The 71,751-nt window shown below is 50.1% G+C and overlaps 1 pseudogene; it reads right to left on the bottom strand.

Moving 5' to 3' along the window:
• Positions 1-64,037: 64,037 nt before the first annotated feature.
• Positions 64,038-67,931, bottom strand: LOC106832340 (putative serpin A13; annotated as a pseudogene).
• Positions 67,932-71,751: the final 3,820 nt, after the last annotated feature.

Raw genomic sequence — 71,751 nt, 5'->3', positions numbered from 1 at the left:
GGAGAGAATGAGGACACAAGAGGAGACAAGCGAATGGCTCAAGACCGATGCGTTTAATGGACCAATGGTGACAGTGAGCCATGGAATCAGTGGTGAGATGAACTCCACCAACACTTTTCCCCAAAGTTAAAGAAAATCTATTTTTAAAGAACTGAAAGCCCTCTGCCATTATGCTGGTGGAGAGTGGCCAGATCCCTCAGCCCGCTTGTCGTCGGCAAGCCTGCCTTTCTCCACCCGAGCCGAAGGTCTGATCCTGATTTTGCGTCTTCCTACCTCAGCTCCTTCTGACATCCCCGCTGTCGTGTCGAATTTTCCTGGCCTTGCGTGTCATGTGGAAAATCAACGCCCGTGTCTGCACAGCGCGGGGGGTGTGTTGTCAGGAACAAGCCCAGGAAATTCAGAATGATGTCATGGCCGTGGGCCTTCTGGGTGAAAATGAGAAAACGTCCTCACCTCACATTCCTGCCAACATTTACAGACCGTAAATAGGAGCGTTGGAGGTGAAAAACAGGGAATCCCTAGGTAGCCGCCATGGAAATCTTTGGCCTGGGAGGCATTTGGAAGGATGGAGTGGAACAAAGGACTGTAAGACGGAATTGCATGGACGTGAGATTTTTTATTCCTCTCTCCATCGGGGATCTTTGATCTTGTACGTTGCAGCACAGACGGCTGAGCCTGGAGGCTAGAATGATAACGATAACAATAGCTGCTGCTATGCATTTATTTATTACCCGCTTTGTGTCAAGTCCCAGGATGGGACCGTCACTTAGCTTGTTGCTGATTCTTATGACCCCCCATGTGAGGAAGGAGTTTGGATCCCCATTTGACCTGAGAGATGGAGAAAGCAGATTCCCAACCTCTTTAAAGACCCCTCGACTCTCCCTTCCCTGGGTCGTCTACTCCCTGTGGGGACAGCAATGGCAGGAGGCCTGGCTCGAATCCCCAAAGCAGAATGCTGTGTGCCCGTGGCTAGGCACTCAACCTCTCTAAGCCGCAGATTTGTCACTGATCAAATGGGCATAGGGTGCCTGCCCTGGCCACTTCAGCAGGCTGTTAGGAGGGTCACCTGGGGGCCTGCAAAATGTTCTGTGAAAGGAGGTGCTTACTGTGCACCAGGCACTTTGCAAGAACTCATATAGTTATTGTAACAAATACCATCATTCCAATATGCACAAAATATGCATGTACTAATAGGCACCTTCTATGCAGTATCTAACTATCCCGAGTGTGTGTATGAGCGTGTGTGTGGGTGTGTAAGAGAGCAAGAGGGAGGGCCTGCTGTGAGAGTGTTGGGGGGGAGGGGAGGGGGAGCAGACCTCACGGTGACTGAGAGGTGAAGGAATCGCCCAGGGCTCATAGCCCGTCCGTGACTCTGGTCTGATGCTCTTCCCTCTGTCAGGGCTGCCTTTGTCCTTCCTCTGGTGTCTCCCCGGCAGCTGGGAGCTCGATAGAGCACGGCTTTGGGCCCAGGAGAGACCTGGGTTTGAGTCCTGGCTGTGCTGATGACCAGCTGTGGGACCCTGAGTAAGGCACATAACTGTCAGAGAGGACAGTGACATCCCCCTCCTGGGGCTCAAGTGAGGGCCACGTGGCATCGTGTTTGCAAAGGGCCTGGTGCACAATAAGCACTCAGTGAACACCATCTGCCTCCTTTTGATGTGGAACCTTGTGTACTTTTCCTTCTAGCACAGTCATTTATCGGTCTCTCAGAAAGAGAAACAGAGAGGCAACTGAAAATTAAAACAAAATTTAGCCCTTGTGTTGGTTAATTTTATGTAATTTTAAGTTGACCCTTGTGTCAACCTGTCTGAGTCACAGTACCCGGATATTTGGTCAAACATTATTCTGGATGTGGCTATGAAGGTGTGTGTGTGATTTTTTTGGTTTGTTTTTTGTTTTGGGGTCTTTTTTTGTTTTGCGTGATATTAACATTTAAATCAGTGGACTTTGAGTGAAGCAGATTGCCCTCCATAATATGGATGGGCCTCATCAAATCAGTTGAAGGCCTGAATAGAACAAAGACTGAACTTCCTGGAGCAAGAAGGGATTCCGCCAGCAGAGGGCCTCTGGACTTGAACTGCAACTCTTCACTGAGTCTCCAGCCTGCCAGCCTACCCTGCAGATTTTGTACTCATCAGTCTCCATAATTGCATGAGCCAGTTCCTTAAAATAAGTCTCTCTCTCTCTCCCTCTGTATATGTATATGTATATATGCATGTGTTTGTACATACATATGCACACACACACATCTTGTTGGTTCTGTTTCTCTGGAAAACCTTAACGCACACCCCGAAGTCAAAACTCTGTGTTACCCGACGCCTCTCTCAGAAGCATCAGCCTTGACCCTGACTTGGGAGCAGGTTTGAAGCCAGGTGATGGGCGCAGCATCAGGACCTCTGAGCCGCCTTGCTGAGCAGGGAGCTCTGTTTCATGATAACGAGAAGCTGACACGAGGCAGGGGGCGTCACAGGATTTCCCCAATTTGCCTGAGTAATGAAGTGTGGCCTTGCCTGCATAGCTGACTAGGAACAAAATATGTGTTCCGTGCTCTATCCACCATTTGGAGAAAAAGAGAAAAAACACATTTGGGTTTTTTATGAATGCTCTTGTGAAAGTGTGTGCTGTGTTCCGCGACTTCTCCCCCGCCATAAAACCCTGTTAATTACCAAAAGTTACATTCTTCCCGTGTTGCATTAAAGTTGCTGCGGGAGCTCAGACATTAAGTTTCCAGGCATCTACATTCTGGAGTTTTCCTTTATAACAGGCTTCTCAACCTCGGCACCACGGACATTTGGGGCCGGATCATTCTTTGTTGTTTGGGGTTGTTCTGTGTATTGTGGGATGTTTAGCAGTTTCCCAGGCCTCCCCCCAGGGGCCCACTTACCCATTAGCCACAGTGGACCCAGTGCCTAAGCCTCAGGATACTTTTAGGGGCCTAAGAAAATATTTTAATTGTAAAATCAGAAGAAAAAATAAACATAATAATAGAGAATATATACTAATGACTCCAACCTGGATTATATTCCTCTGTACACCAACTTGGTTTTAAAATATAATTTTTAATTTTCAGCAATTTTAAAATATAATATTTAGTATTTTTTTATGGAGGAAAGGGCTCGTGATCACGAAAGTGTGCAGAGTCCACAAAAGTCTTAATGTATAGCCCATCTGCACCCACTGGATGCCACTGGCAGTCCCCACCCCGACTGTGACAACCCAAAATGTCTCTAGACATTGCTGGGTGTCCGGGTCGGAGGGGAAGGTATGCGAAATGGGCCGGGTTTACACTATACTATGTAAGTACTATATGCTATGAAAGTAATAATTATTCAGTCAACAAGCATTCAGAGGGCACCTCCTGGGTGCTGGGTCTTGCTCCGAGGACTGTAAGAAGAATAGAATTATCAGGTATTCTTCCTGCCCTGGGGTTGCTTCGGGAGTGGGGAAGGAACCAGGTGGGGTCGATGAATGGGCTAGGGAGGGACAGGGCCCCATCAGACCCTCCATCACCCAGGAAGGAGCAGCAACTACCTTATGAGCGGCGTCTCAAAGGGTTCTCAGAAGCGGACACTGAACCGGGTCTTGGAAGCTGAGCAGAAATTTTTCAGGTTGGAATGAGAATGAGGAGGGGGGCCTTGGTCTGTGAACAAGCTGGAGGGGTGAAAGGGCACCCCAGGGTCTGCCTTTGGGGTCACTGCACAGTTTTAAGGGCCGGACATAGGCCCCTTTGTAATAAGTAGAATAGGTGGGCATTTAGTTCCCTGAGATCACGGAAATATTAATTTCTTCTCGAATCCCCTGAAAGATTCATTTCTTCTGTCGACACCAACAATAACATACGACGTGAAATACCAGCGGCTCTGACACCATGTCCAGCCCCATGAAGTCCAATTAGAAAATTAACCTTGATTTCAGATTTATCAGATTCGAGTTTTGACTTTTGTCCAGAGGAGAACAGGGGCATGGTGTTATTACAGGCTTGTATTTCACCTTCTCGAGGAAGGAAAGGAAAGACACACGTCGTTTTGACGGGATCCAGAGCCCGGCTCGGAGAGAGGCGCCCTATTTTATAAGGGAGCTGCTGTCTAGAAACAGTCCCGCCCTGTGGATGCTGTTTAGTTTCTGGGCCCGTCATGCCAGAGATGTGAAATAGAATGCAGCCACTGGGCCCACGCTGGCTTTTCCAAGACTATGGGATCTGCTGGCTGCAAGGGCTAAGTGGTCTTGGCACAATGAGGGCTCTAACTGGCACTCGGGGGCTGGGAGGGACCCATACTTGTGGAACTGTGAAATTAGCCACAGTTTGCACTTGCCTAAGAGGAATGTCCTTCTCGGTGCACACGTAAAGACAGGCCCGGAAACATCTCAGCCTCCCTCTGTGGCTATTAATAACACAGCAGCCCCCTCCCCATGCCCCACACCCCCTCCCTGAGGAGTGCAATGCAGAAGGACAAGGATTTGGGGGGTTGAGTCCCGTCCCTTGTCATCCCCTGATGGGGTGCATGCAGAGAGAGGCGGGGCTGTGCAGGTTTGGATCCCTCTTCTGCCACTCAAGTCTGTGGCCTTAGAACAATTGCTTGACGCTGTAGGATAATGGGGGATCCAAGCGCTGTTGTATGTGCTTTTCGTGTCTTCACCCGTTGCAACCTCCTAGGAGTGGGTGCTGGGCACAGAGTGGGCACTCAGGACACATTAGCTCTTGGAATCATTATTACTTTGAACTGTCATTACCGTGAGCATCAGAGAGAACCTGCATAAGGAGCTGAGCACCCGGGCAGGCGCCCTAGAAGAGCTCATGAAGCAGGAGTTGGTATTAGTATTTATGGAGCTATTGTTAGCTCCTTTATTATGATGGGGATTATGGCTGCAGGCATCTGGACCGGGCAAACGTGGGCAGGGAGAGGCGTCCAGCCTGCGGGGTCCTGTGGGGAAGGAGGGGGCGCCCCGGGGTTCCCATGTGGAGAATGGGGCTCCAGAGTGCATGTGACTTACCCAAGGTCACACAGGGAATTGCGGCAGAGCTAAGAGCAGACTTGGGGCCACCTCCCCCTGTCCCAGGAGGCCTTGCATGTGGAGGAATTTGCCCGGCTTCTCAGCCGCTCTCCCCCCACAACCTCCTCCCACCACGTTCCCCAAAGGAGATTTGGACAGACGCCCTTTGAAGATGCCCTTTGCCTCCCTCCCAGGCTGGGGCTGGTGACTGTCACTCAGGAGGGCCCGGTCCCCATCTTCCCAGGTCCTCCCTCCTGAGCGCACCGACAGCCCCACTCAGCGCCACGCTGCGGCCGCGGAGGGGGCAGAGCCAGCCGCCTCCGGCACCATCTAAAAAAATGAAAATAATTTAATACTTGCAAACGCAGCCCTCATTATCTCTCCGAGCAACAAGATCTGTCTACAAACCTGAGAAGTTCAGATTACCAAGTTTCCAGGCCTTTTTACCAGCCCAATCCAAAAACAATCCTGGTTTTATAACTCAATAAAAAGGACTCAAGAGCTTTCTTGCAAGAGCAGAGCAGGCGGGAGGCAGGCCGAGGGCAGATGGGGGAAGTGATCAGTCTCCTGAATTAGTGAGGGGGTGGGGGGGCAGGGGGGCAATCTTTAGGCCCGAAATCCTTGTTTTGGGAGAAAAACATCCAGGAACGTCTGCTTCCACGTCCTTGATGAGATTTATCCTCACAACAGACCCAAGAATCAGGGCAAATCACCCTCTACTCTATCTGACAAATGGGGAAACTGAGGTAGGGGGCAGGTGCCAGGCAAGGCCACCATACATGGTCATGCAGGTTTCCTGGAAGGGGCGTCTGGTTTTTACTCAGCTCCCCAAACCGCGCTCCCTGTGTGGGGCTGGAGGGGCGCCCTCTGCTAGTTCATACACCGTGCCCCGGGGGTGCCCATGCGGCCTCCCTTCTGGGACGCAAGCTTTCTGCGGGGTTTCCATGGAGTCCTCACGTTTTGGACCGAGGGCAGCCAGAGCATCTTTGGTCTGGTGCTTGGACACTTTTTCCTGGGGTCAGAGGGCCCTGGGTGGGTTGTGAGCGTGGTCGCATCTCTGACTCGAAGGATTTAGCCTCTCTCCAGCCTCAGTTGCTTCAGCGCATGGCGGAAATGAAGCTTTCTCTTGCAAGGTTACGAAGGTTCAAACGAGGTCACGGGGCCAGGCGCTGGCGAAGAGGCCCTCTCCTACACTGTGAGCGGCCGTGGAAATTGGTTCAACCATATCGACTCGGTGATTCGAATCAACAACGCTTCTACCGTTCCACCCAGGAATTCCATGTGGTGAAATTGATCCCGGGGAGTAATTCGAGCAAAATGCAAAGATGTGTGGAAGAGGAGATTCAGAACCACTCTGTATAGGAGTGAAAATGCAAACATCCAGCCCACTGATAGAGGAGGGCAGGTTCAACAGAGAGGGAGCCCCCAGACAAATAAAGCCTCCTGCAACCAATGAAGAGAATCGGGTAGATGTACAATGAGTGACCCGGAGTGAAATCTAAGTTAAAACACACACACACACACACACACTCACGCATACCAGATTATGGAACACTCTGGAAGGTACTATTCAATTTTTGTAAAATCTTTATAACATGAATTGATTTATATATTTTCTTAATATACATAGATAAATCCGGACGTACACACCAACCAAGTTATTCAGCGTTTATCCCTTTGAGATAAGCCTATAGGGAATGTTTGCAATCTACGGAAGCCATTTTATAGTGCTTGATCTTTTCAAAATGTCACCTGCATTAATTGTATAATTAGAACAAAAGGTATTCCAGTTTGCTAAAAGAAAAAAACCGAGAGAGCGTAGAAAAAGCCGAGAACAGCGGCCAAAGGCAACTAGGTGCTCAGTAAACGAGGCTCTGTCCATAGGGCATCTTGACATCACCGGTCCCAAGTAGCAGCTTTGAAATTTATGTGAGTGTTCGTCCTCTACCGAAAGCCCACAGGCCCAGCTGAGCACTGTTTGGCCAAATTAGAATGGAAATATATGGGCAAAGTAAGTCTCATGAAAGAAAAAAAAAAAAGAAAAAACCTGACTATACATGTATATAAAATCCATATTACAACATGCTGGGCTAAAAACCATAAATTGGAAACATGTGAAGTCGCCCTGTGTTGGCCTGTAGATCGTGTTTTTAATACCTTGACTTGAAATTGAGCCATCTTCATAAAGCACCTGAGGATGGGGAGGTGAGCGCCGGCCTTGGGGGGCCGGGCGAGGGCACGGTGCTGCCCGGTGCTCTGGGGCACATTTCTGGCCTCTTCCTTCAACGCAGAGAAGTTAAAAAGGCACTGACTTGGCACCCCCCCTCCCACCTTCCCAATCGCACAAGGCAAATGCCAAACAGATGTCCTCAAAGGGTGGAAAAATGAAATGAAAGGCACATTTAGGATTTATAGAGCTGAAAACCAAAAACCAGTGGAAATTAGGACTCTGATGAGCACAAAGCTTGCCGTTAATGCATAATTTTTTTCACTGTAGCACTTGCAAATTGGCTTCCAGATCCCCAGGCAGTCAGCAGGAAAGAGGAGAGTGATGTGGCCTCAGTTTGATGACGTGATGGGTCTGAGCTGGGTATTCAAAGAGGAGGATTGGCCAGGAACCTACGTGTGCAGCCTTGACTACCCTCCCCTGTACTCTTGATGCCCCACTTTCCAACACTGCCGTCCTTGATCCTCCTACTCTCTAGCATACTTATCCTTGATTTTCCTACTCTCTAGCATACTTATCCTTGATCCTCCTACTCTCTTGTATACCCATCCTCGATCCCCCCACTCTCTAACATTCCCATCCTTTATCCCCCCTTTCTAGCATTCCCATCCTTGATCTCCCCCAGCATACCTATCCTTGATCCCTTCACTCTCTAACATTCCCAACCTTGATCCTTCCACTCTCTAGCATACCTATGCTCAATCCCTTCACTCTCTAACATTCCCATCCTTGATCCCCCCCACTTTCTAGCATTTCCATCCTTGATCCCCCCACAGTGTGCCTATCCTTGATCCCTTCACTCTCTAACATTCCCATCCTTGATCCCCCCACTTTCTAGCATTCCCATCCTTGATCCTCCTACTCTCTAGCATACCTATGCTCAATCTCTTCACTGTCTGAGATTCCCATCTTTGATCCCCCTACTCTCTAGCATTCCCATCTTTGACCATCCTTTCTCTGGACTATCTAACATTCCATCCACATTAGCCCAGCATTTAAGGCCCTGCACAATGGGCCCCTTCTCCCTCCCATCCTGTTCTCCTCTGTGCTGAGTTGCATGCAGGCTCCTATCTGAACCTGTTTTACTTTATAATGTTGTTGCCTATGTTTAAATGCTCTCATAGGCTCTGAAAATCCCTCAACACCTTCAAGACACGGGAGAAAGCTACCTCATCCAGTGGGCTCCCTTCAGCCCGGGAGAGCCCTCTCTACGAAACATCCTGCCCCATATCGCCTTTACTGTTCAGACCTGTCTCGCCAGACCGGGGCCCTAGGAGGCAGGGACTGTAGTCATTCTAACTCTGGCCTGGAAGGTGATATTCAGGAGAAGGATCCCCTACAGGCTTCTCCTTCCCACACAGCACATAGTTTGCACTTATTGAATGAATGAATGAAAAGATAGGGTGTCTCCCAGCTGCCCCTTCCATCCTCCCCATCCCCCAAGAGAACATCAAGGGACCTTTGGGTGGCAGAAATAAAACAATTCCAGGGGAAGCAAACTGCCATTTATCAAGACCTACTGTGTATTGCCCTCCCTCTAGGCACTTAATAGTCATTAATCTCATTTAATTCCATTTCCATTTGACAGATGTTGAAGCAGAGACCTAGAGAAGGGAAGTACTTTGCCCAAGGTCACCTTTTGTCAGGACCCAGGACCCTGGGGGTGGGGACAGAGGTGGGGAGAGATTGAGACCCTGGGCAGAGTGTGTCAGAAGCCAAGGGAAAGGGCAGCCAGCAGGCCAGTGCTCAGCAAAAAGCCCGCCGACCGCGGAAGTCAAGGTCAGCGTTGTCTTCGTGAGCCGATGTCTGCTTACCTGCCAAGACGAGAATTCCAGGGATCCGTGACTTCCCTCATAATAGCCTGACAATAGCCCAGTGATATTTTATCCTCATAAACACCCAAAGAGATAGATATTGTCATTATCCCATTTCAGATGAAAAAACTGAAGCTCAAAGGGGTTATTAGCTTCCCAAATAACTGTAGGTCATTGCGCCAGGATTTCAAGCTGAGGAGTAGGGCTCCCAGGCTGTGTGCTCCCACCTGTCCCTCCTGGCTTTTATTTCCCTCTTCAAGTTTGACGGCCCCAGCTGGGACAGTGTGGAAGCCACAAAGTGGTCTGGCAGGTCACGTGATCCTTGCCTTGGAGTTGGGGTCAGGGTAGATGCAGTTTCAAATCCCCCAGCAGGACCGCTATGCCTTTTAGGGTTCACTCAGTCGGTCCATCTGCAAACGGGCCCCCAGTGTGGGCCAGGCCCTCTGCTTGGCACTGGGGAAATGTCCTGGTCTTGGTACTCATGGCGCATACAGATGATGAACAACTGAACGGATACGAACAAGATCAGTGCAAGGGGCAGTAGGTGCTATGAAGGCACCTCATCCCAAGTAACCCAAGCGATGACTTGGTGACTAGATTGCCACCCTGCATGCCAAGGGTCCCCAGGGTGCCCCTTCCAAAGACCAGGACATGTACTGCATCCAGGACCAAGAGCAGAGCCGAGCTCATCCTGAGCCACCTTTGTGGTCTGTCTCCTGCGAGCTCTCCTGGAGGGGTCGTACCAGGTGGGCTGCATCCCGGAAAACAAGGCACGGCAGGCCCTGCAGGGGAGGGGAGTAATACGGGCATTGACAGCCCAGAGGATGGAGGATGGAAAGAGCTAAAAGGAGCACTGAGCTGAGTCCGAGGTCAACTCAGGGAGCGGCTGCCACCCACAGGGACGGGAGACAAGAGGACTGAGATTGGGGACCTGAGAAACCAGGAATTTGGAGGAGGGGCTTGTGGAGCTGCGGATCAGACCCCTGAGATGGTGCAGGAAATGAGGCTGCGTGACTGAGGAGCTGAGGTGAGGGTGATGTTGATGGAGATCTGATGGGAACGGCGGGCAGCAGGAGGCAGGCTGTGCCTCTCACTTCCTCCCACGTCCAGGCTCCCTCCAGTGTCCCTTTTGGCAGAGCCCATGGGAAGCCAGTTGCCTGAGGGGTATGAGAAATGAGGTTTGATACCCCAGACACCAGCATCCCTGAACATAGTGTGGACGGGTGGATACAAAGCTGAGAGAAAATGAAACTGATGCTGTCACTTCCTAATTGTCTGACTTCTGGAAGTTTCCTTAACATCTCTGAACCTGATCTGTGAAACCGGCTAGTGCTAATCATTGGTTGCCATGGGGATCACCTGAGGGAGGGATGCAAGCTGCCTGGCGCCTATGGGCACACACTGAATGGTAGCTAGTGTTTTTCTGTTTTTGTTTTTTGTTGAGGAAGATTCACCCTGAGCTAACATCCGTGCCAATCTTCGTCTACTTTGTATGTGGGTTGCTGCCACAGCATGACTGATGAGTGGTATAAGTCTGTGCCCAGGATCCAAACCCATGAACCTGGGTTGCCGAAGCAGAGCATGCTGAACCCAATCGCTACACCATGGGGCTGGCTGTGCTAGTGTTCTTTTTAATTTTTATTTATTTATTTTGCTTGAGGAAGATTGTCCCTGAGCTGACCTCTGTGCCCATCTTCCTCTATTTTCTAGGTGGGATGCTGCCACAGCATGGTTTGATGAGCGGTGTGTAGGTCTGTGGCCGGGAACTGAACCTGTGAACACTGGGCTGCCAAAACACAGTGTGCAAACTTAACTACTATGCCATGGGGCTGGCCCTACTAGGGTTCTTTTTTTTATTTTTATTTTTTTATTTATTTGTGTTTTTTTGAGGAAGATTAGCCCTGAGCTACATATGCCACCAATCCTCCTCTTTTTGCTGAGGAAGACTGGCGCTGAGCTAACATCCGTGCCCATCTTCCACTACTTTATATGTGGGACGCCTATTACAGCATGGCTTGCTAAGTGGTGCCATGTCCACACCCGGGATCCGAACCGGCAAACCCTGGGCCACTGAAATGGAACGTGTGCACTTAACCGCTGCACCACCAGGCTGGCCCCCCTACTTTTATTTTTAATTGAAAAGGACTCAAGTACAGTTCCATGCTATAGGATTTTATAGCTGCACAGGCAGTGATGCCCTCCCACCTCCAATTCCACTGCCTGAGCACCTCCCCTACTTTTATTTTTCTCAGTAACACTTATCACCAGCCAAGTGACACTGTAATTTACTTTAAAAAAATCCTCCTTTACTTATTGTCCGTCTGCCCCCACTGGGATGTGAGTTACAGAAGGGCTAGGATTCTCTCCTGCTTTGTTCTCCCGGGATCAAGAACAGGGCCTAATGTCTAGTCGGGCTTCATAGCTACTTGGTTGAATGAATGAAAGAGCAGAACTGCTTAGAATTAATTCCATCTTTCCTTCCTTCTTTCCCTCCTTCCCTTCTTCTCTCTTTCCTAGAATATTGATCGATGGCTACTGTGTTCCAGGGGTCATTTAAAGCACCGGAAATTGTGGGCATTTTCACTTTCAGCTACCAACCATTTCATCACTTGTCAGCCCCTGGGCCTCAGAGACTGCGTCTCATTCTTTCATGGCCGTCAGACCATCTGGGTTCGGGTTCCAGCCCCACCACAAACCGCTGGTGTGCTCTCTGGATAATTTATTCATTCTTTCATTCATCCAGCCAGCCAATATAGAGGAAGGTTTTGTGTCCAGTACTTTTTGCAGGACTGGGACTAAACTGATCTGTTCTCTCATTTACTCTTTAGCCAATTTATTTAGCAACGGCTCTGTAACTTACCATCTCTGAGCCTATGGTTACTCATCCATGAAATGGGAATAATAATAACGGTTGTCAAGGTTGCTGTGAAGACAGCTACTGAGACAAGTGACAGGCACAGCCCTATTGCCAAGAGCGGTGACCATGATGGGCTGTGGGTTTCTGCAGCATGAGGCAGGGTGTAATTAATTAGTCACTTAACAAACCTTGTATCTCACTTACAATATGCTGTACTGTTCTACATGCTTTCCTGATATTAACTCTTTTACCCTCAGAACAGCCCTGGGAAAGAGATGGTCTGCTCTTATGCCCATTTTACAGATGAGGAAGCTGAGGAAAAAGGGGGATATGTAACCTGCCCATGTTTGCACAACCTTGAGGGCAGAGCCAGGATTCCAACCCGGGCCCCTTGACCCCAGAGCTCTGGCGATGCTATGCTATGAGGAGCAGGCGTGACAGGGCCAGCATCTCTGGCAGCAGGAGTTCAGAGTGGGCAGGGAAGGTGGTACACAGTGGCTTGGACCTTTCTCTGTGTCACTGTACATCACTTTATATCAGACTGAAAAATTGTCCATATCAAGGAGTGGAGGGGCTACAGCGGGTGGAGGGGAGACCCGGGCCACCTCTTGCCACCACCTCCACCTGGGTGGAAAAGCGAGTGGAGGGTCTGCAGCGGGGTGGCTGTGGGGGAGCCCAGGCTAGAGGGAAGGCTGGAGGGTGGGAGAGCCCTGTGGAGGGTCCCAGCACCCCACAGTGCAGGGGTCTGTGGACCAGCAGCAGCAGCCTCACCCAGAGCTTGTGAAGGATGCAGAGTCTCGGGCCCCCCAGGCCCGCTGCATTCCACCCCGCCTTTCACAAAGTCTCAGGACACAGGTGCATGCGTCCAGGCTGGGGCAGGGCTGCCCTGGTGTGTGTGTGAGCACCTGGGGAGGGTGGGCTGGGGGTCTAACAGCAAGTCTGGAGAAGAAGGTCTCAGCTGGAGAGCCCTTCCCCGCCCACCTCCTTCAAGGCCCACCCCTCTTTATTTCCTTCTTCTGACTTCTTGAGCCCAGGGGTGCGTGCACACACACACACACACACACACACAAGGTATAAGCCCCCTGAGGGCAGGGAGTTTGCATTCTGTGTTCAGCGTGGACTCCCCAGCTTCCAGCACAGTGTGAAATATGATGGAATCCTCGATTTTAAATAGAAAATGTGTGGGATGTCAGAAATCTCTTCTCTGAGTTTGACATGTCCTGGGCGGGGGCCCTGGTGATCGGCTGGACCCAGGAATTTGGATGTAGGCAGAAGGAAATGGGAGTAAAGCTATCTGCACTGGGGCTGCTCAAGATGGAACCAAAGGGAAAAGTAGAAAATGAAGTGAAGTCCTCGCAGGCTTGGCGGGGTCCAGCGGAGCTCTAGGGAGAAGCGAGAGAAGCCATCACAGCCTGCACTCTGGGTTAGGCCCTGCCACTTCCTTGCTAGGTGATCTTGGCCAACTGACTTAACCTCTTTGAGCCTCAGTTTTAATTATTTTTTTTTGAGGAAGATTAGCCCTGAGCTAACATCTGCTGCCAATCCTCTTTTTGCTGAGGAAGACTGGCCCTGAGCTAACATCCATGCCCATCTTCCTCTACTTTATACGTGGGACGCCTACCACAGCATGACTTGCCAAGCGGTGCCATGTCTGCACCCGGGATCCAAACCAGGGAACCCTGGGCTGCTGAAGCGGAACGTGTGCACTTAATGGCTACACCCCCAGGCCGACCCCTGAGCCTCAGTTTTATAATCGGCAAAATGGGGAGAATAATATCTGTCTCATTCTTATCTATCTCAATACCTTGTGCTCGCCCCTCTCTACACAGAATCTCACCTCCTGGAAAGCAGGGGTTCCACCTGTCTTGTATTTGTCTTTTGTTTCCCTTACCACCCATGTTCAGACTCAGTTTCAGGTAAGGTCTATTGAGATCAGTTCGATTCCACGCATCCGGCCTGCACGGTGGAAAGCCTATAGTAGGGTGGGCCCTGGGGTCATACTAGGAGGACAGAGAAGAGAGGAACCAGATGCTGGTCCCAGGGAGGAGGCAGGCAGGTGAAGGAGACCAGCCTGGGAGGTGGTCATTTCAATACAATAAAAGAGGGAGGCTTCAAGCTCTGCAGCTGCTTTGAAGTCTCAGAGCGAGGTCCAGGAGGACTTCCTGGAGGAGGTGACCCTTACAGGATGAATAGGAGTTGGGCAGTGGAAGAGAGACCAGTGTTGTTGATGACGATTGTTGACAAGAGAGCTAGCTTCTAGGGAATTTACCCTGTGCACCAGGCACCTGTGCTAGATCCTGGATTCTTTTGTCACCTGCACAACAGGACAAGGTAGGCACAAATTTATGCCCATTTATAGATGAGGAAATTGAGGCACAGAGAGGTTAAGTAACTTGCCAGGATCACATAGCTCATTAACCTAACCACAGGTATCATTCATTTTACGCTTTTTACACACCAATTACAAGGTTAACTATTTTCCAACTTTCACATTATTCAATATTTTTCACCAATCTTGGGAGGTACGTACTGTCATTTGGCTCATGTTTGTGATTCTTATTTTACTAATTTGGAAAATGAGACTTGCCCACTGTCACACAGCCAAAGAGCAGGGAAGCCGGGACTGGAGTCCCAGTCCTGTCCTCGGAGCCCTGGTGTGAAGCCCTGCTGTGCTGTGTTGGGACTCCCGGCCCTGTGCGGGGCCCCGCCCTGGAACCTTATCCCTCCAGCCACAAGGCAGGTGGCTGCGCGTTTCAAAACAATCCATGAAGCACCCACTGTGTGCAGAGGCCGAGAGCCCCATCTCTCCCCCGCCTCCTCACTGCACCCCAGCTCTGAGGATTTCCTAGCCTCTCAGTTATGATGGGGGGCCCCTTCTCACACCCTTCCTGCTCTGCCGTTTCTCTCAATTGTCTGTCTATGCCTCCATCTGCGTGCTCCCGAGGAGCGTCCGAGCGTTTCACAAGCCCGATGCTGGACAGACGCTTCTAAACGTCTGCAGAATCGCACCGAGGTGTGGCTGCCGTGATGGAGGGGGAGAGCGCTCAGAGTCCACGGCCTCTGGGGCTTGATTAGCAGAGGCTCGCACTTTGCTGCAGAATGGGCAAATAAAATGTGACTTGGAACCAACACCGGACGAATTTATAAAATGTTGGAACGTTCAGTTGGGAAAAGCTAGCCTTTGGCCAGCCTGGCAGGAACCCAGACAGAGCCCCGGGAAGCTTGGCGACCCCTCGCAGAGTCTGCTGTGAGGGAGTGGAAAGACCTCGAGGATGGAGGTTCCAGTATGGCCCCTAGTGACTCTTTGCTGTGGTCCTTTGGCCAAGTATCCGACCCTTTCTGAGCCTCAGCTTCCTCATCTGTAAAAGGGACAGACATCTCCTACCTCAAAGCATCCTGGGAGGATTAAATGAAATCCTGTACATAAGGCTGTGGCCTGGTCAGCTTTAAAGGTGCTTTTCATTCAGCTTCCTGCCGGCCTGCATCCCACCCACACCCCCACCACTGTCCAGATCCACTCCGTGTTGCTCTGCCGCTGGGAAGGTTGCCCTGTGGACTTCATTTCCCAGGTTCCCTTGCTCTGAGGCTTCAACCAATGGGAGGCCTCAGTAGGAGCACAGGGGCGGGGCAGGGAGAGGCTGGGGTATTTCTTCCCCACCACCTCCTTGCTCAGTGCTGGCGCTCAGGCCGTGTCTGAGTCTCTCTGGAGCTACGGCTCCCACCAGGAAGCCCCTCTACCAGGCTCCAGCTCTCGCTGCGCTCTAATAACAGTTTTCTCAAAGTCCGATTGCAGCCATAAGGGGTGGTGATACGTCCTCTTTTGCTGGTCTGCTGGCTCAATAATGTCAGGTTTTCTTTTCCTTCTAATTCGAACTCTGCCACCAACAGCCCACGGGTGATCTGGGATGAGCCTCTTCTGTTAGTGCCTCCCCTTTCCTTGTGTGTCCACAGAGGGGAGATTGGTCACTCTACCCTCTGCAGGATAAACTCAGTCTCTTCTGTGGGAGGAGGAGTAACTTAGCTAGTGGTGACTTTGGGATGGGGAACCAGGGGGTGCAACCCAGGCCTCCTTTTGGGAGGAAAGAGGCGCGTGGGTGTGTGGTTGAACTGAACTCTGGGAGGGAGGTCTCAGGGATCGGATTTGGCCACAGATCTGAGTCTCGCTCTCCAGCCAGCTGTTCCAATAAAGCTGACATTGCAACCTACGGTCACATGATTCCTGTACCTACTTTCTGCTGCTTCCCAATTCAGGAGGGTGGTAGTTGTTGGCCCCCCAATCCCCAACACCTCTCTGAGACTGGTCTTCTCCTCTACAAATAGCGGTTGTCCTGCATTGCTCATCAAGCTCAGCTGGAAAGTTCTGCAAGTCTGCGAATATTGGAACCCACAGGACTCGGTGCTTGGGGTGTGGGAGGCGGGCAGACTGTCCTGTTTTCCCAACAAATTCTCACAGCTGGTCACCAGATCTGTTTGTCTTGAGATGACTGGGCCCCCACCCCCGAGCTCCTAGCCCAGTGCTCCCTATACAGTAGGTGCTTGATAAATGCGTGCTGAGGAATTGGTCCCTGAGACAGTTCAGGTCCTGCAGAGAGTAGGCGCCAAGACAGTTAGGAGTGCCAGAGGCTTACTTAGGTAACTCCTGGGAGAGAGGAAGCAGGAGACACAAGGAGACCCTGAGCCCACGATGGGCAGCTCACCCAGTCTAGGCCAGCTCCATGGGGAGCTCCAGAACAGAGACTGCACGTAAGGAGTCTTATGCTGGGCACAAGTGGCCAGGCCCTAATATGCCTGTTGGGACTGCCCAGAAATGCCTGGATGGCACCCACCACTGAGGGACGTCAGCAGACTGCTCTCCTTGCAGCCGAAGCCCAAATTCTTTCTTGAAGAGGGATCTGAGTGACACATCCCCATGACAGCCAGTCACTGAGCAATCTGCTTAACGACAGCTGAAGGAGACATGGGGGTCACAGGCCTTTGAGATGACCCTGGTCCACCAGCCATGATCAGCTGACGCCAGGCACCATTCTAGGCTCCAGGAAGACAGCGGTGAACGAGACAAAGTCTTGCCCAGATCTGCTAGGACAGGGGTTGGAAAACCTTAAAGGGCCAGAGAGGAAATATTTCAGGTCTGTCACAAGTACTCAGGTCTGCTGGTGCAGGGCTAAAGCAGCCATGGAGGATATGTAAGTGAATGGGCGGGGCTCTGTTCCAGTGAGACTTTATTTACAAAAACAGGCCGGATTTGGTCCATAGGCTGTAGTTTTCTGACCCCTCATCTGGGACAACATCTGCCTGTTTATGGATGAAAAGACTGAGGCCCAGAGAGGGTAGACCAAGATCACACAGCAGGTCGTGGGTGAGCCAGGGCAAGAAGTTAAGAGACTCGGCTCCCATCCCAGTGCTGTTTCTGACACTTAGATTTCTTTTCAGTGTCTTTCTGGCGACGGGTGAAAGGAGAATGAGGGAGCTGCGTTCAGAAGAGGGGAGAGAGAGCAGGGAGGGAGGGCAGAGTAATGCTCTGTGCCAGGCCCTGCCCACTTGCTGTCTCATGTAATCCTGCCATTGGCCCTGTGGGGTGGGCATCCTTACCCCATTAATGAGGAGGACACTGGCTGGAGAGGGACTCACCCTGACGCTGACTCCCTGGTTGTGGGGCGAGAACACTGGGCCCTCTGACAATCTCCAGGGCTGGGCAGTTCTTCTCTGATGTAGGTCATTCACTGCCACGTGGACAGGCCTCAAATCCTGACCCACTGCTTCGGGCTGTCCCGCCTGAATCAGCCCTCTCAGCTTCATCCTCTGTAAGTGGGATGGAGCAACAGCACCTCTGCACAGGGTGGCGAGGGTTCAATGAGTTAGTATTGTGAAGAGCCCAAGGATGCACAGGAAGCAGTCTGTGCCCGTTTATTAAATACAACAGACGGTGGCCTCCATTGGAGGGGAGAGCAGACCCAGGAGGAAAGTCACCCAGTCTGGGTACCGTACGCATACGGGAAGAAGTCAGCACCGTCACCACACAGCAGAGGGGTCAGAGGTATCAGCAGCGTCCTCCCTGAAAGACAGAGAAGTCAGCAGGCAGGACTTTGCCCCCAGGTCCCCTCCCTGTCCAGCCCCAGAGTCCTGAGACACTGCACACCTGTTGTGATGGCAGATGCGCTGACCAGAGGGGCCGGCATCAGGCTCAGGGCTTCACAGCCTCTGGTCTGGCCACAGCGGGCCATGCAGCCATGGATCAGGCCTTGTGCTCCGCCCGCATCCAGGTCGAGAGCAGTCTGAAGCAAAGCCGTGGGCTGAATGGCCTCACGCACGGGCTGCCGGCAGGAGTCGCGTTCGGCCATGGGCATAGCTGCACAGCTCCTGAGCTAGCATTTCTTGACCAATTTTAAATTAAATTTGAATTAAATGAAACTAAAATTTTAAATCCACAGTGACTAATCATTTTTCTTAACTCGATCCTCTTTTGACTCAAATACTTTTCCTTCGAGAGGAAACTATGTATATAAACTGAAAACCGTACCCCTCTCTATAAACAGAAAGTAATCTTAAAAATAAACAAAATGAAAAGCAAGACATTATTCCAGCTGTATACTTTCGTCTGCCGGAGGATGTGGCCATGAGATATCCTTTCTCCCAGCTGGAAAACAGGGATGACTAGGTGTCAGAGAGGCGTTAAAAACACTGGCACCAAGGCGAGCCTTTCTTCTTGACATAGGCAGCAAGACCGCAAAAGAATTATAAAGGACATGACTTTCCCACTGATGACACGGTTCTTCAAGGAGGTGTCCAGGGCTTCCTCCACCGCTGGCACATCCCTGCCTCTGGGTAGCTCGCTCTGGACAGATGGAGGTCGTTGGGTACCTGGGTCATTTCTTTTACAAAGGGACGAGTTTTACATGAGACCGTGGACCTCATCTGTGACAATGATGGTGGAGTGGTCACAAACATACAGTTGTGGCCCTGGGTAAGTCACTGTCTCTCTGAGCCTCAGTTTTCTTACCTGGACACACCTGAGGTCACTCCGTCTCTGACCCGAGCATTCCAGTGGGGACCTCTCTAGCTTCGCAGCCAGAGCACAGGTTTTGGCACTGAAGAGCTGTGGGTTTGATCCCTGTCCTCTTCCTTATTAGCTGAGTGGCCTTGGTTAAGTTGCTCACTCTCTTCGAGCCTCATTTCTTCAAATGGAGATGCTCGTACGCCCTTCAGAAGACTTGTGTGAGAATGGAATGAGATAAATTATTCTGGCCACTTAGCACACAGCAGACCACTAACACATACGTGTTGTACGAACAAATGTGTGAGCACAAACGCCTGCAGGTGCCCAGCTTCCTGGGCCTCAGCAATCTGTTCGGTGGGTGGTGACCCCATTAGACAGATGATGAAGCTGAGACTAAAGAGATATGGTGATTCCCGACGGTCACGCCAAAGGCAGGAGCCAGAGCCGGACCTCTCCCAGGTCCTTGGCTTCCAGCTTTGTTCCCTGATGCCCACTGCATCCAGTTTTCCAGGTCACTGCCTCTGGGTCTGGTTTTTACGGCTCTGGTTTCGTATTTTCATCTCAGAGACCCTGGGAAAGCCCTGGTCTTTCCTCTGACTTGGGAGCCATAATTACCGTATTAACTGGAGAAGACCTTGGGCTTTTACCAGGGCACGTAAAACGCAGAGGCAGGCCGTGGCGGGGAGGGCCTGGGGAAAGCACAGAACGGCCCTTTCACTCTGAGGCTAAAGGAGCTCTTGGTTCAGGCACCTATGTGGGGATAAACATGGATCCTGAACTTCTGAGGTTAGACCCAGCGCTCGGCAGGGAACTGGGCACTTGGGGAGGCACAAAGAGCCATAAACACACCGCCTGGCTCAGCCCGAAAGGCCAGTCTGGCTCTCCACTACTCGTGCCTTGAGGTCAGAAGTACCTGGGACCCCAGTGGGGTACTTGCCAGCCTCGTGCAGGCAGAGTGCCCGAATGCGCAGTTTATCAAAGGAAACCGTCCAGCTCCCCTAGTTTGTTACCTGAACCTGGATTAACCCTTTGGGAAAGGGCTGAGCACGAGGCAGAAGGAAACTAAAATTTAATGAGCCCCTACTGTGTGCCGGGCACTGTAGATGTGGAATCATGTCTCTTTGTCGTCAGAGCAGCCGGCAAAGCACGGTGCACCCCTTGGCCCAGAGGAGGAAACAGAGGCCCAGGTGGGATAAGTTCCCTCCCCGGATCACAGAGCGAGGAAGTGAGTGGGTCCTGGGCGGTGTCTGGGGAGTCATGTGTATCTTGCCCCTCCCCCCAGGACGGTCCCATTATCCTGGGGAGGTAGATGGAGGAGGAGGGGGGAGGGCAGCACGGGGGGGTGGTTAGGAAACGTGGATTTGGGGACGGCTGTGTGGGTAGCCTAGTTACTCTGTTGACACCTGGCCAGGTGCAAAGGCGAAAGACAGGCATCCCCCCACGCACCCAGTTTTACTGGCTTTGTTGCTGACTATGAAACTAACTCTGTTTGAGCATCTCATTTAACTGCTTAACGGAAATGACTGGAGTCTCTGTAGCGATGGGAAGTGGGAAAAGGAAGAAAGATTATGCTGGAACTTTCATTAGAGGAAGGGCTCTTCACATCCATCATTATCCATTCGTTCATATCTATCTAATCTGCTACCTAGCCAGTCATTTATCTGTCTACTATGCATCATCCTTCCATCCACCATCCATCCAAACACCCACCCAGCCATGCCTTCACCCATCTGTTATCCATCTACCATCTATCCACCTATCTATTCACCCATCCCAAGGAGGCTGGAGTGAGAGCGCTCGCCACTGAATTCTGGAAGTCCTGGGGACCATCCCAGGCTCTGCCACTTAGCTGCTGTGTGATATTGGACAACCAACACAACCCCTCTGAGCCTCTGTTTCTACTCCTGCAAAGCAGAGCTGATAATACCTCCACCACAAGAATGTTGAAGTGGTATTCATGTGACGAGGCTGTACAGTGCTTGTTACATAGTTGGCACTCAGCAAACGTTGGTTTCCACCATGTTTCCCGTCTGTGACGTGTGATTCATTTGTCCTCCCCGCCACCGGCTCCTGCCCGGCATCCTCTGGGCCTCCACGGGGATCTGGCAGAGAACAAGACAGCAGGGCTCTCCCTTCATGGAGTTTGCAGTCTGGTCATTGAACAAAAAGCGCACGACAGAGATTACAGGCATGCCTCTCTTATCCAGCCCGAATGGGTGTTTTGCTTGGTCAGTAATGTGTTGGCTTTTTAAAAAATAGACTTTATTTTTTTAGAACAGTTTTAGGTTCACAGCAAAACTGAACAGAAAGCACAGATAGCTCCCCCATACCCCCTGCCCACCCCCACCTCACGCACAGCCTCCCCTACTATCAGCATCCCTGCAGAGGGGTCCATTTCTGACAATGGATGACCCTACATCGACACATCATCATCACTTATCACCCAAAGTCCAGACTTTACATCAGGGTTCACTCTTTTTTTTTGGGGGGGGGGACGATTAACCCCGAGCTAACAACCATGCCCATCTTCCTCTACTTTATATGTTGGACGCCTACCACAGCATGGCTTGATGAACAGTGCCATGTTCGCACCCAGGATCCGAACCAGCGAACCCTGGGCCGCAGAAGGGGAACATGTGAACCTAACCACTGTGCCCCCGGGCCAGCCCCTGGGGCTCACTCTGGTGTTGTGCATTCTGTGGGTTTGGACAAATGTGTCATGACGGGTATCCACCATTATAGACTCATACAGAGTAGTTTCACTGCCTTAAAATCCTCTGCGCTCCATCTCTTCATCCCTGCCTCCCCTGACCCCTGCTACCACTGATCCTTCTGCCGTCTCCACAGTTCTGCCCTTTCCAGAACGTCACACAGCTGGAATCCTAGTGTGCAGGCTTCTCAGACTGGCTTCTTTCATTGAGTGATATGCATTTAAGGTTCCCCTTGGTCTTTTCACGGCTTGATGGCTCATTTCTTTTCAGGGCTGAATACTATTCCATTGTCTGGATGGACCGCAGCTTACTTACCCATCACCCACAGAAGGACGTCTTGGTTGCTTCCAGGCTTTGGCAATTCTGAATAAAGCCGCATAAACATCTGTGTGCAGGTTTTGTTTGACAGAAGTTTTCAATGTGTGGACTTCTTTCTAAATTAGCTGCCAAACTTTAAAGTTGAGAGGTTTCACATTAGAAACCAATGCTCACACAGGACTTCTAGCCTTTCTTGCAAATCGAGAGGTGCCGTGTGTCACCCCGTGGAGAGTGGGCGTGGGGGCTGAGCGGCCGCTGCCTCCACTGGGGCTGGAGCTCTGGGCGCTGTGGCAGGCCGCCCCTGCCTTCTCTGCTCACTCGCTCATTGTCCGATGTCTCTAAGCATGGGAGCTGGGATCCCTGGGGGACGATGTGTGCCCTCTCTTACTAACGCCTTATTCACTTAAAACTAGACCCTTACATCAAGCTCCCTTAGGGCTGGGCACTGTTCTAAGAGCTGTACAAAATTTAACTCTTTCCCAGTCTTCATGGAAACCCTGTGAGGCCAGTACTGTTATGATCCTTATGTACATGTAAGGAAACTGAGGTACAGAGAGGTTAATTAAGTTGTCCAAGGTCACACAGCCAGAAGTATCAGAGCCCAGGTTGTCTGGCCTTTAAGCACTAAACTATGCATGTTCTAGGGGTGGTGGGGGAGAGACAAAGATGAGAAAGGGTAGATGACACTCAAAGAGAAGCCACGGGGCCGTGGAGCCAGTAATTGGGAGGCCAGAAAGCGCCAGGGAGCTCAGAGGAGAGGGAAACTCCACAGGTCTCCTGGCTCCCCAGAGTGCCTGGCGTGGTGTAGATGAGCAGCCAGTGCTGGTCAGAAGGAGCTTACAAGGACTGAAAAGGCTGGTAAGGTCAGGGAAGGCTTCCTGGAGGCAGCATCCACTGGCTGGGCCTTGAGGGACTGGAAAGGACTTGAAAGTGCTTCATGGCCTGTCTCAATCTCTTAGACTCGACCAAAGGTCGCTTCTTGGACCCTTGGTGGTGTGATCCTGTCCCACAGGCTGAAATACGGGATGTTTGCTCTCTGCACATACACGTCACCAAGAGCAGGCAGATGTTCTGTGGTGAATCTCCAGGCACAGCGAGCTCAGGGGCCCAATCATCCTGTCGCAGACACTGAGGGTGGGTACCTGAGCTGAGCACTGGCTAGTGGGCTGGCCTGGTCCCTGAGCAGACTGCGGCGGCGTCTCGAGGACCAAGAGAGCAGCGGCCGGTGTGAACATCAGGGTAAACCCTCACTGACCACGGCTTGTCTCAGGCGGGGACGCCTGGGCACTGCTCCCTCCGGATGAGAGTGGGCGCTGGAGAGCAGCGAGCCCCATGGAGAGCGGGGCCTCAGCAGGCTACAGAGCCCGGGCCTCCCTCTGTCGAGGGAGAAACTGAGGCCCAGGGAGGGAAGGGAGCCACTGAGGTGCAAATTTAGGATCCAAGGTCCCCAGAAACGTTAACTTCATGCCAAAGGCGTCCATTTCACTGCATCGAGGCCACCATCATGTTATCTCACCGCGTCATCGCACCAAGACAGTTGACACCGAAGCCTGGCTCGTCAAGGAAGCAGGTGTGGCTGCAAAAGAAGTCCGAGAAAGCACTCCGTGACCTGTGAAGGTGTTCTCATGCACACACACACACGCACACACACTCAGGCACACACGCAACCTCCCGTACTCCCGGGTTCCTGCAGCTCCGCGCCCTTCCTCAGCCCACCGCGATCACAGGCCACTTTCTTTCCAGAGGAGGTCCCGCAGGAACGAGGATTTGGGTTGCTGTGATGTCAAAAGAAGCAGAAAGCCCTGGGTTTTAGGTCATTCTCCCTCTTCTCTTCTCCCTTTTTTAAACCAGGCTTTTAAGCGCTGGCCCTCAGCCTGCTGACTGCCTCGCTGCAAAGCTATTTAGAAACTTCCTGTTGCACACGCTAATTAACAGTCTATGAATTTTAACTTCCACCCAGGGCCCGTGTAGCTATAACGTTCCTTCGGCCCAGGCCTGCGTCTGCCATTTGAAGTCCTTGGTGTGTTTTCCTCTTTCCTTGTAACCTGGATGCACAGCCCGGCCCTCCGTGTTCCAGGTGCTGCTGAATCTTAGGCCAAAAGAACCAGGGTTGGATCCTTTATCATGACCCACCTTGCCATTCCTGGCAAGTTCAAGGCAGATGGGCGCTGATTCACCAAACGAGGCTGCATGACGGGAAGAGTCTGCGCTGAGTCCACCCCCTGCCCCCAAGGGGCTCCTAGTCTCAGAGGAGGCGGACTAGTCACTAGTGGCAATTCTGGGGAATATTCATGTGTTTCATCCTCATTACAACCCCATGAGGCCAGGACCCTTCTACAGACAAGAAAACCGAGGTCCAGAGTGGTGGAGTAACTTGCTTAAGGACACACAGCGAGTAACTGGCAGAGCTGGGATTTGAACCCAGGCAGTTCATGTCCTGGCATCATTTTTTTCTATTGAGGTTTGGTCGCATTGATTTGTAGGAGGTCTTTAAATATCAAGGAAAAGGTCTCTTTATCTGTGACATGAGTTGCAAATGTTCTCCCTGTTTGTGGCTTGCCTTTTTATTTTGTTAATTTAATTTTCCCCTTGCAGTTTAAAACATTTATTAATGAGGACTTCACAATCTTTTCCTTTGTGGTGTTGGAGTTTTGTGTCATGCTTAGAGAAAAGACTTCCCCTTCTGGAATTACATAAAAATATACTTTGCTTCTAACATTTTTAGAGTCTGGTGGGTTTTTTTTTTTTTTTGGAATATACATATTTGTTGCATTTGGAATTTCTTCTGATGTAGAGTATGAGGCATGCTTCCACTTTAGTTGACTGTGACGTCTCCTCGATTAGGAGACCCGTGGGAGACTCGCGGCTCCGAGTCTGGGAGTCTCTGTGAACATCTAGCAATTGCTGGTATTGGGGGTTCTAGAAAAATGTAAGGAAGATATTGTGCAAGCTTGAAATCGTAACTTAGAAGAGGCCTGCCCTATTTCTTAGGCCCTTTGCTACTCCAAAGCAACTGAAATTTGAGGGCCCTTGAGCTGGGGGCCTGGGCAGCCTCTCCTGTGAAGCCGCGGCTGGCGCTGGGGATCCAGAGATGAGTCAGTCAGTGCTGCCCTCAAGGACCATGCAGACCCACAGAAAGACAGACAGGCAGACCCAGCGTGGACAGCCATCGAGAGAAGGCCAGCCCAGGGGCCATGTTGGTGGTTGTTGAGCAACTGTGCCAGGATACGTTGAGAATTTTCAGCCATTCAAGATGTGCGCCCTCCACTGTATAGTGGAGAGCGATGTGGGCCGCAGGAGCCCGAGAAAAGCAGGCGTGCAGAGTCCAAATGAGGAGATGGCGAGGGAATTTGGTCCAAACTCCAATGGAGGCATTTCTCCATCTGACTGACGTTTCCACCAGTGCTTCACTGAGAAGGCACTGGACGCAAGAATCAGAATTATGACATATAGGATTTCCACTGTATTTCGTGCACGTGTGTGGACGGCTGCCCTTGCTGACCTCATCCAGAAGCTTCCTTGAGGGGCAGTCACTACGTCTCCTTACACTTTGAACAGCCAGGGTCAGCCTTGCTCGGGAAGCCACAGTGCGGGAGTGTGACACCGGCCTCCTCTGCTCTTAGCTGTGGGGGGCTGGGCACATCCCTCTGCCTCCCCACTCTTTTCTCTCTGAGCGTGGAGAGGACAATATGTACCTTTGCAGAGTGACGGTGGGACCAGAAGTGATGTGTCAAATGCCCGGCAGGGGCCTGGGTGCTTGAGGGTTAACAATAGTGATGTCAACGATGCCGATAATAATAATTCTCCTTGTACAATCAGGGTTCCACACATGCAGGTGTGTGTCAGCCATTGGTTCAGCGTTCCCATATGAGAAGGGAGCTGACACAAGTTGGAGGGATGTACCAAATGGTGGCACTGCCTCCTGAAATGGTGCCTCCTCTGGCAGGCGGAGGCCGGTCCTGCTCTTCCCGCTCTGTCAGCTTCCCTCCTCCGTTTTCCACCATTTAGTCTCTCGACTTCCTGTAGGTGAAGGATGGTTAAAGACGTTTCTGCAGCCCCCAGAGCACGAGATGGGGATGAGGAGACCCCCCCAAGGCGGGAGTTTCAGTCGGCTGGAGGAAAGTGACCTCACATTTGCTGTGTGGCCCCCAGCAGTTTCACCTCTGGGGTCCCCAAGCTGCGGCATGAATGAACTGTGGGACCAGATGGCCTCAGGGTTCCCCTCGAATGGCTGATTTCACAGATGGCTTTGCAGTCACGCCCACGTGCACTTCTGACATCCATGTGGCTTTTGTCTTAAAGCTTTTTTTTAGTGTCTTCTTTCAACCCAAAGCATAAATGTGTCTAGAAGAGCAACTTGAAAAGCTCCTTCTTCTATACTGCAGGAATCTCCAGTTATTCTGGAAAACGTTCCACAGGAGGAGGGGTGCGGCGGGTGCAGATGGAGACCTCGGGGATGTCTGCCTCTCTGGTCCCCCGGGGAGGCAGAAAGATGCAGAGGAGCCTGGGGAAGACCAGAGACCTGTGACGGCTGTGTGGCCTCGGGCTCCCTGGTGGCCTTCTCTGAACTCAGCTGCAAAGGTGAGGGGGTGGGCTCCAGGTCCTGCCTGGCTGGAAAGTTCTACTTCTGTGTCCCGAAAGGATGGGACATCAAGGACTCACCCTTTCTCCTGTGACATTCCATTCTGCTTCCTGGCTGACAAACAGGGCAGGGAAGCTCGGGCAGCTGAAGTAACTTAGGAAACTTTAGGATGCTGAGGCAGGGCGGAGGGTGTCCTTTGAAAAGCTTCTCATCCTCTGCCAGAGCCTCACTCCTCCCCGATCTTTTCCAGAAGCCTTGGTGGAGGCGCTGGCCGGTCCCGCGGCCCCTCCTGTGGCTCCGGCGCGGCCACGGGCGCTGCTCTGGCGCCGCTTAGTGGTGGACGTGGCGGGGCAGCACCCACCCGGGCCCTCTGTTCCTGCCGCTCCGTGTTTGCACGAGCCAGCCAGCCAACGCCTTCCATCGTCCTCTAACGCTTCATTTCTCCAAAGCCGTTTTTTTCTGGGTGGTGGGGTGTTTACATTTTATGCCGTTTTCTTCCTCACATTGAAACTCTATTAAGGGGAAGAGGCCAGGGGTCACAGTTTGAGTTGTGGCTTCGCGGCCACTCTCTCTGAGCCTCGGTTTCTACCTATAAAATAGGAAAATAAAATCAGGATTTGATGTAGCTTTGAAGCACAATGACTTCGGAGGGGCCCTAATGATGAGGGAAATGCTCCTGTTGTAACGTTATGCAAGGATACGGGATATAAAGCCAAGACTTCATCTAATGTTGCGACAGTTATACTAGTTTTCATTTATATCATTTAATACATTTATTTATATAAACTACAATGTAAAATACAATATTTAATATGCAGTGTATAATATAATATTTATTCTTATTAAAATGTAGTAATTGTAGGAAATCCACCAAGGGGCAAGAATGTGCGTGGCAGCCTTTTCATAGCAGCGTCAAGCGGGAACCAGCCTAAATGTCCATCAGCAGAATGGGTCAATCAACAACGTGCATGAGAAAGCACGAACCCGGACGCAGGCAACATCCTGAAGGCCTCGCAGTCTTCATGTTGAGTGAGAGAAGCGAGATACGAGTGATTTCATGAATGTGAAATTCTAAAACCAGCCACACTCATCGATGGTGACAGAAGTTACAACAGCAGCTCTCGGGCCAGGAGTGGGATGGGGACGAGGAGCCTGGGGGGCGCTCCTGTCATGCCGCATAATGACGTCTTGGTCAACGATGGACCCCATGTGCGATGGTGGTCCCCTAAGATGAGTACCATACAGCCTGGGTGTGTAGCGGGCTGTGCCATCCATGGGTGTAAGTGCCCTCCATGGTGTTCGCACAATGACGAAATCGCCTGATGACGCGTTACATTTCTCACAACGCCTCCCGTCGTCAAGCCACGCCTGCCTGGACTCTATATCTTGATGTGGCTGGTGGCTGTGTGCACACAGACACTTAGCAAGCGGTACACTTAAGACTATACACTGTTATGGCCTGAATATGTGTGTCTTCCCAAATCCCTATGTTGAAACCTGATCCCCAAAGTGCTGGTGTTAGGAGGTGGGGCCTCTGGGAGGTGGTCAGGTCAGGAGGGGGGAGCCCCCATGAGTGGCGTTAGTGCCCTTATAAAAAGAGACCCCAGAGGGGTCCCTTGCTCTCTTTCCACCCTGTAAGGACACAGCGAGAAAATGGCCGTGTGCAGCTTGGAAGAGGGTCCTCGGGAGACCCCGGCCAGGTTGGCGCCCTGATGGCGGACTTCCAGCCCCCAGAACCGCGAGAAAGAAAGTTCTGTTGTTTAGGGCCACCCACCTTCAGCTATTCTGCTGCGGCGGCCCGAACGGGCTGAGACGTGCATTTTACACATTTTTTGGATGTGTACTTCAATAAAAAGTTAAAAAGTAGCCAAGGTAGTGGAAAGAAACGGGCCACATGTTAATAAAGGTAGCTGCTTCTGGAGAGTGAGATTATGGGTAATTTTTCCTTCCTTTTATGCACTGCTCTGCTTTACATATTTATAATCAGAAAAATCATCTTTGAAAAGGATTACTTACCTTAGGATACGTGGTGAGGAAGTGCAAATAATATGTGTATCTGTGTCTGTAAAGTGCAAAGCGTTTTGGAAGGTGTTGGATTCGCTGCGTGCTTTGGGAAGATTCTGTGTGTAAGCGTGCATAGAGCGCCTACTGAGTGCTGGTGGGGAGATGGAAACAGAGCCAGCCGCTGGGGTTTCTGGACCTCAGCTTGGGGAGGGGGTGGGGACCCGCCTGTGTGGCTGAGCACCCCCAGGGGCTGGGAGGCAAGTGGGAGCTCGTTCCATCCTCACACAGCCCCAGAAGATGGGTATGGTCATCGTCATTCACAGATGAGGAGACCGAGGCTCAGACAGGGCCCCCTGGCTGTAAGTGGTGAGCCGTGACCAGGCCCGGCTCTGTCTGACTGCAGAGCCAGTGCGCTCAGGTGACCCTCATCCCCAGGGCCCCCAGGGACACCCCCACAGGCTCGCCCTTTTGGCCTGACCGCAGACTGGCTGGGACCAGTGTTAAAGCTGAAGGGGAGGGGAGGGGTGCAATATGGCTTTGGTGGCCCCTCCTCCCTAAAAAATTTAAAATACATTTCACAACGGCATTGATATGAAGAAAACCATAATCCAGACTGAGTGATATTCAGTTCTTTCTTCTGATTTTAAAAGAAATGAAGACGTTTGTGTGGCTCCCTACAAAGTTATGGTGGGCTCAAGGCAGTGGGCCTGTGGTGCCCAGCGGAGGAGTCGGTCCCGCCCACCAGGCACCCTGCTCGGGTTGGCAGAGGCCGTGATGGAGCCCCTTCTGAATGCCAGGCGAGATGCTCACATGTTCTACCAATTCCTCCAGCTGTGTCTCATGCAGCCACGTCCCGCCAGCCTTGTGGCTGAGCAAGCAGGCTCTGAAAAGCAGGGGGACTGCCCAGGGTCACACATCAGGCCCACGTCGGCTAGACCCCAGCCCTGTGCTCTCTCAGCCCGGTCCTGCAGCCTGCAAGGGGCTAGCTGCCTGTGACTTCACGGGGTGGAGGCTCTGTGGGGGCCAGGCTTGGGTGTGAGAAACGGGAGCAAGCACTCCACCCTTGGCACTCCAGGTGCTCAGAGCTGGGCGAGGGACGTGTGGGCTAGAGCAGCCATGGCGGGCTTTCTGGAGGAGGCAGTTCTTGCTGGAAGGGGACATCCGGGGCAGGGGGCAGTGAGAACTGCAATGATGGTGGTCTGGCCCTCCCTGAGCTTCCTGCACCATTCTGGGAATTGGGACCCAAGTCACTGTGGAGAAAGCCTCTTAACTCCGAACTCGTTCCCAAAGCAAGGAGGCTGCCAGGACAGGTAGTGAGGTCCCTGTCGTGGGAACTCCCCAGGGCTCCTGGAGACCAGAGGTTGCCAACCTTGGCTGCACAGTGGAATCACTTGCGAAGGTTTCATAAATCCAGAAGCTCAGGGTCCACCCCAGACCGAGGCAGCAGCCCCAAACCCAGCGGTTTTTAAAGCTATAAAGAGAATTCCTGAATTAGACTAGAGTCTGAGTCTGGGGTTGGGTGAATTAATCGTTTGAGGTGGGTCAGGGCTGGCGTATGTTGGTCATCCACCAGACGCCCAGGGGAGAGTGTTGGCCCCCGTCTGGTCCATTGGCCTCCCTGGGCCGTCCCCTGGGGCCATCCGCCTCCTCCCCAAGCCAGTCCGCGGGTGTGGAGAGTGTCCTCCTTCCCTCGCTGGTCCCCACTCCGCTCGCCCCTGCCTCTGTCTCTGCTTTTCCCCAGCCTCCTTCCCCGCTCCGAGGGCTGCAGGCCTGGCTGTGTGCAACTGGCCGAGCTTTCCTGCTGAGCTTGGACCGCAGCGGCCAAAACAGAGGGAGGGAGGAGAGGTGTCCTCTGGAATTGCGACCGCGTCTGACCGCGAGGCTGCCAGTGCCGGATTCCCTCTTGGGGCTTCTGGCTTGGAGCTCCTTTAGGCTGTGTGTGTGTGCCCGTGTGCACATCTGGGGAGCACTGGTGACACCACGCGTGAGTGCTCACTCATCGTTGGGATGTGCAGCCGTGTGAACGTGTGTGTGTGTCACCGCTGGGTCATCTGGAAGGCAGAATTTTGCACATATATTTCCAAGGCTCCAGCAAAGCAGGGGCCCTGAAATATATGAACAAATGGGTGAATGGATAAACGAACAAATAAATACATGAGTGGAAAATATATGATTTAAAGTTGTAATTCAAAGAATCCGGAAAGAACCTGCTTTATTTTTAGCACACATATATGTCTTCTGACATTTCAAAAAAATTAGCCTTTTTTTAAAAATTCCAGGAGCAGGAAGGCTCCATGATCTTTTCTGTGCGTAGGGCCTCTGAAAGGTCCTGTGTGCTCCTGGCACTTGCAGGTGCTGGTGCCTGGCTGCCGGAGCATGCAATGGAGGCGTGCGGGGCATCGTCACTGGGCTGACTGTGGGCTCCTGTCTGCACAAATCCATGCATGCACGTGCATGGGGAGTGCACTGTGTGTGCACACGTGGGTGCAGGCATGTGTGGGGGCTCGTATGTATTGCTGTGTGTACCTGGACATGCGCAAGGATGCTGATGGTGTTTTTGCGGGTGTGTGGGCTTGTGGGGACATACTTTTCTGCCTACAGAGAAGAAATCTTTGTAATGCAGCCACTGTCTCTGAACTTTGAGTGTAAAAGGCAAGAACTCGGTTACTTAGATGCGAGAAGACATTCTAAAGCTCAGTGTGTGTGCTTCTTAACACCTCACAGCTTAAGCTTGCATGCCTCTTCCTCTGTCTGCAGCCTCATTCATGCACTAGTCCAAACACTGAAAGCAATGAGCACGTGCACGATAGTGATCATGAAGACAACGGTGGTAAGTGGGAGTCAGCCAGCTCATCCTGCCAGAGCCTGGCGTTCTGGATTACTGAGGTTGGGGAGAGACTTCTGATCTGCAGATAAAGGATGAACACAACTGAGAGAGAGGCAAGAGAATTATTCCAGCAGGTAGCATCACATCTGGTAACAAAGGCCTGCAGAAGGGTGAGGGTAGGATAAACAGGGTGGTCCCAGGCGTGCAGAGATGGTGTCTCTTAGCGCCCCCTGCTGATGGGTTCCACCTCCTGCGGGCAGATCAGGGGAAAGGAAGGGGAGAGCATCTGCCTCTGTGACATTCTCCAGAAGGACATGGATGGTTAGATGTGAGCGCCTCAGGGCCATCGCACCCACCTGGCCGAGAAAGGCGTGTGAGCTGCCCAAAGTCACATGGCCAGCGGGCAGTGTGTCCAGAACAGGAGCCCTTCCCCGACCTGGCCGTGCTCAGCCCACGCCCCACACCACTTCTCCCTGCATCCGGGCCCCACCTTGGTCCCCAGAGTGTGGGCAGAAGGCAGGAGCAGGTGTCAACTGTGATTTCAAGGTGTCTGGACACTGGAAGTGTCCACTGTTTGTGTTTAGCCTGCCTCCGGGGGCCTCCATGAAAGCAACCCTTCCTCTATGTCAAGGGTCAGCAAACATTTCCTATGAAGGGTTCGATAGTAACTTTCTTAGGCTGTGTGGGCCAGGTGGACTCTGTTGAATCGCTTACCAGCCACTGTGGTGTGAAAGCAGCCTCAGACGTTCGTCAAAGAACGAGCGTGCTGCGCTCCAGTAAAACTTGATTTACAAAAGCGAGTGCTGGGCTGGACTGGGGCCCTGGGTGGATCTTACTTGCCCACCCTTCCCTAGGTAGCAGACACGGCCCCTTTGCCTGCCCAGCACATCCATTTCCGATTCTTTTGGTAAAGCAAGCCTCCCCTTTGGGACCCACCCTCCCCTCCTCAAATGCATGAAGCACATGCCGCTGACCTTCAGCTGTCCGCTTGGCTCAAGCTGATCAGTATGTTCTGCCTTCCTCTCTTTTCCTCAGATGCGAGTTGGTTCAAGAATGGGCACCTGAGCCAATGAATGCCAGCAAAAGTAGGAGTCTGTTCAAGGCTTGGGGAAGGAGACAATCTTTTTTCTCCTGAGGCTGTGAGGTCTGGAACTGGTGCAGCCATTTTGCTTCTTGAGGGAGAAATCATGGGACTGCCAGTGGGCCACTGTGGAGCCGGAGGTGGAAGGCGGAGAGAAACGATGGAAGACGCCTTCTCCTGGTGATATCATTTGAGCCTCTGGATCGAGCCTCACCTGAAGCTTGAACAATCTGTGGACTTTTCAATTATACAAACCAATAAATTCCCTTTACGAGTTAAGCTGTTTGACCTGAGTTTTCTGTCATTCACGGCCTAACCTTCTAACTGATAGATCATCCTTATGCTCTCTTGGGGCCAGTGCAGGCGAGCCTGCTGTAGGCTGAGGGGCTTCCGTAGGCTCAAGATGCTTTGAAGTTGCCTCCAAGATGCTGGCTGCAACCTCTGAGCCTCTGACACACTTTGCTTTCCAGAGCCACCAGAGCACAAACCCCTCCAGGGCCCCAGGACCCTGAGGCAGGCTCTGGCTTTTGCCTCCAACCAGCACTGAGCCTTGCTGTAATGGTTAGGAAGCCCGGATTCTCCAGCCTGTGAACTCTAAAATGCTCTGCAACGGAAACATCTGGGCCCTCTGCCGGCCCCAGGGTGCACGCCTCTCAGACTGCCATAAGTCACGACAGCACGTCGAGGGTTTTATTGCGGTTATGAATTATGGATATGGCCCGGTCTGTGCACTTTTCGTTATTTTTTTCCTGCTGCAATTAAGCCACAAATCATACTTGAGAAATGAGAGGGTGACCGAATTAGTCAGGATTCGTTCATAATAGGCTGACCCTGGAAAAGTCATCCAGGATGGGGTCAGATGTTTGCCAGATCCCAAGAGAACGGGCTGGGAGACAAATAGTGTCTCTTCGCCCAGGTTTCCAGCTAATGGACTTTGTACATCCCAGAGGCCAGGCTGCCTCGCCACACGTTTAACCCGCTCCGTGCCTTTGCGCAGCCTCAGCCAGAAATGCACGTGGAACGGATGAAGGCAGAGGCTGGTTGGTCCTGCTCCCTTGACTGACAGCTGTCAGAGTGAGGACCAGCTTTCTGATGCCCCAAGCAATTGAGATGAGGGATGGGTAGACCATTCCCAAGTTCGGAGACTCTGGGATAAAAGGGTTTTGACCCTGCTGGAGCGTGTGAGTCTTTACCTTTTCATTTTATTTATTTATTCACTTATTTGAAATTTAATGTACCTATAGAAAAAGTGCCCAGCTTGATGAGTTTTTAGCCTGTGCAACTGGCTCCCAGATCTGTGCAAGAATTTGCTACTATAGCGAGCAGTGGGGCAGGCTTTTGGCCCTTGAGGAGCTCAAGGTCAGCCAAAAAAAGGGTGCATCCATACTCCACCAATATTAACCAAAATGAAGTCTAGGTCCAGCAGTGCAAGCACACTGCCCTTTAGGCAGGACAGGCTGTATCTTCTGCTGCTTGTTGGAACCCACTTCTCCCACCATCTGGGGACACGGCTGAATTTCTGGCCCCGGGCAGCTGGGTGGGTCTGATGACTAGTTCTGGTCAATCAACGTGAGAGGACATAATCCACATCACTTCTAAATGAAAGATTTAACTGCTGGTCAGAGACTCTTCAAAGCTTCTTTCCCTCTATGATGGTGACTGGTGACATCTGATATGGGGGCCATGGAGCAGGGAAACGTGGAGCCAGAACCCTCAGCTGACCTCAGAGGACTTGCCGAAGAGCATGTTTTCTTGAAAAGCCACTGAGGTTTTGGGGTTGGTTGTTAATGCAGCAGAAGCAAGCATATCCCTGCTGATGCAGGCCTAGTTCTGATAACATGGTTGATGATAACTATGACGTTAGCTGCTAACCATGGCTGACAATCAGGAATGAGTGATGTGTGTCATTTAGTGATTGCAGACATCAATAAGATGGTTGGTGGCTAGCGTCTTCATCTTCCAGCCACCCAGCTAAGCCACGGGGACATTGTCCGATGCACCATCTCTGTTTCTCCTCTCCCCATTCCCATGACCAAGCCAGCGATCTATCCCTGAGCTGTTGCTCATATCTGTTTCCTTGTCTTCATCCCCACGCCCACTGCCTGGTTTGAGGCCTGGCCATTGCTAACCTGGATGCTGCAGTGGATGAGGTGGCCTCTCTGCCTCCAACCTTGCCTGGACAGCTGTCCTCAATCCCTTCTCCACACCCCCATCTGCAGTCTTTCCCAAACAGAAATCCGACCATGGCTGCCCCTCTCCCTTCCCGACTTAAAACCCTTCAGTGACTCTCTCTTGTTTACAACAGGGTGTCTCAGGAAAGGTAGGAGATCATTTTGATAACATGTGCTAACTCTAAAGCCAGAGGGTCTGTGTTTGAATCTTTGCTCTGCCACTAGCCACCTGTGTGTCACTGAGCAAGTTACTCAACCTCTCTGTGCCTCGGCTACTTCATTGATAAAAGTGAGGAGGATAGTAATAATAATGGATAATAATGACACCCACCTCACAGGATTGTTGTGAATGCTAAATGCGTCCATGAGCTGCTTAGAACAGTGTGTTCCAGTTACCTACTGATGTAATAATAAGACACCCCGAAACCTAGCAGCTGAAAAGGACAGTTATCGTATTACTATCTCTCACATTTCTGGGGACTGCCTGGGCTCAGCTGGGCGGTTCTCCTTTGGGTCTCTCCTGTGGTTTTGGGGAGATGGTGGCTGGGCTAGAATCATCTCTAGTCATCCTCTCATCTGGCAGGTGATGCTGGCCACCAGCTGGGATCTCAGCCGGGGCTAGGGGCTGTCACACCGCACTGGGCCTGGGCTTTCTTACAGCCTGGGGGCTGGGTCCCCAGACTAAGAAGCCCAGGAGAGCCGGGCGGAAGCCACTTCAGCTTTTATGACGAGCTTTGGAAGTCACATGGCACCATCTGCAGTAGTCAGAGCCCCTTCCGGGTTCAAGGCGAGGGAGGGTAGACTTCACTGGGGGCGGGGGCTGTCAAGGTCACATCACGAGAAGAGTGTGTGAGATGGGGGAGTCTATCGTGGCCATCTTGGGCCACACAACCTGCCACATGGTCCCCAACAAGCAGCAAGTGCTCAATAGCTGTCAGGTGCTACTCTTATTGCTATAGTTTGACGAGTTCAATCTTCATTTGAAAGCTGTGTGTGTGAAAGAGATGGAGGTAGAGCAGCTGGGGGTGGAGGTGGTACGGAAGTCCCTCCAGCAGCCTAACGAAGCCCCCCCAGATGGTAAGGGCTCTGCAGCACCAGATGAAAAGCCATCGGGTTGCCCCAACCAGAATTCTCGGCTGTAAGCAACCCAACCCACTCTAGGTAGTTTAAGGAGAAAAGGGGATTGTAAAAGCACATTGGCAGCTGTCAGGGTCTCTGGGAGAGGCAGGGGTGCAGGCCTGGAGGCTCATGGGTAGGAGCAATGGGCACATTCCTCTCCAGTGGGGGTCCCAGGGGCACCGCCACCGAACAGGCGGGAAGCAGGCACCGGCGATGCTGGACGCTGTGTGTTACCGCACCAGCCGGAGGGAGTCTGCAAGGCGTGTCTACAGCCGTCTCCCATCACACCACGGCCTTCCCAGATGAAGCCTCCCAGGGCTGTGTCTGACTGGTGGATTCAAGGTCACATGGTTGTGCCCCGGCTGCAAGGGAAGCTGGGAAAGAGAGCTGCTGGCTTCTACCTTGGGAAGGCTAGGAGTCCCAAGAGGAACGTTCTTAAATGTGGGAAGAGTGTTCGAAGGTTCTGGGAAGTTAAGGAGCATCACACACGTCCTCCACCTCCACATCCGTCTCTCTCCAGTCCCGTGAAGCTTCTCACAGCTCCACTGCCCCGTTCCCTCTCACGGCGCCTTCTTGTCCCCGTTCCCTGGTGATCGCTGATCCAGCTCCCCTCCACGAAGCTTTTCCCGCTTCCTCCTCCCGCCCCTCCTCTGTTTGTGCCCTGCCGCGCCTGTGCGGCCCTCTGTCCCAGCATCCACAGAAGCCAACTGCTCTTACTTATTTTCATGTCTGTTGTCCCCCTGGCCTGAGTCCTTAGGGCAGTGGCCGTGTCCTTTCCATCTCTGACTCCGACATGGGCAGCAGCCAGCTGGCACGCAGTAGGTGCCCTGTGCACTTGTGTAAAGGGATGGAACGAGGAGCAAAGTCCACAGAGTTTCAGGCCGCCCACCTCAAAGGCACCTGGAAGCCCTTATTGGTCTGAGATCTGAGGCTTCTAGGTCAGCCCGCATTCGCCAGGCTGACGTTCTTCCGCGTCCCCAAAGAAAACAGCTTTCTAGGAGGTCTTTCCACCTAGAATAATACTTGAGGTTGAAACCAAAAGAAAAGAACCCAACAGGACGTGGAGCTGTTTCCTGGCTCGGTAATGGCCTCTCCACGGGGTGGTGACCTGCTTTTCTGGCTAAACACAGTTTCCTACCAAAAAGTCAGGGAGTAGGTGACAGGCTCGGCCTCATCTGGTTTCCTCTTGATTCGTTCTGACCTCTCTACGAGAAAGGCCGTGCTGTTGGCAGGGGCTAGGAGTTAGTCTGGCACCAAATGAGTAATTAAAAGTGAGGCCTTGGATATTTGCGTAAAGAGCTGAGCGTATTTTCCACTAAGCTGTCATGCAGTTTCTCTAATCAACGTTGTCTTCACATTTAATGGCAAATGACAGTGTTTATAGAAAAGAAAGGAGAAAAGGGAGGCATGTGGACCTCTCCCAGCCCACTCGGCCTCCCCTTCATTCCTCTCTGAGTTTCCGCTCCCCCAGCCCTCACTGCCTCATTGGGCCTGGGCAGGCCAGACTTTGGGTCAATGGTGGTAAATGTTTATGGAACGATTCCAGAAGCCACTTAAATCTGTGAGTGGGGGTCAGGGCTAAAGAACAAAGATTGGTCTATAAGGGGCGAAACACGGTGTGTGTGTGTGTGTGTGTGTGTGTGTACACACATAGATATAATTTGTCTTATAATTCCTCAAGCGATCCTTACCTACACGTTCATTTCAAAAAGTAGCCCAAATACAGAGTACCTGGAATGATACAGCGGGGGTTCCCTTCACTCCCCCTGCCCACCCCCCCACCTCTGCACATTCACGCACTTCTTTACACAGATATGTATGCTTGGAGCAGCTAGGAATCCTTAGGATTCTGTCCTAAAGCTTCTGGATTTTTCCTCCCCTTGCCTGTGTGACCCCCCCAGTGATGGTCTGCCTCTTTCTCTAGCCCTGGACGCCATCTTGGGCAAGTCCCATCCCATAGCTTTTCTGGTCACCCATGCGTAATAAAATGTCCTCCATCTACTTCTAGCTGAAAAGCAATTCCTTTGCTTAGTCCAGTGTAATAATGAAAACAAGGACTTCCACCCAAAGGCAAACTTCTCCCTGCACCGCCTGCAGACTCAAGCCGGGAGGCCCAGGGGTGGTGGCGGGCCCTGGTGGCTTTGTCTTCCTTTCCTCCGCCAGCACCTCACGGGGCCTCACCAGGCGCCCCTTTTGCTGCTCCAGAGTGGAGGGAGGGCTGGGGGAGGTGAGGTGTGGAAAGGCTCTGCTTGGCGGGACGGTGGCGGGCTGGGCTCACTGATGTTCGCTGAGCATCCTTCCCGCTAGCTGCCTTCGCTGGATGCTCAGCAGTTCCCCACTGGGAACCTCCAGCGGCACCTTTCGTGCTCTGGATGCATCTCTCACTTTCACCCGCGGCCTCTGGGCTCTGTCAGCCCAGCTGTCCTGTGGCTTCTCCAGGTGCCCTCTGGGCAAAGTCCCTTCCAGGTGGCCCCACGCCCGCGCCCTCAGTGGGTTTCCTCCGTTTATGGGAGAACAGCCTCCCACGCCCTTGCCCTGCCTCAGTGGATGTACTGTCCAGTGCCTCTTCTACCCCCAACACCTCCATCTCTCTCTCCTCTGGGCTGGGAGCTTGGCCTCTTGCCTTCAGGTTTCTCAGGCATGAGGCTGACACCACCAGCTCTGCATTCACCGACACAAGGGACACAGCTCTCCAAGGGACCTTGAGACTTCCTCCCCGGGCTCGAGGGAAGAGCCAAGGATTGCTCCTACACAGGGCGGGGGAACAGCCTAGTGTCCAACAGCTCTCCCCAGGAAATCCTCTCTCTGTCCTTGTCCCTTCAACCCGGATATTGGGTGTTAGGCTGAGAGTTAATGAAACAGGATTTCATCCACCATCTCTCTGAGTCCAACACAGGTAGCCTAGAATCTCACAGTGAAGTGTGGGAGATCTGGCCCCTATTTTAACCTGCTGTGCGTGGAGGTCAGGGGCAACGATGGCTTGTCCTGCTCACCCTCTGGCTATACCACGGCTGTCACCTCCACCCACATTTGTCATCACCAAGCGATCTTATACATCATCTCACTTGACGCTCCCGATCAACCTGTGGGACGTAGGAGAGCAGTTAATTTTGTTTCCATTTGACAGATGAGGATACTGAGGTTCAGAGAGATCAGGGAATTTGCTCAAGACCCTACCACCAGGAAGCACGATGCCTTGACCTCGACTCTGGTCTCCTGACTCCATGTGCTCGTCAGTGAACATTCACTCAGGGCTCGTCAACACCATGCTGTTCCCACTATTTTCCAAGGGTTTCTAGGGGATACAGAGCAGGACTCTCGGCATAGATTATGACTGCTCCCGCCCGGTGCCTGTTCTGAGCTCTGCTAGCTGGTGGCTTCTCTCATTCGCTGCTCCTTCAGGATGACACAAAAATATTAATACATTAACTCACACCAAATTGTGGAGATCTTCATGCATTTGCATTTCAGCAGAGGACTTCAGTGGGACGATGCTTAGCCCCAAGGCACTGTGTGAGGCCCTGAGGAACTGAGATGAACAAGACTCAATCTTTGTCTCTGAAAAGGACACCATGGCTAACCCCTGAACCCCATGAAGCAGGGCACCTGGTCCCTGTTTTATAGATGAGAAGACGGAAGCCCAGGAGGTTAAGGACAGGGTCTTTGTTCTCCATTAAGTGCTGAGGTCCGACAGCAAAGAGGTGGTGGAGGCAGCTCTGTCTGCCTTCCCATCCGGGGTTCACAGCCCAGTGTTGGCTGGAGAGGCGGCTCAGCCCGCGTCAGACTGTCCCCCTACTTTATGGTGTGTCACAATGACATCTTAGCAGAGGAGAGAGACTGGAGACCCACGTGTCATCTTGACTGTGAGGGTCCAGCCTCAGCTGGGGTTGTGAGAAACAGAAGTCTTGAGATTCACCGTTCTCTCCCCTGGCCTCTGTGGGGAGACAAACTGGAAAAGTTGTTCAGTGGGGCTTGGGTCTTGCTCCTTGTGTGACAAAGTGACCACCATCAGAGAGCCAGAGGGCTATTTTACAGCTGTTCCCAGAGCTTTGCGTCTGGCCATAGGACACACATATTCTCCTGTCTCTTCAGGGCTGGATCTAATCAATTGCGTCCTTTTTTTAAAAAAAAAAAAAGTCTTGCATATGGCCCTTCAAACTCAGACTTCCTAAAACTTGAGGATCAGCACGTGGAGGAAACTGACATTTCTGGTGGACTAAGATTTTAGGAAGCAAGTCCTTCCAGCAGTGACGGGCTCTTGGTGTTACAGGGGATCTGGGAAATAATCCTGCCTGGGAGGACATTGCCTCCACAGGCCTTCTGGGGACATCATCTTGCTTCAGTGGGTGCCCCCGAAAGGCCTTAGGCATCCATTTGTCCTTATCAAAATGTGAGTCCCAAAGCTGGAGGTCCCGTGTCCCGTCCGGTCCAGTCCTAGCTCCAGTGCAGAAGCCACCAGTGAAACAGCCAGGCTTCCTCTCTGAGTTCCTCTCCTTGTTTTCCCTCAAGCACGCCCGGCACTCCTGCACAAGAGCCCTTCCCTGGCTTTGCCCTGCCCCACTGGGCTGTCCCCGGTTCTCCACAGCACGCCCCCAGGTCTTGGCTCAAACGTTGCTTTCTCAAGGAGACCTTCTCTGAACACCGCCTTCCACCCCGATATACCCAACCCTCCCTACAGCCCCCGGCTATGATTTCGGCACAGCACCCTTCTCCATCTGACACGCTGTATAGCTCACGGATACACTGTCATTTGTCGCCTGCCTCCCCACAAGAGTGGAAGCACCATCAAGGCAAGATATCTGGCTGTGTGGTCCCTGCGGTATTCCCAGCTCCTGGGAACTTCCTGGTGCACAGTAGGAGTTCAATAGACCTAAGAGGTAAGGAATAGGCCATCCTAAGCCCAGTGGATTTTAAGCTTTCTTGTGTCATCAGCCTCAGTGGCCCTGGAATTCAATCCTCCCACCGGGAGTTTCCCAGCTGACGTCCTGGGCTGATGTTCTCGGTCACGTGTGTGTCCTCCCTGCTCAGGCAGGGTCTTTCTAGACCCAAGGCCATTGCATTGGTGGACTTGGAAAATGTTTTGTGACATATTCCCTTTTGTTTCTTCTTAAGGCTGAATCAGATTTTCAAAAGTTGGTGGTTTAGTTTTTTGTTTTTCTCTCTCTCTTTCTTCCACCTTCCTTTCCTCCTTCCTTCTTTCCTTCCTTTCTTTCTACTTTCTCAGATAGCACAACTACAAGAATATTGACATCTTTTTTCTCCGAAATTACTAACCTTTGCATCGCCAGACCTGACCCCTCCTCTGAGTTCCAGACCATTCTTTCAGACTGCTAACAGAACATCTCCACCCGTATATGCAGACTGCAAAATCGAGGTGGGGACCCCATCATAATCCAGATGAAGGTGTCCCTGAGCTGTCCCCCTCCTCTCCCCACCTCCTGCCTGGAAGTTGCTCCCCGCCCCCGCCCCCCACCCCCGTCACCAGGCTGTAACTCCATAGGACCCCAGGGCTGAGAGTTGGAAAAGCAATGTCTTGTACCGGTTCCCAAGAGAAATCCCAACTGAATTAGAGATCTAAATGTAAAAACAAGGAAAAAATGTAAAAAGTCTGGAAGAAAATATAAATAACTATTTCCCTGCTCTCAGAGTGTGAAGAGCTTTGATATGTATTTATTTCTTAGTTAATATGCAGTAAGCAATCCAACAGGTACCCACACACACCTTGGGGAAACTTCTTATCATCGTCCTCCTCTCCCTCTGCCTCTCTTCCCCAGCCCCTTATCCAGAGGGTCATCGTTTTAACAATTATTGCCAGTTTTTCGGTATCCTTTTAGAGGTATTATATGTATTTAAAAAAATATAGAAGCACATTACACAAGCTGTGCTGCCTTTTACCTTTTTCACGTAGCAATTTATCATTTCTTATCAGAATCTGTAGATCTGTTTCTTTCTTTCTTTCTTTTTTTAATAGCATTTAATGTATTTTAATAGCAAATTTTGAGAAACAGGGCAGAAGACAGACAATGTTAGAAACATGGACTTGCATGCAGGACAACTCAGAAAAGTATAGTGAATGATGGAATCTACCGTATGATAAAAATGCTACAAACGCCATTTAGTAGCCATCAGTAAGCAAATGTACTTGTTTTTTACAAATCCAAGTGTTGGCATTGTCTGGAACATTTTAATAGGTTTATTTACAGTTGTGATAAAGTTGAACTGCTCAAACTTGTTCCCTGGAACATTCTGACTTCATTAATGCTTGACGTCACTGCCTTTATATTGAAAATTCACACGCAAACGAAAATGGAAAACTGCCAGTTCCGGATTTCTGTCCCCTATTTTCCCACTTGCAACCATATACTTAGGTATCTTTTGACCCCATGGAGAAAAAAATCGAAATGTTTAGAACTACCAATAATAGGAAGAAGAGAATTCTTTTTTTTTTTTGAGAACGACATGTTTCCCATCATAGTGAATTCTTAAGCATGACTCCATGAACGTGGCATGTTAGCTGCGTGTCTTTGGCGTAACTGCTAACCCTGTGGAGTGGATAGCACAAGCTTGATGTCTTCAAAAGGCCAACCAGACAGGTTCTGTAGGCAGGAAACCACCTGGTTTGTAAGAGGCATGGAATAGAGAGCTCCTTATTGGCCCCGCTTTCCTTTGCCTGGAGCTCTGAGAGCAGTGCTGGCATTGGAGAGTGATGGCCTGCTTTTTCCTTTTTAACAGCAGGTTAATACTCTACTAAACGTGAAGAAATTCAGACTTTAGTCACTTTCCCACTATTGGCTCTCTTTGTTCAACCTACTATAAAAGTAAGCAGGTTTCCCCATTTCTTTGGGGTCTTCATTCCTTATGAAGGCTCCGGTATCACATAAAAGTCATGTTAAATAAATATGTATGCTTTTCTCCTGTTGCTCTGTCTTATGACAATTTTATTCTCAGGGCTAGCCAAAAAGAACACTGAGAGGGTAAAGAGAAAAACTGGGCTCCTCTACAAGTGGCTGGATCATAAATGTGTCTAATCAGTCTCTGGTGAGCTTGCTTCTGGTCTTATGCTGCTAAAACAATACTGCAATGAATATGCTTGTGTGTGTGTAATAATACTTGTCTTACTGTCTCTTAGAACAAATTCCGACAAGGGAAATGGTCGATGAAAGAGCATTTTAAATTTTGATAAGTGTTGTAAAGTTGCTCCCCACAAGGATTGTGTCAATTTATACACACACCAGAAATTTCTGCAGCTGCCTGTTTTCTCATACCCTGGACCACGTGCTGTGTTGCCTATGTATCTCATCAGATCTTTGTCAACCAGACTGAGGAATGTGGCATCAAGTTGTAGGTTTCACTGACTTCTTTTATTAGGACACTAAATGTCTAAATGCCATCGATTTCCCCTTCTGTGAACTTCCATGTTCTGTTTTGACTTTACTGTTGGGTCTTCCTCTGTTTCTTAATAATTAATTAATAAATAATATTAATTAAACTCAAATTATTTAATTAACTACTGTATTAATAATTTGCAGAAGATTATATATAAATTATATATACTTATAAATTACATAGAAATACTATATATATTTTATATATATATATGGCTTGAAACTCTGTTTTTCCAGTTTGTCACTTGTCTAGTGACTTCATGGTACCTTTGCCATGTTGAGTATTGAAATTTTACATCGTCAAATTGATCATATTTTCTTTCATAGGTTTTGAATTTAGGATCATGCCTAGGAAAACACACATATACTCACACCATAAAGGCAAACAAATTTGTCTCATATTTTCTTTAGCACATTTTTAAAAATTTTTAGTTTTTACATTTAGATTGTTGCTCCATCTGGAATATATTTATATGAAGAATGAGAAAGTGGTCAAAATTAATTTTGTCTGCATAGTTAACCACGTTATCCCAACAATACCGATTGAAGAACTCATTCTTCCCTCCACTTTAAAATCTACATTTATCATAGATTAAATTGAGAAGGATTTTTTAGCCTAAAGACAGTGGAAGAAATTACAGTGCAAAAGATCAACTGATTTGTCTGCCTAGAAATTTAAATTTTCTGTGCATTGCAATGTGCTCTAAATAAAATTAAAAGATTAAAAAAAGATGCAAACTTTTTGCCAAGAAAGGACAAAGGCTGTATATGTAACATATAAAGATGAATATTTTTGCTTTTTCCAAATATATGAATTTTATAATTAAAAAATTACAGATCAGAAAGTATCTTGGGGACACGTATAGATCATGCTTTTGCTGAACTGGTGCTAAAGATGATTTAGGAGGTTAATAGCAATGGGAATTGGGGAGGTGGGGAGGGCCGAGATCGTTGAAGAGCTGCAGAAAAACAGATTATTTCTCCCTTGGATGGATCTGTTATGACGCCAGTTCCACACTGTTTTAATTAACGTAGATTAATCATATGTTTTAATAACTGAAAGCTTAATGACTATATTTTCCCCTTCTTTTAAAAATTCTGTTGGATCTTCTAACTTTTAAAAAGAATAACTTTATAATCACTTCTGTCAAGTTACGAAAAACTTCTGTTGGTTGGACTGTTACTGCGTTAAATCTTTCTTTAATTTGGGTTGAACTGACATCTTTTCCCCATTGTGCCTTCCCACTCAGGAACATGTTCTCTCAATTTTCTGAAGCCTTCTTTTACAACCCTCAGTAAAGTTTTCTATTTTTCTTCATATAGATTCTTCCATTATCTTTTTAGAGTCATTCTTAAAGATTTTATGTTTTTGATTGTTATTATGGAGGGAATCTCTTTTACTCTTCATGCCTTCTTATCTGTTATTGCTGGTATATAAAAAATGCTATTGACTTTGGCATGTTTATCTTGTATACGGCCGTGTTATTGAGCTCTCATTATTTTTTAATAGGTTTTCAGATGATTCTCATGAGTTTTCTTGACATATCAATCTTGTTTAAAAATAACATGATTTCGTGTATTCCTCCAGAAATTATGTGTCTTATTTCTACTTTATACAGAATTGCAGAATTAAGAGAATTCAGGAACAATGTGGACTAATGAAAATATCCCCTGGCATCTTTCCGTTGCCCCAGTTTCTGGCAATATCTGTGTTACTTCACCATGAAATGTGAAATTAAGTTAGATGTTCTACTCTGTCTAATTTTCTAAAATGTTTCAGAAATTTAAATTGGGAATAAATATCAAATTTTATCAACTGCCCTGTGGCATTTGTTAAGATTATTTGTTTTTAAAAATGCATTTTATTAAATTAATAGTTTACCTACAGTTAAACCACTTTGCCTTCCAAGTTTCTCTACTGGGTCCTGGAGAACATTGCTATAAGCTAATTTGATTTTCAGCTGGCTAATTTGTTTTTCCATTCACGTCTTATATGAATGAGATACGTGTCTATGTCTCAAGGTCTGTGTGTGCAGGCCTGGTCCAACATTAGCAAGACCCAGAACAAGACTATAAATAGAGGTCCTGGATCAGAGTGTAATTAGAAGCCCACAAACCATATGCCCAAACATTTAAAAGTTGTAAACCAAACTAACTAACCACTAAATAGTACGTATTCTATCCTACCTTTCCAAGTGTACTGCACAACGACAAAAACAAATAATCTATAAAGCTACGATTTCTTTTATTTATTTATTTATTTTTTAATTGCAGTAACGTTGGATTATAACATTATGATAGCTTTAGGATGTACATCATAATATGTTTCGAATTCTGTGTAGATTACATCATGTTCACCACCCAAAAACTAATTATAGTCCATCCCCTCACATGTGAGCCTAATCACCCCTTTGGCCTCCCCCGACCCCCCTTCCCCCATGATAGCCACCAATCCAATCTCCGTTGCTATGTGTTTGTTTGTCGTCGTTTGATCTTCTACTTATGAGGGAGATCACACAGTATTTGACTTTCTCCCTCTGACTTATTTCACTCAGCATAATACCCTCAAGGTCCATCCATGTTGTCACAAATGGCCGGATCTCATCATTTCTTATGACTGAGTAGTACTCCATTGTGTATAAATACCACATCTTCTTTATCCATTCGTCCCTTGATGGGCACCCAGGTGGCTTCCAAGTCTTGGCTATTGTGTAGAATGCTGCAATGAACACAGGGGTGCATGTATCTTTACGCCTTTGCGTTTTCAAGTTCTTTGGATAAATACCCAGCAGTGGGATAGCTGGATCATATGGTAGATCTATTCTTAATTTTCTGAGGATACTCCATACTGCTTTCCATAGTGGCTGCACCAGTTTGCACTCCCACCAGCAATGAACAAGGGTTCCCTTCTCTCCACACCCTCTCCATCATTTGTAGTTTCCTGTCTTTTTAATTATAGCCATTCTAACCGGAGTGAGGTGATATCTCATTGTAATTTTGACTTGCATTTCCCTGATAGCTAATGATGTTGAACATCTTTTCATGTGCCTGTTGGCCATCCATATATCTTCTTTGGAGAAAACTCTGTTCAGATCTTTTGCCCAGTTTTTAATTGGGTTGTTGGTTTTTTTGTTGTTGAGTTGTACGCATTCTTTGTATATTTCGGATATTAACCCCTTATCCGATATGTGGTTTGCAAACATCTTCTCCTAATTGTTAGGTTGTCTTTTCGTTTTGTTGATGGTTTCCTTTGCTGTGCAGAAGCTTTTTAGTTTGATGTAGTCCCATTTGTTCATTTTTTCTTTTGTTTCCCTTGCCTGGTCAGACACGGTATTTGAAAATATGCTGCTAAGACCGATGTCAAAGAGTGTACTGCCTATGTTTTCTCCTAGAAGTTTCATGGTTCTGGGTCTTACATTCAAGTCTGTAATCCATTTTGAGTTGATTTTTGTGCATGGTGTAAGAGAATGGTCTACTTTCATTCTTTTGCATGTGGCTGTCCAGTTTTCCCAATACCATTTATTGAAGAGACTCTCCTTTCTCCATCGTATGCTCTTGGCTCCCTTGTCGAATATTAGCTGTTCATAAGTGTGTGGGTTTATTTCTGGGCTCTTGATTCTGTTCCTTTGATCTGTGTGTCTGTTTTTGTGCCAGTACCATGCTGCTTTGATTACTATGGCTTTGTAGTATATTTTGAAATCCAGGAGTGTGATACCTCCAGCTTTGATCTTTTTTCTCAGGGATCCTTTGGGTATTCATACGATTTCTATATGACTATAAAATTGGCAAAATATTGAAGCAAAAAATAAATTTAATTATTATAATGCATGTCTGGGGGTTCTGATGATGGGCTGTCAGTGTTTGACTGTGTAATATACAAACCCAAAATTCTTAAATTGCTACATATTTATTTCAAAAAATATTTTTATTTCTTCATTTATTCTTTTTTTTTTTAAAAGATTGGTACTTGAGTTAACAACTGTTGCCAATCTTTTTTTTTTTCTTTTCCCCAAAGCCCCGAAGTACATAGTTGTGTATTTTTAGTTGTGAGTCCTTCCAGTTGTGGCATGTGGGCTGCCACCTCAGCATGGCCTGACGAGTGGTGCCATGTCTGTGCCCAGGATCCGAACTGGCGAAACCCTGGGCAGCTGAAGCAGAGAACACGAAACACTAGGTCACGGGGCCGGCCCTCATTTATTCTTTCATTTCAGCAAAATCACTGATTATTTTGCTAGAATCAAGATTATCACACAACATTTTCTATTGACTGTAATGAGCTAAAGTATTAAAAAATAAAATGTAATTGAATTCAAAGGATACAAAATATGAATATATTTTCATAAAAATATAAAAGACAGAAAATTAAACATTGTTCATGGTTTCTAATTATGATTTTTATTCTAAAATATTTAAAATTATCTTTTATTAGATGCAAATGATAATTAATAAATATAAAATTTAAATCAGAATTACTCAAATAAAACAGAATTTATTTTTAAATTTAGTGAAATCTTACTAAATATTTTAATACATATAAAACCCTTTGCAATTCCAGCATAACCAGCAATGTGAAAAAGTCCATCTCGTGCTTTGTGGGAGTTTTGTCTAGACCTATATTATACAAATTTGGGAGTAATATAAATTATTTAATATTGAAAAATATTCCTCAACTGTCATGAGCTACCTTTTGGGAATGTTGTGCTAATTTGTGAGCTCCTCCAGAAGCACAAATTGTAACCTCAAAACAAGCAGGAAAGAGGACGTTTGTGCTTCTGGAAAATGATTCACCATTAGACAAGCATCTGCTGCGTCCTTACTATCTGGAAGGAAGAGCTGGCAAGTCAGGATATCTGTCTTTCCTCTTCCCCAAGAACGCACGCAAATCCTCCCCACATGCCGAAATGGGGTCTGTCTCCAAAATCAACAGGGACCCAAGCCACGGTCCTCCCCAGCATCTGGACACACTTATCTTTTGTTTTGATGACATGGGCAAGAGATGTGGAGACGTGTTTCCCTTTTCCTGGGGCCTGAATGGTGTTAGTCATGAGAGTGGGTGTTTGGGATTGCACAGAGCCCCCAACCCCGAGAGTCGGAGCTGCCTGCCTGGAGCTCTTTAACATCTTCGTGTGCGTGTGTGCGCGAGCTCGCGTGTGTGTAAGGATATGTGTATATGTGTCTTGATGTCCACAACTTACTTTCGAATGGATTAACAAAAAGCTGTATATATGTGTGAGTATGTGTGTATGCACCTATCTATCTGCCATCTGTCTACCTATCTATCTATCTATCTATCGAGGTAGCAAACGTGGCAAAATGTTAATGACTGGTAAATCTAGGAGAAGAGTATATAGTTCTTAATTGTGTTATTCTTTTAACTTTTCTATGCGTTTGATATTTTTCAAAATAAAATCGAGGCGTATGTCCCTTGGTTCTTCCCTCTTTTATTTGTAGAATACTAGAAACCTCTGATTTGATGTCAACACTCATATGGAAACATCTCCAGAGTGTCTGAGCCGTTCTATCTTGGCGTGTGAGGAAAGAACTAAATCTCCATGTACTAGTTGGCTCTTTAGAGGGCACTGGGGATCCCCAGAATGAGATCCTCTCTGTAAAGTGATTCGGATGCCAGCAGGCCTGGAGGTTTGCCAGGTGAATACTTCGGAGAGGAAAGAGGGAAAGAGAATTGAAGAAAAATGCAAGGGAGTGGTTGCCAAAATTGGATATGGCCTCTCAGCTGGGTGAGGAGGAAAATGGACCCAGGAGAGAGTGTGAAGAAGGGGAAAAGTGGGTAGTCAGTGATGGGATAATTTAGTAGAATGGAGTGGGATGCTTAATTTAATGGAATAGCGTGAGTGTGCTGTAGATACAGCGGGTAGTGGTCAAGGGCGAGATGCTCATGTTTCTGAGAGTATCATGTGAAGCTGGTCAGTTATCAGTCATGACCAAATCTACTGTGCAGCCATGAGAATGGGTGGCCACAGAGGGCAGAGGAAAAGATGGTTGGGAGAGCAGCCATTAAAGATAAGCAGAAGGAGGTAGAGCATGTTGCCTAAACGCAATGGAAACACACTTCTAGCTGCCTGACCTTGGACCCATGACTTCACCTCTCTGAGACTCAGTTTCCTCATCTATAAAACAAAGTTAATAGCCCTCCCACAAAGGGTTGTTGCATGTACAGCACGGAGCACAGGGCAAGCTACGTGACAAATACCCAGTGAATATCAGCTGTTACCGTTGGATGAACCACTTGAAATCACCAATATTCAACCATTTTTGACCTACTAAAATGGCAATTTCACAGCCTTTAGTCTAATATTATAATATGTTATTCTTTTCGGTAAAGGTCATGTATCATATTTCCAATGCAATAGGATTTAACATTTGCAGAGTTGTTTCATAATTTCCTAATCTGAGGGTGGGAAGAACGTTCACTCAGGCCTTGGGGGATAAGCTGCTTGAAAAAAATGCGTGTGCCCCCCTGTAGAGGCCCCTCACCTCTGGCCCAGGGTCTGTATGCCTTGGGCTCAGGAACTGATTTCTGCCAGTGCGTGAACCGGCTTCTCTGTCTGGATGTCGGCCGACCTCAGGGGTGGCCCCCACAGGCCTGGGCCTGGATGATAAGTTCTGCCACGATGGTGGGGAACCAGGACCCAAAGGGCAGGAGGAGGTCTTAGAGTTGGTCACGGGGCCTGGAGCGCAGGGAGGAGCTGAGCCATGGCGGATGCCTTGAGAATGGGGCTATGCAGCTTGTGTTCGCCATTATGGCCTCTTGGGCGGACATTTCTCTGAGGAATTCTGAGTCAGGCTGCTTCCCCATTATGCTAGAGTATGCCATTGATGATCCAATTACCATCAGCACAGGATGTTTTTTCCTTGGCTTTACAACTTTTTATATACTGTTCCACTTCCGGTTGCATTTCTCTGCTTGCTGTATGTCAAGACCCAACAGCAAAGAAGAATTTGAAGCTGAACTTTGCGTCTACACGAAGGCATTGAATCAACATGGAAGTGGTTTTCCATAACTGTGTAGGATAAAAATGTCATGTCATTGGTGTTTGGAATTCATTTGGTGTTTTTACTCTACTTTGGAGGAGGGGAAGGAGATGATAATGAAAAGGTGGGGGTCCTTTCTTGGAAATATATATTTGCCGAGGTAACTATCATGTGTTAGGTCTTGAGGGAGTGGCACAAACACGAGACAATAATAGTAATGATGATAGCTAAATTTTATGGTGCCTCTTACGTGTCAGGCACTGTGTGAAACACTCTGATTATGTGATCTCAGTTGAGGCTCAAAAAAACGCTTTGAGTCACGGCCCAAAAGATGGGAGGAATTTGAGAACATCTAGTCCAAACCAGATATGTGTCAGAGACGCCAACAAACAGGAAAGCTGTCCCAGAGCTTAAAAAGAGGCCAGGAGGAGGAAGCCTGTGTAATCTATTTGTTGAGTGGATGAGTTATAGCAGTCAGCCAGGATTTTAAGGGGCACGCGAGAGGTAGAAGAGCATCCAGTAACATTCTACTTGAAAGGAACTTCAGTATTTGCAAGTGCAGCTGATGAGAGCTTAGTAATCAGGGCTCCCATCAAGATGGCACCCAAGTGCAAAAGGACAGGGATGAGAATGCCAAGCCATACGGAGGAAAATCTGCAGTGCAGAGCCGGGTACATGGGTGAAAGAAAAGGGACACACGTCACCTCTAACACAGACTGTTCTCTTGCCATCCTGGTTAAGGGTTCTCATTGCTTCCTGGATGTTGAGGAGCTAGAAGCACCATGGGAATCCCCCAGATAGTAGCCGTGATGTCTGCATTTGTGCTTAAATTAGCTTAATGCACCTCCAAAACACGGGGTCAATAATTTTCAATGAACTTTTTTTCTTATATCCATAAAATTCCAAGTTACAGAATCTCGCAAAGTGGATTGGATTCCCTTAATGGTTAATTTAGTTGAGATTTTGGTGCTCAGAATGGGCAAGTCAGATGACTCTTCTGCACAATCTTCGTCATCCACTGGTGCCAAAACTTCCAGATATGGGAGTAGGTGGGACCAATCCATATGGGAATAGGGAGTGGAGCTAAGGGACAGTGTCTGGGGGCAATGTTGGACCCATAGCTAAGCACAAGTGTCAAGAGGCACATCAACCCAAAGGATCGAGGCAGAATGGGAAGGCAGGGGCTGAGCAACTGAGCGGCAGCAGAGACCCCAGCTCTGACCAAGTAGGTCCAGCTGGAAGGTAAGACAGCCGGAGAGAGGCCCGTGTGTGGACGTGTAATGTCATGCGAATCAACAGGTTGGGACACCAGAAAAGCAGCACCTCCTGCAAAATATTAACATAATAATAATAAAAATGTAGTTCACCAACTTAGGTGTACACAAAATGATAGATTTCCTTATCTTTAAAAATTAAATCCGTCTGGCTTGGAGTCCCCATCCAGTTGGCTGGAAATTCATTTTCAGTCATTCCCAGGAAATGAGTGTGGATGGGTATCCATCTCCTCTGGCTAGCTGAAGAGGAGGCTTACGTGAGGCTCATTAAATGGTAGACAGTTCTCAGCTCTTCGGTCCTAATGGTGCTTCTGGGATGCTCATCATCAAAATCTTTGTTACCATGGTGATGACTCGCCAGTATCCATTCTGATGGGAATCCGTGGTTGTCGTCTGAGCCTCTTCCAAGGTGTGGTTTTGGAATGTGAGATATTCTCCATAAGTCCGTCAATGAAATGTGGATTCCAATCCACGTCTTCCTGATTATAAAGCTCCATCTCATGCTGACCCTATGCCCAATGTTCTTAGAATATGCAATGTAGGATTAGGGTGGACTTCTGAGCGGGAGGTCTAACTTTGTCCCCCAGCCACTACTGAAAAATCACTGATGTGTCATTATCACTCATCCCGGGTAATCCCAGGTTGGTATTTCTCACGTGAAATTAGTGGTTTAGGTGGATAGAGAATTCTCCATTTGGGCAAAGCCTTTTGTGGTCTTCTCCATTGACAAGGAAGCTGTGAGTACAACTTTCATGGGAGTTTCTGTCTAAGACACGAAGGTAAGAAATGCATTTGACATTCTGGAGCATTTTGATAGCTTTAGTTAGAAAAAAAACCTCTCAACTGAAATGGAATTAGAGTTGACCTTTAAAAAAAATTTTGGTCTTAGCTTTTCTGAAGAAATATCTTCCAATTTTGAAATATATGAAACTCAATGCAGCGGGAAATTATGGTCAATTGCCTTGAACGTTGGTACAAGATTTCAGACGCATCTAGGGTTACATAATTGTTTCCAATACTCGGAGACACATAAACACTTAATTTTGTTGTTTGATGGGTCCTAGTTGTGGTCTTGTGCTGGCGAACTCTAGAAAATGAGTTACACTCAGAGAGCTTTTGGTTCTCTCTCTTATTTAAAGTTGTTTTCTGAATAGGTAACATTTACGTCGTTCAAAATTCAAAATGAATTAAAGGAATACTGTCAAATCTTCCTCCAGACCTCTCTCAGGCACCGAGGTCTCCTTCCCAGAGGCAAACGTGTTTTAAGCAACTTGAACGTCTTTTTTCCCAGAAATATCTTATTCATATACAAATGACGGCATTAAAGTCACACTGTTCTGCACCTTGCTCTTTTCACGTACCTAACAATACATTTTGGTGATCTTTGCACATCAGTTCACAAACAGTCGCAAAGAGTTTACTCATTCTTTTTGTCTGCATCGTGTTCCATCATATGCGTGGACGGTCGTTTGTGTAAACTCTCATTTATGGATGGGTAATCGGGTTGTTTCCATTTTTCTTTCTTTCTTTTTGCAATTTCAAATGATGTTGCAATGAATAACTTTGTTATACATAGCATTTCTCACCTGTGTAGGCATGCCTGTAGGATAATTCCTAGAAATGGAATTCTTTGGTTAAATATATGTATCTGGTATATTATCAGATATCCCTCCACAGAGGCTGTTCCAATTAATATTTGCTCTAAGAATGTATGAGAGTCCCTGTTTCTGACATTTTTATCAATATAGCATCAACTATAAAGAAAAATATTTTATTGAGGTCATGTTGGCTAATAACATTGTGTAAATTTCAGGTGTGCATTATCATATTTCAGTTTCTATATCGACCGCATTGTCTCGTTTTTATCCATCACCATACCTACGCGCCCCTTCATCCATTTCACCCCCCCTCCCCCTTTTCCCCTCTGGTAACTGCCAATATGTTCTCCTTACCCATGTGTTTGTTTATCTTCCACATATGAGTGAAATTGTATGGTTTTTTATCTTTCTCTATCTGATTTATTTCACTTAGTATAATACCCTCAAGGTCTATCCATGTCATCACAAAGGGCACAATTTGGTCTTTTTTATGGCTAAGTAGTATTCCATTGTATCTACACACACACACACACACATCATATCTTCTTTATCCATTCATCCACTGACAGGCACGTGGGTTGCTTCCATGTCTTGGCTATTGTGAATAATACCACCAACTTTTTTTGACCTTTGCCAATCTGACAGATAAAACAGAGCTGCTTTTTTGTAATTTTAACTTGCATTTCTCTTAACCTGAGTGAAGTTGAGTATATTTTTGTAAGTTAATTTTCTTTGTTATGAACAATCAATATTTTTGGTCCATTTTTATATTGAGTCGTTAGTTTTTTTCTCACTGATTCAGTAAGAACTCTTTATATATAAATGAAATTAGTCCTCTTTCCATGACATGAGTTGTATTTCCTCCAGTTTTCCCCTTGGATTTTGAGTCTTCTTATGGCAGTTTTTGTCATACAGCAATTTTTTTATTTGTATGTATGTAAGCTTACTGTTTTTTTTTTTTTTTTTTTTTTTTGCTGAGGAAGACTGGCCCTGAGCTAACATCCATGACCATTTTCCTCTGCTTTATATGTGGGATGCCTGCCACAGCATGGCTTCATGAGTGGTGCCATGTCCACACCTGGGATCTGAACCGGCAAACCCTGGGCTGCCGAAGCGGAACATCTGAACTTAACCACTGCGCCACTGGGCCGGCCCCTAAACTTACCAATCTTTTAAGAAATGGTTTTTGGATTTTATTTCCTAGAAAGGCTGTGGCAGGAGATAGGAAGATAGTGAGTCATGCCCTAGCTGGTAAAGGCTTCCTCTTGGAAGAAACACATTTATGCTCATCTTTCAATGATCAAAGCGAATCGTACGGTCAGAAGGAGAGGAAAACTGGAATATTTGTGAATAGACTCAATGATCCCTACAAGAATTATGGATCAAACTTTTTATTTCCAGATGACAATTTTGTGGTCTCAGTTCTATTTAACGACTAATCCACTTTTTCTCCACCGATTTGGAATACCTTCCTCGTTGTATTCTGAATTACACTTTGTATTTGGGACTTTTGACACATTTCTGTTTTGTTCCAGCGATAAGTCTGTCTGTTCATAAACCATATGGTTTTAATTATATCTTTTATCATAAATAAATTATAATTTTATAATTGGCTGCAAGGTCCTTTTTTTTCCAGAATTTTTCTAACTATTCCTATTTATTTATTTTTTCATATGAATTTTAGAATCACCCTGTTTATTTAAAATATCCTGTTGATGCTTTTATTGAGTTCTTGTTAAATTTATATCTTAACTCGGGAAGAGCTGATATTTTCCTCAGTCTTCCTATCCAAGGGAGCGTGAAGCTTCTTTATGTTTTTCTGCAGGATTTAAAAAATGTTCCTCCGTCTGGAACTTGCACACTTCTCAAGTTTGTTCCTATTTTATCTGTCATCATTATTGCTGTTTTATGAAAAGGAATCCTTCCTCCCACTCTTCCTTCTTTTTCTTCCCTCTTTCTCCTCCTCCTTCTCTTTCTTTCTTTCTCCTTCTTTGTATTTATGGAAGTTATTGATTCCTCCAACCCTTTTTAAAATTATCAAACTGGAGGCGAAGACAGAGTGGGACAGGCAGGACTTAATGTTAACACAGGGTGAGTTCGAGTCGCTCAAAGTCCTTTTCTTTCCCACGTTTAACCTGTGTGGATCATAGGACAATGAACTTGAGCTATGTGGTTGTTATCTCCAAAGTCAGTTTATCTGGAAAATTGGCAAGATGGAGGCAGGTTAACATGAAGGGAAAAAAGCCATTTTACTTGAAAACGCCCAGCTTGAGCCACATTAGACGTTTCCCAGGCAATGAAATGAATGACAACATCTCTGGTCCAGAGACCTAACACAGGGTTTGAAACCTATTAAGGGCTTTATCGGATATTTCTGGAGTAAAGCTGAGTCGAGCCACAGAGTTTTAGAGCCAGAACAGGGGCTTGACATTAGCTGGAGCAGCGGTTCTCCGCTCTGGTCGCACGCGAGAGTCGCTAAGGGAACTTTTGAAACGCAGGAAGCTCTAGGCTCCCTCCAGACCAACGACGTCAGGACCTGCACGATGGGGCCTGCGGGTCAGCACCGTTTAAAAACTGCCCGGGTGGTTTTACTGTGCGGTCAACGTGGAGAATCTCTGCTTTAGGCCAACGCTCTGCTCTTGCTGACCCGATGAGGAGAGAACGGGAAGTGAGAGGAGGCGAGGAGTCCGTGGCCGAGCTGAGACTAGACGAGGTCCCCAGGGTACCCAGCCCAGGTGACAGCAGCGACACTCCCTGAGCTGCCCTACCCATGTGGTCTTAGGTGCTTCAGGGTAGCAACTCATTTTACGCTGTCAACAACCCCAGGCATGAGGTACTGTTTGAAAGCCATTTACAAGGCGGGGTGGGAAACCAGTTCTGCAACTTGCCCCAGGTTGCACAGCTGAATTCAAGAGAGAACCCTGGACCGCCCAGGCAGGTCTCTTATCCACGCAGGCCCCGAGGCCTTGGGATATTGCCAGCCACTTCCCCCTCCCTGGGGAAATAATAAGTCAGTCGTATAATGTGGTCATTAAGAATTGTTTGCATTTTAAATATTTTCAGCAGTGCAACCTCTCTTTCAGTTGAAATCTTTCGTCAAGAACACGGGACTGAACTGCCCCACTTGGAGGAGGTTGGGGACACCGAGTGCCACCTGCTGGCTCCCTCTGCCCCCCATCCCCCTGTGGGCCTCCCCTTGGAGAGGTGTTGTTTGAAAAGCGCAGGGGTGGGTGCTCCTGGGATCCTCTCCTGCTGTGACATTAGACGATGAAGACTGAAAGAGGGAAAGAACGAGAGGACTTTGTTTTCCGTTGCTAACGCTTGCCGATGAATCAGTCCATTCACCCATCCCCGGACCTCTTGGCTATTGTGAATTGTGCTCCAAATATCTCTTCGAGATCTTGATTTCAATTCTTTTGTATAAATACCCAGAAGTGGGATTTCTGGATTGTATGGTAATTCCATTTTCGATTCTTTGAGGAACCTCCATAATGTTTTCCACAGCAGCTGTACCATTTTCCATTCCCGCCAACAGTGAACAAGGGTTCTGATTTCTCCACATCTTGGCCAACACTTATCTTTTGTTTTTTTTTGATAACAGCCATCCTAACAGGTGTGAGGCGATACCTCATTGCGCTTTTGATTTTCATTTCCCTGATGATTAGGGACATTAAGCATCTTCTCATTTCCTGTTGGCCATTTACATGCCTTCTTTGGAGAAATGTCGATTCAAGTCCTTTGTCCATTTCTTAATACAGCTATTGGTTTTTTGCTATCAAGTTGTAGGAGTTCCGTATATATTTGGGATATTAACCCCTATCAGAAATATGGTTTGCAAATATTTTCTCCCATTCCGTAGGTCACCTTTTCACTGTGTCCATGCAATAGAATATTACTCGACCTTAACAAAGGAGGAAATCCTGCAACATGCAACAACATGGATGAAGCTGGGGGACATTATGCTAAGTGAAATAAGCCAGCCACAGAAAGATAAATATCGTGTAATTCAACTTCTATGAGGTTCCTAAAATAGCCAAACTCACAGAAGCAGAAAGTAGAATGGTGGTTGCCAGGGGCTGGGGGCGGGGGAAATGGGGAATTCAATGGATATTAAGTTCTAGTTACACAAGACGCAGAAGTTCGAGAGATCTGCATAAAACGCAGGGCCTGTAGTTAACAATGCCGTATTGTACGCTTACGATTTTGTTGAGGGTAGATCTCATGTTAAATGCTCTTACTGTAGTAAAAGAAAGAGAAGAATTCAGCTGGATCTTCTCACTTCACACTGCATTTCCTCTAGGCCAGCAACGAGCTTTTTGTGTTTTAATTCTGCCAACCCCAGATCCAGCAGACGGAGCCCCCTGCTTAGGGAGGGCCTGGTTTTCTGGGCCACACCTTCAGGGCTCTCAGGTTACCTGCCGGCCTCTCGTAATGAGCAGATGGGCATCTGGGGTATGTACGTGGACCAACCATCTTGGACCACTTTTCTCTGCCACCCCTCCCCCAGGCTCGGGGCAATCAGAGGCCCGGATGCCAAGCCTGGTTTGGGGAGATTTTCTCCAGCAGGCCCCGTCCACCCCTGCCCTCCCTCCCTCCTCCCGGTCCTGGCAGCTGCAAGGGGACCTCTAGACCTGCTAAGTGATGGGGCCGTAGGGGCCGGGGGGCCAGCTCCAAATGGCCTCTGGAAACAATTTCTTCTGCTCTGCTGTGGGAGTCTGTGAAATTTTCTCTCCTGTCTCCTGCTGCCTTTCTCTGCTGCTGTCCCTGGGGTTCTGCTTCCCCTCTTGCCCCAGGCTGCCCCGTGTGCGTGTGCGTGTGCTTGTGTGTGTGTGTATGAGACAGAGGATGGCTCTGTGTTAACACCTCCTCTCTCTCTCCACCCCCTCCGTTTCTCTCTCTTCTTCTTCTCGTGTGGGAACAGCCCCGGTCTGCTGGGGATTCCATCCAGCCGGGGCGCCCCCATTGCCCACCCTGGCCCAGGCACTGGCTTGGGGCCCTGAAAGATCAGACGGGGCTCAGATATGGTCCGGTCTGTTGTAGGCATGAGAGGTGGAGAGTAGAACCAAAATGCCCAGGAGACAGCGGTCAGGGCTCATGAGAGGAGGAAAGGGCGCTGAGGGATCTGGGACAGGCTGTGCTTCCATGTGGGGGACTCAGAGGAGGAACTCCTTAAGTCTCTCTGTCCCTCCGTTTCCTCCACTGTCAGACGGAACGAACCCCTCCCTCCCAGGGTGTACGAGGACTGAATGAGCTGTGTCAAATTCTGAAAGAGCACCTCCCTTTTACAGATGCACTTGCTCACCGTCACACAGCTAGTGGCTGGCATCAGGCTGCCACTAGGACCCCTGGCTCTTTCTCAGGGCCACTCTGCCGTCCCTCCTCCTCCTCAAGCTAAGTCTGTCCTTGACTCGCCCTCCGTCACAGCTGTGATCGTCTCACATCTGCCCAGTTGTGCACGGCTCCATCTGGAGCCCCTCGAAGGCGGGGACCGACTGCCCTGTGTGGCAGGGTGATCAGCCCAGTGTGACCTCTGCTGCTGGTATGCTCGCTTGCCCCAGAGGACCAAGTCTGGGAGCTTCGTTGCTGAAGGAATTTTGAGGGAGCCAGAGGGCCCCCTCCCGGCTTTGGTATTGTGGACATCTGAGCTCACACGGAGGACTTGGAACACATCATCCTTCAGGCTGTAGATGGGGGACGGAGGCTGGGCCAGATCAGAGGGACAAACTGGGAAGTTGCTTAAACCCAGAAGGGAGGAGGTGGGGTGCAGAGGCCCGGAGGTGGCTGGGCCTTGGAAAAACCCGCTCAGGGAAGGGTGAGAATGGCTGAAAACCTGACGCTACAGCCGGAGGTCTCCAGTAAAATACCGGCTGGCTTCAAGGGCTGCGGGCCAGACAAGGAGCAACCTAGCAGGGCCTCTGAGGGTGAGCACCATCAACTGGACCACAGCCTGAGCAGGGCCTGGGGAAGAGCCCCAAATGGCCCGAACAGACTGTCTGCCAACCCCCAAGACTGGGGCCCAGAACAGGTCACATCCGTCTAGGGAACTCCAGGGGCATGGCATTGTTGACCCCAGAGGTGAGCAGTAAAGCCCCCCTGCTGTGTCTGTGCCCGACATGGGTGGTCATTCAATGACACTTATCCTCCACAAACTCTAAACTGATGCTGGTGTGCGGGAAGCGGTGCTGTGTTGTGTTGGTTTTCTAGGGCTGCTGGGACAAATGACCACCAACTGCGTGACTTAGAAGAAAAGAAAGTACCTCTCACAGTCCTGGAGTCCAGAAGTCCCCAGGCAAGATGTCAGCAGGGCTGTGCTCCTGCCGGAGCCCCAGGGGAGAGGCCTTGCTCGCCTCCTCCAGGTTCTGCTGTATGTCAGCCCTCTCCACGGCCGCGTCCCGCCCCACTGCCTCCCGCTTCACGTGGCCTTCTCCTCTGGCCAGTGTCTCCCCTCCGTCTCCTTTAAGGACACGTCACTGATTCAGGGCCCACCTGGGTAGTCCAGGGTGATAACTTGGTGACGTCTGCAGAGACCCTATTTCCATATAAGGCGATATTCACAGGCTCCAGGGTTAGGACATGGGCACCCCTTTTGAGCGGCCGCTATTCAACCCCTCCAGGTAACGGTAACAGTGACACCTCCCCAGCCCAGGGCCTGTTCTAAGCACTTCCCACGATGGACCCATTTCACCCTCACAGCCCTAGGGGGTGGGTGCTAGCATGACCCCATTCACAGGTGAGGGAGCTTCCAATTTATAGAGCAGGCCGAGGGGCAAAGTTATGTAATTTGCCACAAAATACAAGTATAAATCAGGTAGGATGTGAGCCCAGTTCCTAACCACCAGCCTACCCTGCCTCGGGCTCCAGTGGGTCATTGGGAGGGTATGGAGATGACCCCTAATTGTAGGCCTTTGGGGCTCCCATCTTCTTAGGGCCTGTTGCCACCTGCGTGTAGCCCAACCTGGTTTGGGTGACAGAGGTGCCCGGGCAGGGCCTGTGCGTAGAAGCTGGGTTTTCTCCCCGGTCACTCTTCCCTGGAAGGCTGAACTGCCCGGGGGGTTGGGGTCAAGGCTGGTAGCCCCAGGCTCTGATCATCGCTTCCAACACCCATGTTGGTTTGACTTGACCTGGCAATTTCCTTTCTCCTAAAACAGAAAAGCAACCCCACCCCACGACCTTCGTCAGCGTAAGCACAGAATCTCTGCCCGAGGTGCTCCCGCCCTCCTCAAGGGCCCGCTGGGCAGGGAGTGCTGATGCCAGGGGCCCTCCGTGCTGGAGTCCGGCATCAAGGACCGTTGTCTTCTCCACGAGGTGTCTGCAGGGTGGGTTCCTGTCCCTTCTCTCACCCCTATTGTGTAAGATCTGTGAGCTCGTGCCCAGGGCTTGGCAAGCAGAGGGTACTCAATGGATGCTTGTGGAGTGAACGAAGGAGGAACCATCCAGCTGGGTGGGCCCACCCTGATTTGGGACCCCTCCTGGCTCCAGACCTCGGCCTCTCTCTGGCCTGAGGAGTGCCAGCCTTGTCCATTCCTCCTTCCTGCTGTGACGCCTTCCGTGCTGTACCCGTGCCCAGAGGGGACAGATGGGAGACCCACCAAGGGCAAAGTTCAAGAGGAGGCCACTTTCCATATCCATCCAGAGATTGACTTGTCCCTTGAAAAACAATAGAACTGAAAATTCTGTATACAGCTACAGTTTTATATAAACTAAAATCAGCAAAATGTCAAAGATGCCTGAGTTTAAATGTTATTGCACGTGTCTGGGTGTCTGTTGATGGGCTAATATAGTTTGCATGAGAAATAAAATAGACAGAGACAATTGACAAATCTTTATGCATTTCTTATAACATTTATTATTTTTTTTTTCATTTCAGCAAAATCACTGGTTATGTTATGATAATGATTTGCCCACAAACTGGCTTTATTGACAGAAATAATGTAAAGGATGTTTCTTGCACGTCTTTTGTAAAATTTGGTCAAACTTTTCTGAACCTGTGGTCCTGTGACCTAACCTGCTTCCTAGCTGCCATCTTCTCTCTCTGGGGATGGTCCCACGTCTCAATGCAGCCTGAGAATTTCAATGCAGGTCACACCTTGTCCTAGGGCCAGCCTTAGGCACCCTGCAGACTGTCCCCCACTCTGCCCAGCTGCCTTCTGGACCTGCTGCATGCTTCATTTACCCTCTATGCTGTTGGCCTGCTTGGTGTTTTCTTTAAATTGAATTAGTTGTTAGCATTCAAAAATGGAAATGTTTTTGGGGCCAGGTTGGTGGCATAATGGTTAAGTTCGCATGCTCTCCTTTGGCGGCCCAGGGTTTGTGGGTTTGGATCCTGGGTGCAGACCTACACACACCGCTCATCAAGCCATGCTGTGGCAGCGTCCCACATACAAAATAGAGGAAGATTGGCACAGATGTTAGCTCAGGGCCAATCTTCCTCACTAAAAAAAAAAGGAAACATTTTCGCATTAAGGTCTGGCTTTTTAGTTTCTTTTAAAATTTAAAAAGCCAGCAACCCTGGGTTGTTATTCTGCAAGGAACATCTGATTGAGACTGGCAGGGGGGGTCTCCAATAGCCAATCATCACTCTTCTAAAGTAAGAGAATCTCCAGTTTTGGGCTGGGCACACAGTCCCCCACAATACAAACCACATTTCTCTGCCTCTCTTGCAGCCAGGTGTACCACGTGACTCAGTTCTGGCCAGGAGGAGATGAGTTGGAGAGATGTGTATACTCATGGGTTGGGCCTTGAAGGGAGCCAGTGGCCCTCCATTTTCCCTTGCCTCCTTGCTGTCGGCTGGAAGGTGGAGGCGCTGGTGGGTGGTCTTCGAGCATCCATCCAGCTGAGGACAACACCCTAGGGGGATGGCAGACGCACAATTTAGAAGCAGCCTGGGTGAAGCAGAGCCACCATGCCTGCTCACACTCTTCTATGAGGTCAAAATTTAAACTTCTATCTCATCTAAGCCACTGTCACAGGCAGGCCACCACTGGGTGCCCCCTTTAGATGAGGCCCCGCTCTCCAGTTTACCACAATCCCCACCACTCCCTAAGCTTTCCCAGCAGCACGGTTAGCTGACATCTGCTACTGAACTCGTGCTGCTCTTTTTTCCCTAATTTCCGCCCTCTACCTACCTGGCCCCAAAGACATTTGAGTTTGGGACCCCCATTGTCAACCCTCAAAACACAAAAGGTAAGACACCAGCTTTCCAGTACTTGGGGCTGCTCACCCTTCTTTCTGGGGGGTACCGTCGGTGACTCCGGGGCTCCCCCTTCTGGGGAGGCTGACTTACTGACTCATCAGTGCTTTGTGGGCACCTGCTCCCTGGAGAAGGGAAAAATAATCAGCAAGTTTCATCTCTGGCAGCAAATGTAAAATGTAAAAGGAAGGTTGAATGGGGCACACGTCACAGCCCCTTGACCGGCGCTCAGCATGGCTCTCTGTGTCTGCCTGCTATCTTCCTTCCTGCTCCAGGGGGGCACCTGGTGAGAGCCAGGGGCAGGACTGGTCTCCAGTGGTCCGGCCCCCAAGCCTACGTGGCTCCCTTCCGTGCAGTTGGGGACCCAGGGACGTGAGCCGGCTGACAGCCACATCCCAGCTGCAGCGATGGGCCAGGAGCACTGCCCACAGCTACAAGCACCCACGGTATGCCTAGAATGGGCAAAAAGCCTGTATTTGGGACACTTCTTTTCCCCCAGTATGCTTATTAATAAGTGACCCTAAAGCAAGCTTTGTCTGCAGGCTTCAAAAAGGTATTTCCAAAATTAGGCTCAGCCCCACAACTACATCGAGGGGCCGCTGCCGCCCCTCGGCCCTGCTGACCACACCAACTGAACCCCTCCGCGGGTCATGGGGACGGGAGCATGCAGCACGTGCTACTCCAGGTGTGGTCGCCCCACAGCAGCCTCAGCATCCCTGGGGCCGTGTGCGGAATGCCGGCCTCCAGCCCCAGCCCAGAACTGGTGAATCCAAACCTGCTTCTTAAGAAAATCCTCAGGGGATTTGTGCCCACAAACAAGTTTAAGAATCACCAATTCAGGTCCGGCCTCGGTGGCGCAGTGGTTAAGTTCGCACGTTCAGCTTCCGTGACTGGGGGTTCGCTGGTTCAGATCCCTGGTGAGGACATGGCACCGCTTGGCAAGCCATGCTGTGGCAGGCGTCCCACATATAAAGTGGAGGAAGATGGGCACAGATGTTAGCTCAGGGCCAGTCTTCCTCAGCAAAAAGAGGAGGATTGGCAGCAGATGTTAGCTCAGGGCTAATCTTCCTCAAAAAAAAAAAAACAAAAAAGAATCACCAATTCAGCAAAATGGATGAGAATGGAAAGAGTCTAGGCTTTGGAAGAAAACACACCAAATCCCAGCTATGCCCTTTCTAGCTGAGGGAGCTGGGGCTCATCTCTGAGACTCAGCTATGAAAAGGGAGAAATAATATTAGGCGGAATCATGTGAAGTTGCCCTTTTTTGTAGGTAAAAAAAAAAGGCCAAATACAATCGATTTCCTATGGTTCAACCTAATGCTTATCTTACTAGGTGGTTGTGGGAATTAATTTCAAAATGAGATAAAATATACAAAATGCTTAGCACGTGCAGATGTTCACTCAGAGGCACAGCCTTGATCGCCCTTACCACCCCCACCCCGCAGGTTCCCATGAAACCGCGCAAAAGAACCAGGATACACACAAGACCTTAAACCTCGTTCCACACAGAAGCTCCCGGCGCGTGGGCGGGCGGCTACTAGCATGGCCGCACGGAGCTTGTGCAGGGGCACCTGCCGCCATCACCGCTTCCAAATGTTTCCCATTTCACTTCCAGATGAAGAAACGGCATCCCAGAGAGCCTGGGGATGACTCCAGGCCACACAGAGACCCGGATGCTGTCTCTGTCCCCAGACAAGGGCACCCCAGCGTGGTCCCCTCCTCTGCTCTCTCCGGGTCGTCCAGCGCATCTCGGGCAGCATCATCCCAATGGGTTGACAGTCTTCCCCAGACAAAGGATGCTTCCTCTTTCTGTGCAGGAAGTCATCACCTGGAAGGGCGGATTGAAGTCAGTGCCTGGATGGGGTGTGGGGCCAAGGTCAGGGTGAAGCCTGGGCATGAGCTAGATGGTGGCCGCAGTCTCTGAGCCCTCCTCATCCAGAGTCTTCATGGCCTTGTGAGTGACCTGCAAGGAAAATTCTGGAATCATCAATTGGCCCTAAAGGAGGGATAAACCAGGCCTTTATTTTTGTACCATTTTTCTATTCCCTTCCTTAACCTCACACTTAACCATCACTCACTTACTCGGTCACCTATCCTTCTGTCCACCCTTTGGATTGTGGGACTTCCTGTCACCAACACGTTACAGACATGTTTGTTTATTTGTGGTTGTGCCCTCCCATCCGACACACTAGATTATAACTATTCTGTTCACTGCTCGGTCCTTGAACTGAATCTCTGCCCGGGACCCAGTGATCCGTCGCTCTACCATCACTATGTCAGCTTCCTCACCACTGTCTGTGGAAGGTCCCCTAACCTGAAGTCAGAGGACTCTGGTTCTTCATCCCCCCGCCCCCATGATGTGATCTTGGATAAGTCACTTCCCCTCTCAGATGGGGCCCAGGGTCCCCAATTATCCGATGAGGCAACAGAGGCTCAGAGAGGTGGTGTAGCTTGCCTAAGGTCACACAGCTAGGATGTGACACAGCCAGGGCTCAACTCAGGTCTGTGTGACCTCCAAACCCATGCACTTTCTGTCACCCTCTGCTGTCCCTTCTGGAACTGTGTGACATGAAGGCCACAGGGACCCAGTACTGACCGAGAAAAAGAATGCAAGCTTTTGGTGTCAAATGCTTTGCCTTGAGCTCAAACCCTGGCTTGATGGTACCCTGGGGGGATTTTCTTAGCCTCCTAAGCCTCTGTGAAATGGAGATGACAGCACTACCTCATCACTTTACCGAGCTATTGGCATGGTGCCTGGCGTGGAGCGGAGCTCAGTGAATGGCCAACAGGAGGGGCCCCTGGTGCCTGTGAGCGACCCGCTCTCCCCTGCCCTGCCTCCGATTTGCCCTCAGCCCTCTGCTTCCTCCTGTGATTCTCCGCCTGAGAGCATGGCTCTGGGCATTTCCCTCTGTGCTCTGTGCTTAGGGCCAGGTCTGAGCAGCGTCCCTCCACTCTCTCCTCTACAGATCTTTCTAGATCTTTCTAGAGCACAAATATCATCATGCTTCTTTCCAGGCCTAAAGCACCTGAGTGCCTTCCCATTTGGCCTTGGATAGAGTCCCAGGTCGTCAGAGTGGCTTCCAGGCCCTCAGCTCCACCCAGATGGGGGGACTTTGGGTTCCCTGAGGTCCCAGCCTCTTCCCTCCTGGCCATCCCCAGGCTCCCTCTCAGGCCCTTCTTTCCACGGTGCATCCTCCAGGCCCAGGGTCAGTGATGACGTCCCCAGAGGCCTCCTCTGCACTTCCAACCCTGATGGTGTGCGTGTGACCGCCTGCCCTTTCCCTATCTGTCACCGAGGGGCAGGAATGGGGACTTCTTCCCCATGGGATCCCAGTATCTTGTAGTAGCAGGTGTGCAATGATGCAGAATAAATGCAGAGAAGCAATTAGCAACTTGCAAAGTTATAGAAAACCCTCTCCCGGCTCTGAGGAGATACTGGACTGGATGTCTTCTAGGGGTTGACGAAAGACCCTGAGAGCCCCGCCCTCCAACCGGAAACCTGATCCCCAACTTACTCCAGAGCTGTTCACCCCAGGCTTCCCTGGGGGCCTCCGCCCTCAGGCACCAGGGGAGGAGCATCTCCGAGATGTAGGTGCTGGAAATGGAAAATGTGGGGAAATAGAAATCGAGTTGTCTGTGGACAGAATAAACTGGTTTGCTGCTGAGATCCCGTGTTACAAGCGCCACCCCCCCCTGCCCCGCCCCGCCCCCCGCCGAGCCGGCAGGCCCCAACCTCCACCCCTTCACCAGCCTCATGCAGCAGCCTTCTCGCCCTCTCTCGCCTCTGGTCTCTCTGCCCACTTACTCTCCTCCTTTCTGAGGAGGGAGCCAATAGAGAGCTTTCTAAAAGGCACACTCTGCTCCACTCAGTGTCTCTCCTGGTTGGCTCCCAAGAGAAAAAGTGGGCTCCCTTCCCCTGCCACCACCCTCCCAACCCCGCCTGTCAGGGTACCACTCAGGTCTGCAGCAGAGCTGGGACCAGAACAAGCATCCAGACTCCTGGTCCAGTGCTCCCTCTCAGGCCTCACCCTGGGCCCCACCCAGGGAGGCCAGGGACAGTGCCCTGAGGGGGTGACAGTGCCCTGGGGGTGACAATGCACTGGGGGCCTGCGGGGTGACTAAGCCAGGACAAGGATCTGCCTCCAGGACTCCACTGTGAGCAGTCTACCTGGTCCTGAGCAGACTGTCCCACTTGATGAGAGTTCCAGCAGCCGGCGTCTTGCAGCCGCCCAGCCTACCCTGCTGCCCAGCTTGAGGAAGACAATGAAGGTGGTGGAGTCCCGGTGTGGCCTCTGCGGCACAGGGCACTGCAGCTCAGGGTCGTGGAGGGAGCCGTGGCGGGCCTGCTTCATCCCGGGGACCTGCACGGCCCCGTGCTCAGCCGCAAAGAGCTCCTTGGGGCTGGCAGAACATGGGTCAAAGGCTCGCGCCACCGGGATGAGGGGAAGAGAAGTGCCGATGTCACCCTTGGTGATAAATATCACAGATGTATATTTGAGTAATGCCTTCCTAACTCTTCTTTTAAAGAAATCTGTCTTTTCATGTATAAAACGAGAATGTTAATCTTAGCCTTGTCCGCTTCATCCAGTGAGGTCAAAGGAGACTGTGGGCATGAATAACTCAAAACCCACCGAGCACTGCACAAACATGCGGAGGACAGACTCCCAAGGCTGGACTGAGGAGCGTGACCAAGGAGCGTGACCAAGGAGCGAGGCACACGTCTTATCGGCTTCCGGAGGAAGTACAGGAAACCCCCCACCGGGAGATCCTTCCTGCTCAGACCTGCCGAGGTAGGGGGCTCCTGCTTCTTGATTCAGCGGTTGCTTACAGGGTTACTCAGAGTGGAGACCATAGCCCTCTGGCAGCCGTCCCCCGTGTGGGGAAGGGAGGAGAGGGCTTGAGTCCCTGTCTCACCAGGCCCCTAATTCAGAGTCTCTACAATTTGAGCAAGCCCCCCAGGGAGTTCCTATGCACACTGGAGTTGGAAAAGTCCTTCTTGGAAGACAAACTGAAAAAGTAGCACTAAAATGGGACAGGTGATGAGATCCCCATCACTGGAGGCATTCAAGCAGAAGCATTAAGGATTCAGTAGGCCTTGAGTGCCTTATCGAGTGCCTCCTATATCCGAGTCAGCAGGGGAGGCTTCCTGGATGCTGTCAAGAGTGGGGCTGGGGAGTGATTGGAGCCCCAATTCCCAGAAGGAGATTCTGCATTGGATATATACTGTCTTACCTCTGAGGAGCAAGTGATTCACGAGGACCGCAACAGTGTCACTCCTGAGCTCTTCCATCCAGACCCCAAGCTTCCCCTGGGTCTGCCTCTCTACATACTCACAGATGCGTTTCTGGGCTTCCATTGGTTCCTGGATGGCTCCCAGGCCCAGGCCACTGAACGTGTGCTGGCCGGTGGTCAGGAGGAGCTGACGGTCCTGCACAGGGAGGCTGAGCAGCAGATCCCGGAAGCCCTCCTGGATCTCGGCCTCGGGTACCACGGTGAGGTTGAGCCCCAGGCCTTCCAGGAGCTGGGTCCTGCTGGCCTCCGGGACTCCGAGGATGAGCATGGCCAAGGCCAAGGAGATGCTCGCTGGGGAGAAAAGAATGTTCTTCCCGGGGCAGCCAAAGCCAACTATCTGTAGAGAGTGAAGGCAAAGTCTAAGTTGCTCTCGGAAATTTCGTGGCGGGGCAGGGCAGGCCTGGGAGGGGTTGATGAGATCAGAATCTTGGTTAACCAGGGGCAGACAACCAGCCAGAGCCATGAGCACAGTGACCAGCAGCCACCAGCCAGGGGCCTCCATCCTCTGGGGCCCTTGCTCTGGAAGCAGGAGCACGGAAAGAAAACAACAGTAACAGTAATAAATGGTATTCACGCACCATCAGCTCTGTGCCAGGCACTGAGCAACTCTCTCCAGGCATGGCCTCTTCGTCCTCACCACAGCCCAAGCGGGGAGGCACAGTTTTTACTCCCCTAGTCGACAGACAGGAACACAGAGGCTCAGAGACGGTAAGTAACTTGCCCAGGGTCCAGCGGCTGGTGGGTGGTGGGGTCAGGACTTGAACCCAGAGCCCGGGCAGGGGGTGGGCTCCTGAGGAGGTGAGAGGAAGCCGACACTGTCTGAGCAGAAGCACGGAGATGCAATGTACCTGCTGGGAGCCCCCGTGGCAGTGCACGCGGGACTCTGTTTGTCCCCAGGGGCCACCATCCTGCTTCCTCCCTGGTTCCCGAGGTGTGACAAGTCTCAAGTCAGCTGAGTCTCCTGCAGCTGCTTCCCGGGGCTTGGGAGGGGCCTCCTGCCCTCTCTGGGGGCTCCATCCTGTCCCCTCCTTCCCGCCCTAATTCCTGCTCACACACAGGGAAGGGGTCTCATCTGACAAACTCAGAGCCCCTCCTCCAGCTGAGTCTCTTCAAGTCCTGGTCCCCTGTTCTGTACCCCAGACTGTGGCCTTGGGGGAGTCCCTGAGCCGGCTGAGGCCTAGTCTTGGACTTGCAGAGAGCGCCTGGAGGGAAGGAGGGGGGCCGCCTTGCGGTGCAGGGAAATGTCTCGGCGACCTGGGCTCAGCCAGGCTCTGCTGCAGTATCCAGAGACCCTCATCAAGTCACTTTGCCCCTGGGGCCCTCCACCTGCTCTGTGCGGGGGTGCTGAGAGTGCCCGCGTCTCAGGGTTGTGGGAAGTTAAAGCGATCATGCGCCAAGCTGACCCAGCCCAGGGCCGCCCCCGGGAAGGGGCCACCCCACGGGCACGTGCGGCCTCCCTCCAGTGCTTTGGACTCAGCAGATCTCAGCGGAGCCTAGAACCCGATTTAGTAAAGGCTTGAGCTGACCCTTGGCTCCACTTAGGGAGCCATCGTGATCCTTCTAAAAGATAAATCAGACGCATTCATTCACTTCCTGCCTGAGACCTCCGATGGCCCCCATCACATGGAGGAAAAATCCCACACCCCTCAGTTGGCCCTACAGGAGCTGGCCCTGGCCAACCTTCTGACCTCGCCTCTGACTATCCTTCCCCTCTCTCCCTCTGCTCTAACCACCCTGGCCTTCTTGCTATCTTAGAACTTAGCAAACTCATTCCTACCTCAGGACCTTTGCACCTGCTGTTGGCTGCCTAGGACTTTCCACACCTCACTCCCTCACTTCACTCAGTTCTCTGCTCAAAGGGCACCTCCTCAGAGAGGCCCCACCTCTGCCCTTGTCATTCCATATGCTGCTTTGTTTTTTTAAGCCCATCTGGAACAATCAGACATATTCGTCTGGCTTCCCCCCAAGAAGGTAAGCTTCCTGAGGACAGATGTCTGCACCACTCACTGCTCAATTCCTAGTGTGCAGCACAGAGTGGACACTCAGACAGTATCTGTCGAGAGAGCAAATGGTCCATGGGCTACCCTTCAGAAAACCCCATCCTGGGGCTTCGCCTTCCCCCTGGAGCACAGGGATTTCCCTGCTCTTCTGGGATCCCCCCCCCCCCCCCACTAACAGCGGACCGTTCCTGCTCCCCCTGCCACAAGCCTCTCGCTCCCTCTGGGTTTGGGTTAACTGTGGACAGAGCCGATCGTCATGGCCGCACTGCATCCTGCCTCTGATTCCCACGTGACCCTGGGCCGTCCTGGGCCTCTGTAAACGTGGGTTCTCTGTCTATAAAGGAAGAAGCGACTGAAGCTCAGCCCCAGGAGAGCCTCGTTGGTGCTGCTCGGCTCCGGGCTGTTCATTTATCGGAGGGGAACAGACGGCCTCTGTCTGTTCGTTCATCTGCTGATCCGCTTCGGTGACTAGCTTGGCTTTGTAGAGAAGTTTAAGGAAAGTTCATTTTCTTATTATCGTTACGTTCGCTCATTCGCTCATTCAGTCATTCACAACAAACATCGACTGTGTTGGGACTTGAGCTACCTGCTGGGGAAGCAGGACGGATGAGGCACAGCGCTCCCTCGGGGACCCCGGTCCGGTGGGGACAGACGCACAGAATTCATGCAGGGCAGTGAGTGCGGCGTGCCCAGGTCCCCCAAACCATCTGGCTTTCTAGTGACAGGGCGCCATGGTCCAATGTGAGCATTGTACAGATGGGAAAACTGAGGCCCAGGGGGAAGCTTGGTCACTCACTCATTGACTGGCTCATTTACAACTATTCAGCAGGCAGGACGTGAGGGACAGGCGGCCCGGGCCCGGCCTGAAAGGAGCTCACCTGCTATGGCGGGAGACAGGATGCAGAGAGCTGACTCCAGCTCCGTGAGCCACGGCAGTGAGAGGCGGCCTGCAAGGGGTAACCGGGGAGCCTGCAGGAGACATGGAAGGCAGGGAGCTCCTGGAAGGCTCCCTGGAGGAGGTGGCCCCTGAGCTGAGACTGGAAGATGGATCAAGAGAGAGCCAGGAAAGGGGTTTCGGCAGAGGGAAGAGCATGCTCAAGGTCACTCCAGACGGGGGGCTCTATGTGCAGCTCTTGGAGTGTGAGGGGTACGTGTGTGTGTGTATGCGTGCATGCACACGTGTGTCTCGTGATGAGCTAACTTGCGTCAGGTTCCCTGAGGCTGTGGGGCTGGGACTCCAGCCCCACCCACAGCCCCACACTCACCTGAAACTGGATGCTTTTCACAAGCCTTGAGAGGAGCTGGGGGGATTCCGCAGGTCTGCACGGCCCCCCACACAGAAGTGTGTCCCGGTGGGGAGAGTGGTGAGAGGCCGGACCTCTGGGATTAGCACAGATACACTGAGGCCGCCCTCGGCTGGCCCAGTGTCCACCCTCAGCACAACGACACTGAGGAGAACACCCCGCCCTCGGTCCTGTTTGTGTGGTGACCCACACATGGAGGAGAAAGAGCTATGGAGCGCGGGTGGCGCTCTGCAATCGGAGCTGGTGTCTTGGAGCTGAGTCTCCACTCCCCCACTTTTTTGCAGCCTGATGCTCTCATGAGTCTCGGTTTCCTCCTTTGCCCCCTTACCTCTCAAGGTTGCCGTGAAGATTGAATCTAGTGGTACATAGGGACGCTCTTTAAAAGGGTACAGGGCTGAGCTAACAGGAGAGATGCTCCAGCCTCTCCTGGCCTCGTTCTTTCATCCAACACGCATCTGGGGACGCCGACTGCCTGCCAGATGCTGTGCTCATCACAGGGGCGCGGATGCTGAAGTCGTAGTTCTTGTCTCCAAGAAGCGTGGGTGATGACTCTTTGAAATGTCATGATGGTTTATTCATTTTGGCTATAGAGTTCTAATTTGGCTAAATTATAATAGCTAGTTCTTCAGGAAAGTCCATAGGACTTTCCACTTTAACGCAGCATAAGCATAAACAGAAAAGTTAACATGTACTCAGCAGAAAGAGTATTTGCAAAACTTCTGTCCTTCTTGAGCTGGCTTGATGGCAGGGATGGCACAAGGTGGCCTGCCGACTGAGTGCAGAGACAGGGTTTACATGAGCTAATGGGTGTGAGCCAGATGGAATCTTCTCCCAGCTTTGTTGATTATTGTGTTATTTTTACTCCGCTAATCCTCTGCCTGGACATGAACACCCACACAGTGACTTCTTGACTTCTCAGGACCTTCCATTATTTCTCTGGATATTCACTCAGGGGAGGGAACCGCAGGGGGCAGGGGTCTATCATGGGATTCACTGTGTTCATTCATTCATTCACTCC

Source organism: Equus asinus, chromosome 7 (assembly GCF_041296235.1).
Source record: "Equus asinus isolate D_3611 breed Donkey chromosome 7, EquAss-T2T_v2, whole genome shotgun sequence".
NCBI classification, from domain to species: domain Eukaryota; kingdom Metazoa; phylum Chordata; class Mammalia; order Perissodactyla; family Equidae; genus Equus; species Equus asinus.
The sequence above is the reverse complement of the archived record's forward strand: the minus strand, read 5'-3'. Positions and strand labels throughout refer to the sequence as shown.